This window comes from Nuphar pumila, chromosome 13 (genome assembly GCF_984573655.1).
Source record: "Nuphar pumila chromosome 13, dmNupPumi1.hap1.1, whole genome shotgun sequence".
NCBI classification, from domain to species: domain Eukaryota; kingdom Viridiplantae; phylum Streptophyta; class Magnoliopsida; order Nymphaeales; family Nymphaeaceae; genus Nuphar; species Nuphar pumila.
Window position 1 is genome coordinate 72,855,199 of NC_143261.1, and position 72,089 is coordinate 72,927,287.

Genomic DNA, 72,089 nt, shown 5'->3' on the forward strand with positions numbered 1-72,089 from the left:
CGATTGGATAAAGGCTCTTCATTCGAAATGTTGGCTTCCATGTCGGCTTCGTTGTCTCCTACCACAAAACCAGATATTTTTTCACTTCGCCCAAGTAATTGATCTTGTGACAAAGGATCTTGCTGAGACGCTTCTCAGCCCGTTATGATGTCGAGGTCCTCTATAGGATATGAGCGCATTGTGGCACCCTACGTTCTAGATCCCTCATGTCTGCATGAAATGGTTTCAAGTTGCACACATGAAACACCATGTGCACCTTGAAGTTTGGTGGCAAGTCTAACCTGTACGCTAGGTTGCCCACTTTCTTAGTGATAGTGAACAGTCCCTCGTACTTTCTGATCAGTACATGGTATTGTCCACGGAAGATGCATGTGCAATCTAGGTAAAGTTTTACCAACACCTGGTCTCCAACATGGAACCTAGCAAGACGACGATGCTTGTCCGTTCACTTCTTCATTCTCTTGGCCGCTTTGTGCAGAAACACCTTCATCAGCTCAGTTTGCTCATGTCAATTTTGAACAAACTGATAGGCAAATGATGACCTTCCCTTCTGTTGCGCGGCTAGAGTATGTGGGGTCAGCAGTTGTTGTCCTATAGCTATCTCGAACGGGTTGTGGCCTGAAGACTCGCTCTTCTAAAGATTATAATAGAATTAAGCCACGTTCAAAAACTTTACCCAGTCCTTTTGATTGACGCTAATAAAGTGCCTAAGGTATTGCTCCAATATTCCATTGATGTGCTCTGTCTGCCCATCGGTCCATGGGTAAAAACTTGTTGAAAATAGCAGATCGGAGTCGAGTAGTCGAAACACTTCATGCTAGAATTTGTCCATGAAGCGAGCATCGCGATCGCTCACAATGCTTCTTGGTACACCCCAGTGCTTTATTACATACTTGACGAAGAGCTCCACCATCTTCTCTGCAGGGCACTCTTTAGAAGCTAGGACAAATGTGGTGTATTTAGATAAGCGGTCCACCACCACTAGGATGAAGCTGAAGTTATCTAACTTCGGCAAGCTAACAATAAAGTTTATGGAAATGCTTTCCCAAGGATGTTTTGGGATAAGTAGAGGCTCAAGGAGGCCGACAATCTTCTTGTTGGTCTTCTTGTCTTGCTAGCAGATAAGGCACGTTTGCACATGCCCTTCCACATCGTCTCTCATTTGCGGCTAATAGTAACCGCATTCAAGAAGTGCTAAGGTCCGCTCTTGACCTAGATGACATGCCCATAAAGTATCATGGCACTCCTTAAGCAATTTGCGGTGAAGGCTTCCCCACCGCAGCACGAAGACGCGTCCTCCTTTAGTTATGAGGAGGTTGTCCTGTAGCCAGAATCGCCAAGTCTTTCCCGCCTGCGCCAGAGAGACAAGGTGTTGCGCTATTGTGTCTTGTTGCATTCCTTTGTAGATGTGGTTCAGCAATGCGCCCTCCAAGTGAACTTTGAAAGGCTCTGCCCGCACAGCCACCAATTCTGCCTTGAGACTCAGGGCATCAACAACAACGCTGGTCTTTCTCACATTATACTCCAAAGTGAAGTTGAACTCAACTAGAAACATTTGTCATCGAGTTTGCTTGGGTGCCAGCTTCTTCTGCGTCTGAAAATAGCTCGTGGTGACGTTGTCTATCTTAACGATGAATTGAGCACCCAGAAGATAGTACTTTCAGGTCCTGATGCAGTGCACAATGGTCGTCATTTCATGCTCGTGCACTGTGTAACGCCTCTCTGCATCCTTTAGCTTTCGGCTCTCATAGACAATTGGATGACCCTCCTGCATAATAACTATGTCGATGGCACAATCTGAGGCGTCAAAAGATGCTTTAGAAGGACAAATCGTGTCTGCCTCTAATATCTCGTCCAGCTGCCTGCGCAACTCCTTCAATTCAGTCGGCCCCATGCGATAAGGAACCATGGCAGGGGGCTTTGCTCGAAGGGTCAACTCTAACTTGTGATCGACATCGCATCTCAACGACAGACGTTTCGATAGTTCCAAGGGCATCACTCCTCGAAACTCAACCAATAGTGGCGCAAGGGTCGATGACACTGTTGTTTCCACCTTCCCTTCTTCGATGCGTATGGCGACTACGTATGTCTGATCTCCATGCTTGACACCATTCTTCAATTGCATAACATATAGCATTGAAGACTTACCTCCAAGAGTAAGGCATTGCACCGTGTGTGAAAAGTTTAGCCCCATGATTGTTAACGAGTTAAACTTTGACAACATTATCATATTCTGCCTGCGAAGAAACTCCATACCCAAAATCATTCTGAAGTTATCCAGGGACACCACTGATAAGTTGGCTTTACCGGCTCAACTCTCAATTTGAATAAACACATTCCTTGCTTCACCAAGGATTGGCTTGGCCTCAGAGTTTACCGAATTGATGGTCCTTTGTTTTGGCCCACGCTTCAAGCCCAACCGCTCTGCCTCTTCCCTTGAGACAAAGTTATATGTTGCCGCGTAATCTACTATTGTTGTAGTAGAGCTTTCATTCGCAATGACTTTCAGATACATGAACTCTTTGCTAACTGGCATGCTCTCGACTGCGTAACTTCTAACTGTGTTGATCGTCTGCATGGCTCCCATCCCTGGTTGCACGACCTCAGTGTCACTATTATCTGTTTGCATTGCATTGAAGCGGTAAGCCCCTATTTATAGTTTTTCTGACGGGTTGTGGTCCTAATTCTATGAATATGAGATCCAAATATCTGAATTTGTCCAAAGTTGACATGGTGAGATCCTATTGGCTTGGGTTAAGATCATTTTAGCTTAATTTTAGAGATTAAATAGGACCTAGGTGGTTCAAGATTAAGTAAATCTCATTTTTAGTTTTTTAAGGAGATGATAGAATCTAAAGGCAAGTTTTATCCAAATGGCATGCATTTTTAGGCCAAATGAACTGCGGATGACATACTGCTGACAACAATCTATGTTATTAAAAAAATGTTGACGACACATCATGAAAAGTGCTAAGACAAGCAAAGGTGCTAACAGTTCATTATTTTTGGCATCAAAATTTTTTATGACACATCAAAATTTGCAATTCATGTGTGTCAACACCTTGTTAATTGCCTTTTACAAAATACGCCTGATAGGTTAATTTATTTTAGTCAGAACGTTATAATAGAATGTCATTTTGAGATAATTTTTGATGTGTTGAAAAGCTAGCATTCTCTAATTTATTTATTTTTTAAGTAAAAAATCAAATTTGATCATTTTAATAATAAAGAATGCACTCAAATAAGCTCTACTTAAAAAATAAGATTTTTTCTTAACAAGTCGCCTTGTTTTGATAATAACTTTCTACTCTAATGTCTTATTGAACCGATTTTTAACTTGTTGAAAAGATAATATCATCTAGTTTATTTAATATTTTGAACACAAATATTGAGGATGCTTTAGAGAAAAAAGATAAAGTTGAAGACAGTAAAATTTTAAAATTGACTGAAAACACTGGATTTTGGCATATAACTCCTGACGTGAATGACTATCAAAATTGAGGTGTCTATATCCAGTTTGAGCAAGCACTCGGACATGTCATACTCATATAGATTTGTCTTGGATGGAACTGGAGAAAGATAGCCATGGGATTAGACCTAGGTCTAGTGTCATTATGGTCAGCTCCAGTCAATATTTCCTCCCATTTCAGTCAACTTGGAGGCAGTGAGATCAGGTGTATATTATAAAGGGAAAATGGCTTTGATTAAACATCAAACACCTAAGCGGGATCGGGAAGGTGTAAACATGAACGCACCTGCTGAACTAGGAAATGGAAGGATGACTACAAAAATTACTGAAATTGACGCTATCAATATATATATATGTACAAGTTAAGAATACATGGATTTGAATCCTTCTGTCAGAGCAATGACCTTGGCAGACAATCTCGGTTGCAACTTTGCTACTGCTTCACGGATATCCTGTAAAACAACACCAGAAAATTAAGTCCGTGACTCCAAGAAAAAGTCATTCATGTGTGTGAAACAAGAAAATCAATCACCTCCATTTTGTATCTCGATGAAAAATGAGTAAGCAATATTGCCTTGTTCCGTACCCACTGAGCATTCTCAATTAACTGCAGCTTCCAGGCCACATTTATTAGTTTTTAAAAGGAAAAAAACAGAACCTTCAAATTATATAAAAGGTCATATAAGAAACAAGATCTTAACAAATAGCTGCACATGACGAGTAGAAATGTTCTTCACAGTGAAATCATCAAAGTGCAGTACAAGAAACCAAAGATTTGGATTACGAATACTTGAGATCACTCGTTTCATGGTCTATGAATGCATGTGCAAAATCACCTGAAAGGCGAAATTATTGGGTAAAAAGAAGAGAAAAACAAGTTCCAGAAGCATGCAACTCTATTGAAAGAAAGCAAGCTGCTGTACAGAAAGCTGACACTGAAAAATGATGGGATAAAAGAGAGGATTAATTCGAATCTGGTTGTTAACAGTGATATATTTTCAAGAGGGGCCATTGAAGATAAGCAACCACAAATTGGCAACATTATCTTGTTTCAAGTGTTCATCAATAGCCCTCTGAACAACTTGGAAGGCAATGAGATTTGGAAAAGAAACTACAAATTTTGCTATTTGTGCTGTGAAGAAACACTTGGAGAAAAAACAAGTTTTTACCCAAGATAACAAGTAAATCACCAGCTTATCCTGTGTTATAAGCAAAAGCTCAACTTTATGCAAGCAAAATGTGAATATTCCAAAGAGATCATTTATCCATACGCATGTTTACTCAATTTGCATCCCTAATTGGCAACTTTGTAAAGGCAGCAGAGAAGCTAATACTATGAGCACGATGAATAATGAAATAACTAGAAATCAAGTTATTAAAGGATCTTGTTATATGACAGATTCTTGGAACTGAAAGAAACTGGAGTATGAGACAAATATTGTGCTCTACCAGTGTAATAAGGCAAACAGCACAACTGTACATCAAGTATATACAGTTGGATGACAATCTGGGGGTTGATTAACCCATTGGCATTTAATTTGGGATTTTTGTTTTGCGTAATATACATAATATAGTATGCTGAATGTGTAAGAAAGTGACGACCCTGATGACCTGCAGCAAGAAGGTGGGAAAGAGGAAGAAGGAGAAGACGTGAGGAATAAAGTAGTCCACGATTTCTGTTATTGTGACTGCCTCTTGTTTTATTGCTACTTAATGTGTTTAAGTTAGGGTTCAGCAAATTACTTGAATACCCTTAACACAGAAACATTTTACATGGTTTACAAGAATACAATGGATCTATCCTGACCCGATCCAGATATAATTGTAAAGAAACAAGAATCTTTCAATCACACTCAATATGCTCACCAAAGATTCAAAAGAACATGCACAAGTGTCCACAAAAGGGCACACTCAATAACAAACCCACACAAGGGGTATTCACAAGAAGGCTAAAAAATATATTTTATTCATCATGCAAGAAGCATACCTTACAAGAGGGGGTTCAACCCCTATATATATACATGAGAAAAGAAGAAGAGGAGACTCAATAGAGTAGTTGGAGCTCGTCTCCAACTGCTCTATTTATAGCCGTTGGACTAACTCCAACGGCTCTACAACTAGTTAGCATCTTGTTGACTAGTTAGAGCTCTAGTTCATTTTGAACTAGAGTAAAATACAAAAAGAATAAATAAAAAGAATAAAAAATAAATATATATATTATACATATATGTACCATTTTAACAATCCCTCTCAAACTTACGATATAATAACTGAAAGTTTGTCTAAGAAAGTGATATCTGGGAGTGGCGAGAGGTTTGGTAAAAAAATCTGTTAGCTGATATTCTGATATCACATAAGGCAGATCTATAGTCTATGAAGATACTCCTCTCAAACATAATGATAGTTTATTTCAATATGTTTAGTCCATTCATGAAAGGTATGATTGCTGGCAATACAGATTGCACTCTTGTTGTCACAGTACATAAGCGAGGCACCAGTTACTAGAACTCTCATGTTAGCCAACAATCTTCTGAGCCAGACCACCTCCATTGTTGTGGTTGCCATAGCTCGATACTCGGCTTCTGTTGAAGAAAGCGAAACCTTCTGTGGCTTCTTGCACCGCCACGAAACAACAACACACAAAAACCCGAAGGCCTGTTATTGGGATCACCTCCTCAATCAGCATCAGTGTAAACAATTAAATCTAATGAAGATGAAGCAGACAAAAAAAGTTCTCAAGAAAGTGAATTTTTAATATATCTAATAATACGCAGAACTGCTCTCATGTGAAACAGAAGTGAGAGCATGTTAAAATTGACTAGCTGTGTGTACAGCATGTACTATATCAGGCCTAGTAATTGAAAGATAAGAGAGTGCTCCAATGAGTTGTCTATAAGGAGTAAGATCTTCTAACGGTTCTCTATCATCAATTCTCATTTTGGTATTGGTAATCTCAAGTGTATCAACTTTCTTATCATTCGTGATTTCAGACCTGAAAACAATATCAAGAGAAAATTTAGACCAAGATAATAAATATTCTCTAGAAGAGTAAGCAACTTTAATTCCTAAAAAATATTTTAAAAGGCCTAAGTCAGTCATTTCAAAATGTTTTTTGAGAAGCTTTTTGATGTTTTCAACTCTCTGTTTGTCTCCTCCGGTGATGATCATATTGTCCACATATAGAAGTAGGATGATAATACCTGCATAAAATTTTTAATAAATAAGGCAATGTCAGACAAACAAGATCTGAAACCAATATCAATCATAACATGACTAAACCTGTCATACCCAGCCTTTGGTGCTTGTTTAATACCATAAAAAGCCTTTTTCAAACGAACGGCTTTCCTCTTAGGAGTATTTATATGTGCCTCCATATAAACTTCTTCAACTAAGTTTTCATTAAGAAAAGCATTTTTTACATCCATTTGAAATATAGGCCATTTTCTAACAAAAGCTAAGGCTATTAGGGTCCTAACAGTAGTCATTCTAACAACTGGTACAAATGTTTCTTCGTAATTTATGCCATATTCCTGAGAATATCCTTTGACAACTAATCTGACTTTATATCTTTCAAGAGTTTCATCATTCTTAGTTTTGATCTTATATACCTACCTCCAACCTATAGGTTTTCTTTCCTTGTGGGATATCTTGAATGACTCAAGTATTAGCCTTTTCTAAAGCTTTCAACTCTATTATCATGGCTTCTACGCATTCACAATGTTCGTTGGCTTAGTATAGGTTTAAGGTTCTATATATGAGTAAATTAATGCAAAAAAAAAAAAATCATAAGACAAATTTTCCTGGTGGTCTAAATATCCTAGAAGATCTCCTGGTTTGAACTTCGGATTATTTATCATATTTCTCTAATGCACATGGGTGATTGAAGTCCTTGGGATCCTTACGTCTAAAATATAGCAAATAATTTTGGTTCCTATGAAGATGTTCTTCATGATCATTATCAAGGTTACATTAATCTATTATATCAATACTATCATGAAAATCATATTCATAATCATGTTTTTCATAACTTGGAATCAAATCAAATAAGAATGAGTAGTCAGCTATTTCCTTAGTCTTTTCATAGTAAAAAAAATCTAAAAAGGACACATTTCTTGAAATATATAGTTTTTTACTTTTGGGATCAAAGTATCAATAGCTTTTTTTATTATCTGCAAAATCTAAAAAGGCCTAGGGAATAGCTCGAGTGGAGAGCTTATCATTTTTGTTAGTGAAAACAAAACATTTGCATCCAAAAACTCTCAATCTAGAGTAATCAGGAGCTAAATTTAAAAAGTTTTTCAACAGGTATTATATTTTGTAGAGAAGATGACATTCTAATAATGAGATATATGGAAGTTAGGGCTGCTTCAGCTCAAAAATCATTTGTTACTTGACTCGCTATTAGCAAAGTTCTAGTTGTTTTTATGATGTGTCTGTGTTTTCGTTTGGCCAAACCATTTTTTTTTGTGTCTGAGGACAAGATTTTTTATGTGTGATGTCATGTAAATTCAAATAATCTTTAAATTCTTTTGATAAGTATTATCTCCTTGAATCAGTGTCAAAGATAGAAATGTTATTTTTAAACTTGTTTTTTACTAAGTTGTAAAATATTTGAAAATGAGAAAAGACTTCGAACTTATGCTTAAAGAAGTAGATCCAAGTATGCCTAGTGAAATCATCAATAAAAATCACATAGTATGCATATCCACCCTTTGATATAACTGGTGCTGGCCTCAGACATCCGAATATATTAACTCAAGCAATCTAGAGAAAATAAAGGTTCTTTCATGAAATGGTAATCTTTTCATTTTACTAAGGATATAGTCTTTACATTTAAAAATTTTAGAGTTACAAAAAAATTTCAGATTTGAAAAATATTGAATTTTGGATACATTAGGATGACCAAGTCGTTTCTGCTATAAATCTAAGCCAATTTTCTGAACACTGCAACAAAAGGTATCCTTAGGTATTTTCAAAAAATCCTTGCAGTAGAGACCTCCTTGTCTATGGCCTTCCCCAATCAGCTTTCCTAACTGGTGATCCTACACACAACAACCATTACAAGAGAAGGATACATTACATCCATGGTCAAATATTTGAGAAACTGATAAGATATTTAAATTTAATTTAGGAATATACCTTACTTTTGGAATAATAAATCTTTTAAAATTTCGTAAAGTATTTTCAAAATTTTCAATTCCTTTTGCTTCAAGAGATGAACCATCGGCTGTGAAAACATTTGATACGCTTGAGTTGGTATGACATTCGGATAAAACAATTTTATTGGGGGGTCATATGAAACGAAGCACCAGAGTCAAGAAGCCAAGGAGTTTTATAGGGATAGAAGAAAAAAACCGCGGCTCCAGTCGATGCTCCATTTGAAGAAGATACCCCTTTAAGAAGAGGTTGAAGAATCTCTATAAGTTGTGACATAGATACGGGTGCATCATGAAATTTGTTCAAATCACTCGGTTCTTGAGACGAACCAACCGAAGCCACCTTCTTTTCTTCCCTTTTTCTAAATCTAGGACGTTGAGGTTTGGTATGTCCTGGCTCATTAAAATTATAGCAAATAATTTTTTCTTGTCATACCCATTGACTTATTTCCAATAAGGTTTGTTATCAACCTTATTTCTTTGTTTCCAATGAGGTGGCGTATAACAATGCATGTAGTTTCCCGGTCTAGAGACGACTAAAACAAAGTCATCTTCATTTTTCAAAGGATGCCCTCTTAGCCTATTCTCCTTCATACTCAATTATTCAAGAGTGTCAACAATAGAAAGAATTTTCCCTCCATGAAGAAACGTGAATTTGGTGCTTTCAAACTTTGATCTCAAACCATTTATAAATTGATAAAAATGTTTTTCATCAAGTTGCTTTTGCCGAAGCTCTACATCTTTTGGACAATGCCACTTAGGCTCAAGAATAGATAATTCTTCCCAAAGTTCAGATAATTCATTGTAATATTTCTTAATCTTTTATCTTTTTGAGTCATTGTCCGAACCAGTGTTGTGAAAAGCGTTGAGGCGTAGCGAGGCGCTCCACCAAAATCTGAAGCGAGGCACAAAGCGTAAGCCTAAAAAAAATTAACTTAAAAAAACTATAAAAATTATCTAAAATTATAAATAAATAAGAAATGCTTTATTGATGAAGCACCAACCAACACGAAATAAAAAATCTCAAATAAATACGGAAAAAATATGAGATTAACATGTAAAAGTAACATTAATGCAACAACTTGATCTATGTAAGTATCTAAAAAATAAATATGAGCATTCATTCAATAAAAAACTAACATTAACAACAAATGCATATTAGCACTAACAACCTTGGTTTGGAAGAAAGCCTGATCCTTGTAAAAATTAAAATTCATTATGTAAAAAACCATACTAGTTGGAGCATTGACATGGTAAATGAATTGGATTCTGGACTGAAAAATGGAGTGGATGCCCTGAGACACTTGTTGCGTAGATTGGGTAAGACTAAACGCAGCCCTAGTTGGAGTGATGTTCAGTAAAGGTTTGAAATACTTAGATATCACTATTTTCTTAATCAAGTGCTACTTGGAGAACAATGTGCGCAATCGTGCTTAGTGAAGGTGTGTGTGTATTGTTTGCAATATAGGTAACAAACGTAGGTACGTATGAAGGTCCTATGAAATGCTAAGAAATGCATACGGCGAAAGCATTGTGTAAATAACCATATTAATCGGAGCATTGATAACAGTACTCTGGACTGAACAATGGAGTGGATGCACTTTGTTACTTGTTGCATGAATTCGATAAGACTAAACCCAGACCTAGTTGGAGTGATCGTCCGATGAAGGTTTGAATATTTAAGAATCACCATTTCCTTCATTCATTGCTACTTGGAGCTATTTGCAGAGCTTAGCGAAGGTGTGAAAGCATCATTCTCAATATCGATAACAAAAATTCAAGGGTATATGAAACTCATATGTGATATTGTAATGTTGTTTGTGCAAGTGGAAATTCGGAGATGCTTCATTTAGTTAAGAATCATTTGCCACATGCCCCATGAACCATATTTCTTGATGTTTCTAGTAAGATTCCTACACAGAAGAAGGCCAAACACAATATTTTTTGAACAAAAGGAGGACGCAAAAAGAACTTGATTCAGCTTCCTAAAACACTGTCCAATTTCAATAGAACAGAAATTAAAGAACTGTATCAATCAACAACTGTGACCGTGAATTTATCGAACTACATCAATTCTCAAAAATTCAAGCATGTAGAAGCTCGCCAACGATCAAAGAAGCTGGTACAAATCATAAAATCATCGTTACGTCGATCAACCACTAAAATTCCGAAATGAACCAGTCAATTAGATCAATTCAACCACACAGGAACTCGTATTTTGATGCGCAATCACGCCAAAATTCAGGATTTATCAAAAAGAAATAATTTGTGAATTTGAAACCACCAAAAACCCCGCGGAAAACGAACCAGAACGCGCTACGCACCTTGCCGAGGACGATATCGAAGGTTTTGGGGGAGCGAATGCGACCATGAGCGGCGTGAAGAATGGCGCTGCCCTTGAGGACGGTCTTGGCGAGATAGTGGACGCGCTTCGCAGGCTAAGGTTGAGTTCCCAATTCTTCCTCAGACACCGCCATATCTCTTCACTCAATGGAATTCATAAACGCCCCAAATGAAATGAAGGATACTGATTCTGTTTGTGGGAGCGATGAATCTGACAGGAAGATTGGAGAATAAGACGGTGGATCAGGCTTTCTTCCAAACCGAGACTGGTTAACCGATTCTTTTTTAATGTGCTCCTCACGGTGAGGCACACCTCACCTCAAGGCATACGCCTCAAGGCGCATGAGGTGTACGCCTATATGCTTTTACGCTTTTTTACTGCGCCTCAAGGCACAAAGGCCCTCGCCTCGAGGCGAGGCGCGCTGTTTGCGCCTTGAGGTGCGTTTTTAACAACACTGGTCCAAACTTTGTTTTGCAAATTAGACACATGTGCAATATCTTTAAGAGAATACATATTCTTAAGGTATTCACATGCCTTGTTGGCATGCTCAAACTTTGTGAGATTAGAGCACTTTTTAATATCTACGCTATTGATTAACCAAGACATAATCTTGGTGTACCCAATTCTCCACTCTTTCCACATTTTTTAAGTGGTTAGTATCTTAGACTTCTTACCATCCGTAAGAGGCGCTTCTTTTTCATTTTCTACCTTTGTGAGGACTAGTTTAGGCTCCAGATCGGAACCATCAACTAATCCACATAATCCCTTTTTCCATATGTGGTGATTCGTTATTTAAGACCACATTACAAAGTTTGTATCATTGAGCTTCATGGGTATGATGGTAACTTTCTCATTGTCATCCATTCTTACAAAAAGAGAGAAAGAGATGAGAGAAGAAAATAGATGAGAAAAAAAAAAGAGAATTAACACAAGCACACCACCACGAACTAGCATGAATACACTATTATGATCACCTGAGCCAACAAACCACACTTGCACAATTCCATGAACACTTGATTCACCAAGAAGATCTTTCTTTCTTCCTTGTGTACGGAAAACGAGGCAACAAGCAATCTTCAAGAGTCAAGAGCAACCAAAGCCCTGATACCATGTAAAGAAACAAGAATCTTCCAATCACACTCAATATGCTCACCAAAGATTCAAAAGAACATGCACAACAAGTGTGCACAAAAGGGCACACTCAATACCAAACCCACACAAGGGGTATTCACAAGAGGGCTAAAAAATAAATATTATTTTATTCATCACTATGCAAGAAGCATACCTCAAGGGAGGGTACATGAATCAAGAATGGAAAGGAATGGAGAAAAGGGAGGGGATACCAAGGTATTTAAGATCTTATTACGATTGCCTGGATGAAGAGCCTAGCTTTGATACCATATAAGAAAGTGACGCCCCTGATGATCTGTAGCAAGAAGGTGAGAAAGCGGAAGAAGGAGAAGACGTGAGGAATAGAGGAGCAGTCCACGATTTTTGTTATTGTGACTGCCTCCAGTTTCATTGCTACTTAATGCGTTTACATTAGGGTTCAGCAATTTACCTAAATACCCTTAATACAGAAACATTTTACATGGTCTACAAGAATACAATAGTGAACAGGATCAAGGATCTATCCTGATCCAATCCAAATATAATAAAACGTCATTTTCTAACAGAATGTGTATTATGCAAGAATTACACCATAAGCTATCATACCTAGGGATGTCAATGGATCGGGTCAGGGTCGAGTCGGCCCCGTCCATATAATTAATAATAGGGTTGTTAAGATATACATATACATGTATATATATATATATATGTATATATACATATACATATACGTATATGTACATGTGTTTATTGTTAACCGAAATACCCATTAGGGGTATTTTGGTCTTTTCTCTGTAATAGGCATCAGTCCATTAGGGGCTAACATTTCTGCATTTTATTTCATGTATTTATTTTTGTCTTTTTCCTTTTTCACCTTTTTGTCTTTTTCAGATTTGATGGGACAGATCCATATAGCTGTTGGAGCTGCCCCAACAGCTATATTTATGACAGTTGGGTGCAGCCCCAACAGCTATATGGAGCTGCACTCTTTTGGCTCCATTGTATTATAAATTGGCCTCTTGTGGCCTTGTATTCCCAACTCATTCTTGAGTGCTTCTATGCAATAACAAGTTTGTAGACCCTTGTGTGGGTGGTTTCGTGATTCCATCAAGTATTTTTACTTGATTTAAAGTGTGTTCTTGCATGTGTATCGGATTCAATCCACTTCATTACATGGTATCAAAGCTTTGGTGGTCCAAAGGCAAGTTTTTTGAAGAAAGTTCGTGACAATATCAAGAGGAGAATCATACGCTTAAGGGATACAACAAATCCAGGATTGTTGCATCGGGAAGCATGTCATCTCTCAAATAAGTCTTGTATTTCACTCTTTTTTCTTTCTTCTTCATTCTCTACCCTTTCTCTTAGCCTTGTAAGGAAATGGAGAATGAAAGAGAGGTAATGTTCTCCATTCCTGTACGCCTAAACGATACAAACTATGTGATGTGGGCATCCATAGTTAAACACAAAATATGGAAAAAGGGATTATGGGGTTTGGTGAACGGTACCGAAAGAAAACCCAAGCTCATTCTTACGAAAATTGAGAATGGGAAAGAGATTGCTCTTCAAGGAGAGGAAATGGGTAAAGTTGTTTCCGATTATGAGAAAAAATGGAAAGAGTGGAGGATGGATCACTCCAAAACAATTGGATGGCTCATCAATAGTGTGGACATCCACAAATGTTCTAGCTTAGCGAAATTTGATTTCGCTAGTTATGTATAGAAATATCTTAAAGACATGCATAGTCTTAAAGATATTGCACAGATATGCAATGTCCAAAACAAGGTGAGAACCATGACCCAAGGAAAAATGAATATTAGAGAATATTACAATGCACTTTCTCTCATTTAGGATGAATTGGCTCTTCTTGAGCCAAAATGGCATTGTCCTCAAAATGTAGAACTCCGTGAAAATCAAATTAAAATTGAGCATTTCTACCAATTTGTGAATGAGCTTAGGCCTGAATTTGAGAGAACTAAATCGGCTCTCCTTCATAGAGGAGGTGAGCCATCCATAGTCGAAACTCTTGAAGAATTGACTATGGAAGAAAATAGATTGAAGAAGCCATCTGCTTCAAAGGATGAAGAAATCGTGCTTGTTATGTCAAAGCCCGGTAATCATACTAGGAGTTATAAACCTCCTCACTTTGTCAAAAATGAGAATGGGAGAAATCCTAACAACTATGAGAGGAATGACAAAAAAGGTGGCAAAATCATATGCTATCATTGTTATGAACCGAGACACATCAAGCCGTTTTGTCCAAAAAGAAAGAAAGAAGATCATTGAGATGATAAGAGACTTGTTTCGGTAGAAATGAATGATGTTGACGACTCCAAAGGCATTGACTCCCTATCTTTAACTCAATTAATGGAGGCGCTACAACCAATGTTCAAAACTCAAGTTTCTTCCTTTTCGGGGGCGGTCGTATCCACAAGTGGTGACCCTAGTAAGACTTCTTAGATCTTGGACTCTGGTGCCTCTTTTCATATGACTCCAAATGATTCTTATGTTTCAACCGCCGACGAAACATCCTTAAAAATCAAAAGTTTTGGAATCTTTCAAAAACAACCAAACTTTCACATACCAAATATTAGGGTTGTGCCAAAATTAAATTTGAACCTTTTATCAGTTTCACAAATTACGGATCATGGTTGTAAAGTTTTATTCTCTTCTAATGATTCTTTAATACAGGATCTCTAGTCCAGAAAGCCGATTGGGCAAGACTATAGAAGAGGAGATCTCTATGTAATGGAAAATCTTGAGTTATCAAAACAATCTTTTTGTAATTTTATGAGAAAAAAAGATATAGAAAATTGGCACAAAAGACTAGGACATCCTAGTGTGACCAAATTACACTTGTTTTCATTTCTTACTTATTATAAAGAAAAGAATTTGGTTTATGAAGATTGCATTCTTGGCAAAATGAAAGCTTTAGCCTTTGGGCAAAGACAATTTATATCCAAAAATCCATTTGAGTTAGTACATTCGGATGTATGGGAACCGGCACCAATTATATCGAAAGGCGGGGTATCTTACCATGTTATATTTGTAGATGATTATAGTAGACATTCTTGGATCTTTTTTCTTAAGCAAAAGTCAGAAGTATTTGATTGTTTTAAAAGATTTTTCTACTACGTAAAGACTCAATTCAAAACCAATATTCAAATTTTTAGATCCGAATCCGAGAGGAATTTGTATCAAAAGAATTTAAAAAATTTCTTGATTCGAATGGCATCATTCATCAAAAATCTTGCCCTTACACTCCTCAACAAGATGGACTAGTTGAAAGAAAGCATAGACATATTGTTGAGACCACTAGAACACTTCTTGTATCAAGAAATGTTCCAAAAAATGTTCCAAAAAATGTTTTGGGCCAAAGTTGCTCTTACGACAGTCTATTTGATAAATAGAATGCCCTCAAAAGTTATTGAAAATATATCCCCTATTGAAAAATTGCTTAAAATTCTCTCACGACAAACTTTCCCCAAAAGCAATCCTTTGTGTTTTTGGGGGCTATGCCGAAAATCAAAAGGGATATAGATGTTATGACAGGGAAATGAACAAATTATATGTTTCACGAAATGTTACATTTCTTGAAAATGAAGATGGTTTTAGCAAGGAAAAAATCCAAGAAAACTATGATTATTCGTTTCTTTTTTTATCTCATCAATGAACATGAAGGGTATGAAAATCTTCATAATGAGCATGAGAGTGAACATGAATGAAATGAAATGGGGATATTCGAAACACGAGCTTAGATTCACAAGGGCAAGTGTCAAGAATGACACTAAAGCATAACCTTTAAAAAGAGTATAACTGGAAACAAAATAAAAATAAAAATGTATTCTTTATTGATATGAAAAACAAATTGCTTAAGAAGCATTGGAATTAAATACAAGAGGGGCTGCACCCCTTTATATACACAGCTGAAAGAGGACTCAATAGAGTTGCCAACAGCTCTATTTAGAGTTGTTGCAATTGGAGTGTGTCAGTCCAACAACTCTATTGCTAGTCAAGTTTGGACATGACTTGACTAGCAACCGTCATTCTAGTTCAAACTGAACTAGATGACATAAAGACAAAAAATAAAAATAAAGAAAAAAAATTACAGAAAAGAAAGAAATGAAAATTGTATTTATATATATATAATAATATAATATTATTATATATATATACAGTTTTACATTTTAACACTCCCCCTCAAACTTACGGTACAATGAGTGAAAGTTTGTCTAAGAGAAAGTGAAATCGGGAAGCAGCGAGAGGCTTTGTAAAGAAGTCTGCTAACTGATATTCTGAAGTGACATATGGCAGATCAATTATCCCGTGTAGATATTCCTCTCTCACGTAGTGACAATCCATTTTGATGTGTTTGGTGCGTTCGTGGAATGTTATGTTACTGGCAATGTAGATCGCACTTTTGTTGTCACAACACATTTGTGAAGCCTTTGTTGCTTCATCTCCCATGTCAGCAAGCAGTCGTCGGAGCCAAATTACTTCCATAGTCGTGGTTGTCATGGCTCTGTATTCAGCTTTGGTGGATGAGAGAGATACCTTATGCTGCTTTTTACACCTCCACGAGATCAATGATTCCCTAAAAAGACACAAAAGCCAGTGGTTGAGTATCTGTTATTGGGATCACCTCCTCAATCAGCATCAGTATATGCAATTAAATCAAGAGAAGAGGAGGAAGATAAGAAAAGTCATCATGAAAGAGAGGACTTGATGTATCTGATAATACGCATGACTGCTCCCATATGAACAGAAGTAGGAGCATGTTGAAATTGACTTGCTGTGTGAACAACATATTTATATCTGGTCTGGTAATAGATAGATAGGAAAGTGCCCCGACAAGCTGTCTGTAAGGAGTAGGGTCTGCAAGAAGTTCTCCATCATCAATCTTCATTTTAACATTAACAACTTCTAGAGTGTCAACTTTCTTATCATCAGTAATACCAGACTTGAAAACAATATTAAAAGCAAATTTAGTCTGAGATAATAAATATCCTCTAGGAGAATAAACAACTTTAATGCCTAAAAAATATCTCAACAAGCCCAAATCAGTCATTTCAAAATGAGACTTAAGAAGTGTTTTGATTGTTTCAACTCCCTGTTTATCGCTTCCGGTGATGATCATATCATCCACATAGAGAAGAAGCACAATGATCCCTGCATCAGAATTTTTAATAAACAAAGCAGTGCCAGTTAAACAGAATTGAAAACCAATATCAATCATAACACGACTAAACCTTGTTAGAAAGTGACTTGGAATACGTTGGGTTCAATAATGAACCCATACTTATGCACGTGGAGTGCAAATATACCCATTAAAGGGAAACAACATAAGCACATAATGTGCTAACACATAAAACCCATAAAAAGGGAAAAATATGACATAAAGTCATAAGTTGCATATCATTGAAGAATAATGGAGAAGGGGTAAAAACCCCATTACAATGGAGCATAAGCTCCCTCAAGAATACAAAATACAAAGGGGAAATCCCCTATTTATAAGCATGAAAAGGGACCACCTTGGGGGCTCCCAAAGGGGACGTTGGAGAGCCCCCAACGGTCACATTTGTAACCGTTGGGGGCTCCCAACGTCACTTTTGGGAGGCCCCCAATGTGGTACGAAACCCAAAAATATAAAAAACAGAAAATAAAAATAAAACAAAAATTACAATGCATATTCCAATTGGAATATGCGTAAAATGCTAATTTACAAGAATACCCTTGAGGGTATTTTAGGAAGATAAAATATATATATTTATATATATATAAATAGAGATATGTATACATATATATATATGTATACGTATCTTTATATATATATAAATATATATGTACATTTAAGGATCAACATATTTTAACACCCCCCCTCAATCTTTGCGGGGAAACGAAAAGATTGAACAAAGGGCAAGACTCCAAGAGGCTCCGGCAAGGATGCAATGGAACTTGAAAAGGCCTTCCTCCTATTGTCTTCAAATTTCCCGAACTATCCAGGGTACTTCTCTTTGTCCTATCTCCAAGATCCTGTGAAATAACAACAAAGAAACAAGTAAAACAAATCTTTGTACTTTTATTCAAATGGAACATTTCTAACTAGCACAGGTTAGAAGAGATGCAAATTATGCAAAAATGACCCCAAAGTTTCAAAATCATATATCATGTTTAAAACAAAATGAGCGGAAGCAAATTATGCAGAAATAAATTGCAAGAATGCATAATGCATTCATAAGGTCCAGCGTTTGACAAATATAACCCCATAGTGGGGAATAACAAAATGGTCCACTAAGGGACACCACAATAAGCCTACGAAGAGGCATGATATACATAAATATTATTGAATGAGAGCCCAAAAAGGCCATAAAGAGCATATGCATATACTTATCATGAAATGAATTAATACTCAAAGAACTCATTAATAAACATGCTTCAAACATGTAATGAAGTGCCAAACAAGAGAAACAAAGTCTCCAAGCATACTTTAGGCAAAATAAACCCAAGAGTTCACAAGGTTTTAAAATCATTTATGAAAGACATACTTAATACACATTTTGCATATAAGGGTGGCAAAAACCATAAGCACTTAATATATAGATTAAATGCTAAGAAATCAACTTGATATGCATATCAAAAATATGATTTGCTTGAAAAACACAAGTCATGAATGAAATTTGGCAAATTTCAACAATAGTTTATCCATTACAAACATCTTCCTCATTAGTCCTCCAAAACCCATAAATCAAGTGTATAAGCTACTAGATCAAGAATATAAAGTCATTAAAGGCCAAAGACACACACAAAGGTGTGTAAAAGAACCTCTTGTCTACATATAATAATACTTGAAATAAGTGCATCTACGATAAGAACAAGAGAATACATGCCAACATAGACTAAAAAGTATCTCTTGTCTACGTAAAAAATACACTTAAAACCAAGTATGTTCAGCTACTAGAACAAGAGTAATAAGCCAACCATGGGCTAAAACATAATACATCTCTTGTCTACATATGATAGCACTTGAAATTAGTGAAATAAGCCAACCATGGGCATACATCTTAAGCGACTAGAACAAGGACACAAACGCCAACATAGGCTAAAAATCACACATCATGGTGTGAATCAACGTGCCTTGTCTACATATAAAAACACTCAAGACAAGTGTGTTCAGCTACTAGACCAAGAGAGCAAAAGCCAACAAAGGGCTAAAAACACACGAAGGTGTAATAAAATTCTTGTCTACATATGATGACACTTAGATAATGGGCATAAAAGGAAAAGACTTTTGAGGCAATAAACTTGTAATGAAAATAAACCTCGAATAAAACAATACTCCTTTTAAAATGAATTCTCATAACAATAACATGCATGTAAAAAATATCTTCAACAAGATACTATAATCGATAAAATAAAATTCTTGAGAACAAATGTGTGAACATACACACACCAAGAACACTTAGAATACTTGTGCAAAATCACAAGAACACATGTGCACAACATACGGAATCACAAATGTGCAAATGCACTCATAAGATTCATAAACAAATAAAAGGTTGGGCTATAATCCCAAAACATCTTGATTTTAAATGTACCTTAAAACATTTAAGGTTTTCAAATACCATATGTCCATCACATTTACTTAGAAGCATCCATAATATCAATGGCACAAGAACAAACTAGTGACACACTCATATATCAAATCATTCTAGAGTCCCAAGGTGCCCATAACTCACCTCAACCGCCATCTATAATATGGTAAGTGGACAATCTAAAAAGACATAACAACGAGTGTCACACTCATAATTAGAGATCATATACCAAATCATTCTAGAGTCCCAAGGTGCCCATAACTCACCTCAACCACCATCTATAATATGGCAATTTGGACAATCTAAAATGATATAACACGAGGTGCCCATAACTCACCTCAACAAACATCTCTAATAAAACAATAATAAGGCCAAAACAATGATGCATTAAATAACATGTGATGGACAAACATAAATGCCACAAAAGGGCAATAAACACATAAGGAATCATTTTCCAAATAAAAATTTTTTACAAAGAGGACCGATTAACAAATTGAATCAAAGGTCCAATATAATCCATCAAAACAATTTTGCATAACCACGAATTATGCTTAATCTTCAAAAGAAGTCTTGTACACCAAAAAAGGCTTACTATGCAACATAACATGAAATATTAAGCAACATCATGTGTATGAACCGATTTGGAACAAATAAGCCTTAACTATGAAAGACATAAGGTGCAATTAAACAGTGAAGTTGGTGAAGTTCAAAAATAACAAACTTAGGCCAATATAGGCATTCATAAAGATGGTGAATTTCGAAAAACTTATGAAATCTACTATTTCAACTTAAAAATGATAAACAATCATGAAATCTTCATAAAAGAGTATATACTCACAAGAAGATTATAAGGACCGAAAGGCTCCTTAAGGAGAGTTTGAACAAACAAACATATACAACTCCCAAAGAAGGAGAAAACTCCATTAAAGTGGAAGAAATCCCAACAAAATAGATTCATTAACAAAACCTTATGATAAATAAGATTGTACTATGGCTTAAATAAAAAGTAAACATTTATTGAGGAAAAATTTAACACTCTTAAGTTTTATCGAAAAACATGACTTAATAGATTATTACCTACTCCTAATGAAATAAGTACACAATAAACATTAGTGAAGACCATAACTTTTGTAGTGAAATATGCGGAAAAGCAAAAGAGTGCATTAAGCACTTACAACATTCACTAATGAACAAACAAAAGGGCAAACACCAAAACCCACAAGAGACAATCACAACATAAAAATATAAATGTCTCTTATTAAAAAGAGAGAGAACTCTCTAAATGTTGAAAACATCCTTAAGAGTGTAAAGATGGAAAGAAAATCACCATATTCCATAAGACCATTTTAAAACTTAATTCAACCGGTATTAAAAAAAAAAAACTTTCTTAATTAAATGTTGCTCATATAAAACGGACACATAATATGGAATTTTTCATATATGCCAAACATTTTTCAAAAAACTATATTTCACAAGCATTTTAATCTTAACATACCTTTCTTTAAAGACTAAACATTCATATAAAGGTATTTTCATAAACAAGGTTAGGTTTAAAATGTAAATTCAAAGTTCCAACGGTCATAAATTTTTACCGACCCATTAAAGCAAGTTTTGAGCAATCATATATCTAATTTTTCGCCAAACAAGTTATCATTTAAAGTTTTTCAAAGAAAAACATACGAAAACGATTCAATGGAGTAGCAAGAAACTCAAAAAAGACATAATGACAAAAATCACACATAAAGAAAAGAACATATTCCATTCTTCATACAATACCCAAAGAAATAGAATGCATACCGAATAACTATAAGAAAGACAATAGAGAGAAATGAATACTTCACCATTTTTCTTTAACAAATTCTTGAATACCACGCTTCCCGATGCACCAAAGAGCAACTCGATCTCAACCTTGCTTTGATACCATGTTAGAAAGTGACTTGGAATACGTTGGGTTCAATAATGAACCCATACTTATGCACGTGGAGTGCAAATATACCCATTAAAGGGAAACAACATAAGCACATAATGTGCTAACACATAAAACCCATAAAAAGGGAAAAATATGACATAAAGTCATAAGTTGCATATCATTGAAGAATAATGGAGAAGGGGTAAAAACCCCATTACAATGGAGCATAAGCTCCCTCAAGAATACAAAATACAAAGGGGAAATCCCCTATTTATAAGCATGAAAAGGGACCACCTTGGGGGCTCCCAAAGGGGACGTTGGAGAGCCCCCAACGGTCACATTTGTAACCGTTGGGGGCTCCCAACGTCACTTTTGGGAGGCCCCCAATGTGGTACGAAACCCAAAAATATAAAAAACAGAAAATAAAAATAAAACAAAAATTACAATGCATATTCCAATTGGAATATGCGTAAAATGCTAATTTACAAGAATACCCTTGAGGGTATTTTAGGAAGATAAAATATATATATTTATATATATATAAATAGAGATATGTATACATATATATATGTATACGTATCTTTATATATATATAAATATATATGTACATTTAAGGATCAACATATTTTAACAAACCTATCATACCAAGCTTTTGATGCTTGTTTAAGTCCATAAAGAGCTTTTTCTAAGCGAAGGACTTTACCCTTAGGAATACTTAGACCAGGAGGGGGTTCCATGTATACTTCTTCAACTAGCTTTTCATTTAAAAAAACATTTTTGACATCCATTTGAAAAATAGACCATTTTTTTATAGAAGCTAAGGCAATTAAGGTTCGGACAGTAGTCATACGAGCCACCGGAGCAAAGGTTTCTTCATAATCAATCTCATATTCTTGGACATAACCTTTGGCTACTAAACGGGCTTTATATCTTTCAAGAGTACCATCACTCTTGGTTTTAATTTTATAAACCCATCGACATCTTATAGTTTTCTTCCCTAGAGGAAGATCTTGAATATTCCATGTAGAAGCCTTTTCAAGTGCATCTAATTCAGCTTTCATGGCTTCTATCCATTTGATATCATTTTTTGCTTGAAAATATGTGGATGGTTCTTCATATGAGTGAATTAATGCAATAACTGCCCTGTGTGTGGGTGAGAAAGACTAGTATGATACAAACTTTCCTGGAGGCCTCGAGACTCGGGATGATTGTCTAGTTGAAATATTAGAATATTTTTCAGTGCACATGGAGGATTAGACTCTTGTCGCCTAGAATATTGAATACTAGTATCTCTATGAACTTCTTCATTTTCAACATTAAGATCAATAAATCTTTGATCATCATCAAAGTTACAGTCAAGGTCATATTCATCAGATGTTGATGTTAGATCTAGCAAAAAGGAGTACTCAGTGACGTCTTTTAATTTTCTAAAATCAAAGAAGTTCTCCTTTTCAAGAAAGGAAACATTTCTAGACACATATAGTTTATTATTTTTTAAGTCAAAACATCTATAACCTTTCTGGTTTTCAGCATATCCTAAAAAGGCATAGGGAATCGCACGAGGAGAAAGTTTATCATTTTTGTCAGTAAATATGAAACATTTGCACCCAAATATTCTTAGTCTAGAGTAGTCTGGAAAAATGTTCATAAGTTTTTCAATGGGAGTGATGTTTTGTAACGAAGAAGATGGCATCCTATTAATAGGATAGGTGGCAGTTAAGGCAGCTTCTGCCCAAAAGTCTTTCAGGACTTGATTTGCTATTAATAAAGTCCTAGTGGTTTCTATAATATGACGATGTTTTCGTTCTGCCAGTCCATTTTGTTGAGGTGTATAAGGACAAGATCTTTGATGTGTGATGCCATGCAATTTAAGATAATTTTGAAAATCTGTGGATAAAAACTCTCCCCCTGAATCTGTGCGAAAAATAGTAATATCATTTTGAAACTTTTTTTAACCATATTATGAAAAGTTTGAAAGTATGAAAATACTTCAGACTTATGTTTGAGAAAGTACATCCACGTATATCGGGAGAAATCATCGACAAAAATAACATAGTAAACAAATCCTCCTTTAGAAATTACTGGTGCAGGACCCCAAACATCTGAGTGTATTAATTCAAGTGGTCTTAAAAAGAAAAAGGTTCTGTTCTGAAATGGTAATCTTTTCATTTTGCCGAGAATACAATCTTTATAATCAAATGTTTTAGAGTTACAAAATTTCCCTAGATTTGGAAAATGTTGGATTTTGGCTATATGTGGGTGACCAAGTCTCTTATGCCACAGTTCCAACTCTATTTTTTGAATATTATAACAAAAAGCTTTCTTCGGCATTTCCAAAAAATCCATGTAATACAGTCCTCCTTCTCTATGGCCTTCCTCAATCAGCTTGCCTGACTGGCGATCCTGTACCCAACAACCATGAGAAGAAAAAGAAATATTACACCCATAATCAGAAATTTGAGATACAGATAAAAGATTTAAATTTAATTTGGAACATGTTGGATTTCTGGAATAGAAAATTTCTTTGTTTTATAAATTTTTTCAAAATTTTTTATTCTTTCTATTTCAAGAGAAGTCCCATCAGCAGTAAAGACCTTTGACACACTTGTTTTATTTTTAACACATTTGGATAGACTTTGATTATTTGGGGTCATATGAAAAGATGCACCAGAGCCAAGGAGCCAAGAAATTTTACCTAGATCAGAAAAAGATGAGTTGTTGCGCCGGTTGAAGCTTCAGATGAGGAAGAGGCACCTTTGATGAGAGGCTGAAGAATCTCCATTAGTTGGGCCAGGGAAACTGGTGCATCCTGGTCTTTAGGCTCTGATCCTTTTTTGCTCACCATGGTGGTTATTCTTGGAAAATGTGAAACCCTCATAAACTCTATTCTCCACGCTTAGCTCAAGCCATTCGACTCATTCAGTCAGCTCGATAAAAGTCCTGGATGGCGCAGGGGAGATTAATCCTCTCAGAGGCTGCGAAAAATTGTTGAGGATCAGGGATAAAGCATGTCTCTCTGATATGGGGTCCATCATTTTGTTGCAAGCTGACCTCCATCGATGAATGAAATCCCTTGCCTTTTCATTTTCATTCTGCTTTAGATTGCAGAGATGGCTCAATGTTGGGAGCGTCTCCGTGTTGAACAAAAAGCGTTCAATAAACATATTTACAACTTTATCAAACTTCTTGAGCTCGATGGGATTGATATGCTCAGCATACCATTTAGTTGCAACTCCTTCCAAGCTGCGGGGGAAGCATATAAATAGTGCTCTATTGTCCCTCTTGAACCTTGAGCATTCGGCGAAAAACATGGCGAGATGTGCTTTGGGGTCGCCAGAACCGTCGAACTTGATGAATTTTTGTGGAAGGTTTTTGAGATCATCATCCCCTTCTAAGCCATCATAGAAGTCCTCGCTAGTGAACAAGATACATTTTCCATAGATTTGTTTTCCATCTCTTCCCTCTCTTCTCTTTTACTTCTCTTTTACTGAATCTATCTCTAAACAAAATATGTTCTACTTCTCCAATCTGAATCTCCTTCTGGTATCTGAGATTTATTTCTGCGTGAAATCAGTTTTTTTTTATAACACGTCTGTGATCTGGTAAAATCAAATCATCGATTTCTAGTTAATGCTCTTTTGTCTCTCTGCTGAACATTAAATCTGAATATTGTCTATGTTTCCTGTCATCTTGTCTCTCTGTTTTTTTTTTAGAGTTAACGTTCTCCTCTCTCTCTCAAATCTATTGTTGTTGTTCATCTCTTGAGGATCAGATTTGTAAGTAACAGATCTAAATATCTTATTTCCCACTCCTTTTCAAAGTATCAGCCGATTTCAGCCTAGTATTCCCCATACGCGTGCTTGAGTTTCTGGTGAAATTTCTTTTCTGCTGTGTACTGCATTTCTATATCTGTTTTGCACATTATTCAAGGCTAAAGTATATATCTACATTAGGAGGAAATTTGTTCTTTGCAAAAAAAAGGGGGAACAGAGCTGGTTTCAGATCTGATCTCGTTGACAGCTATTGACCCTAGATCCTAGCTAAAAAAAAGGGTGAAGGTGTTAAAATATATTATACATATATAGATTATGACACATACACATATATATACATATATGTCTATGTGTCTATCTACATATATAAATATATATATATATATATATGTTTTTTTTCTTTTGTAATACCCACTGGGGGCAAAATAGTCTTTTCACATTATACACGCATATCCTAAAAGATATGCTTTCTTTTCTTTCTCATTTTCTTTTTTTCTTTTTCCTTTTTCTTTTTCCCTTTTTCTTTTCTTTCTTTATTGATTAAGAGGGGTCCACAAGAGTCGTTGGAGAAGAGTCGTTGGAGGGGCTCCAACGACTCTATGGGAGCCCCTCCTTGGGTCCCTTAGTGTGTATAAATAAGGAGCTTGGCCCCATGTAATTGTATTGCTTCTTGTGAAGCCTCATGTGAGTGGAATATATTTTTTCACCTTATTTTGTGTGTTTTACTACTTTTGTGGTTTGTTGCAATCTTGCCCATTAGTGGCTTCTTATGTATGTGCGTGCTTTCGTGCTTGATCTTGGAGATATCGCCTCACTCATTTGGCACTTCATTACATGGTATCAGAGCCTTGGTTGAGAAAGCTTCATCGGATCCTCTCTTGACAAGTAATATCTCTCCTCTTTCTTGTTTTCAAACTCTTTTTCTATAAATGGCCAACAAGGATGCAAAAATCGACCTCTTGTTCAAATTGGGTGGAACCAATTATCGAATGTGGGCTGCCGCTATGAAAAATAACCTCAAAGGTAAAAAACTTTGAGGTTATGTGTGTGGAACCATTCTGGAACCACAATTGAAATTAACTAAGTTTGAAGGAAATGAGGAAAGAGCATTAAACGAAGAGCAAAAAGATAAGGCTATTCTTGACTTCTCTTCAAAAATGGAAGATTGGGAAAGTGAGCATGCTAAAACTCTAGCGTGGTTCATGAATAATGTCGAATTAAAATTTGTGCAAATCTTGCTAAGTTCAAAAAGGCTAATGAAGCTTGGTTCTTTATGAAAGACATGTACACTCAAAGAGACCTTGCTAGGCATTTCTTTCTACAAGAAAAGGTAAGAGCTACCAAGCAAGGTGATGAGTATTAGGGACTGTTATAGTGCCCTATCTTCTTTATGGGATGAACTTGTTCTCCTCGAACCTCAATGGGAAGGTAGTGCTATTGCCATGAGGCAAAAGCAAATGGAAAAAGAGAGATTTTTCCAATTTATTCATGGATTTCGTCCCGAATTTGAGCAACTTAGAGGATCTCTTCTTTATAGGGCTTCTATTTCTCTAAGTGACATTTTGGCCAACTTATGTCAAGAAGAAACCCGTTTGGCCTTGAAAAGCGATGTTGATGAGGTTCATGCCGTGTCTAGACCCAGCAACAATGTAAGATCATATAAACCACCCCATTTTTGGAAGAATAATGGTGGTGGAGGAAGAAAAATCATTTGTCATAATTGTAATGAATCGGGCCATATTCGTCCGGATTGCCCCAAATTCAAGAAGAAGGTAGCTTCCGTTGGTGAAATTCCTCTAAACACAAATAAAGATTCAAAGAAGGATGGAGACATAAAGGAGTCCATCACTCATCTTACCGAAACTCTTCAACAATTTATAAAGATGAACTCCTCTACATCATCATCCTCACCCTCCACTTCCGGTCCCGCCATCTCCTCTTTTCCAGGTATGACCTCTTGAATTCTTGACTCGGGTGTCTCCTTTCATATGACTCCAAATGCATCACTTTTGTCAAAACCAAGTCTCAATAAATTTAAATCATATGTTTCCACCGCCGACAGAACATCCTTAGATGTTGAAGGCATTGGAAACCTTGAGAAAACTTACGACCAAAACAAAGATTTTTTTGTTCCCAAAATCTGAATTATTCCAAAACTTAATTTAAATCTTTTTTCCGTTTCTCAAATTACTGATTTTGAATGTAATGTCTCTTTTTCACCTACCCATTGCTATGTGCAGGATCTCCGGTCCAGGAAGCGGATTGAGCAAGGCCATAGAAGAGGAGATCTTTATTATATGAATTTTTTGTCTTTGCCATCCAAATCATTTTGTAATCATGTTCAATCCAAATATATTGAGACTTGGCATAAGAGGCTCGGACATCCTAGCATTTCCAAGTTGTATCTTTTTACTTTTTTGAAAAAAAATTATAATACAAATACATTTACATGCAATGATTGTATTCTTAGAAAGATTCATTCGCTTCCGTATTCAAATAGTAAAAAAAGACCTTTTGAACTTGTGCATTCCGATGTATGGGGGCTGACACCCGTTATGTCCAATGGGGGTTATTCCTACTGTGTTACTTTTATTGATGACTTTACTAGATATACATGGGTATACATTATTAAAAACAAATCCGATGTCTTCACTAATTTTAAAGAATTTCATGTTCTTATTCAAAATCAATTTCAAAACAATATAGCTATATTTAGAACCGATTCTGAAGGTGAGTACATGTCTAAAGATTTTCAAAATAAATGAAATTTTGCACCAACGATCTTGTCCTAAAACTCCGCAACAAAATGATCTTGCGGAAAGGAAACGTTGACATTTAATTGAAAGTACAAGAACACTTCTTGTCTCTAAAAATGTTCCTAAAAACTTTTGGGCCGAAGTGCTTCTTACCGCAACATATCTTATTAATTGTATGCCCTCTTCTTATTTAAAAAATGTATCACCTTTCGAAAAATTATTTAAAATTACTCTAGATTTTAATAGACTAAGGATCTTTGGATGTAAATGCTTTGTGCTTATGCAAGAACAAGATAAATTATCACCCAAAGCTCTTGAATGTGTGTTTATTGGCTATGGTGAAAATAAAAAAGGCTATAGATGTTATGATATTCGAAACAATAAACTCTATGTGTCAAGAAATGTAAACTTTCTTGAAGAACAAAATGGTTTTGATATCCACACATCTAAAGAAGACATTGATTATTCCTTCCTGTTTGACTTAGCTCCTAGAATTGAGTCCCCAGATGCAATAATTTGCGATAATATTTGTGATGGCATTTTACATCATAATGATACACCACAACATGATAATGTTTCTCAAAATGAGAACCTTAATGATATAAATGTATATACCCGGCGGTTAGGAAATGAACATCAACCTGCCCTTGAATGATATTCTCAAGACTTCTCTTTAGAAGAACCTATTGATGGCAATCAACCTAGGAGATCTTCTCGTAATAGTAGGCCACCACAAAAATTTGTGTCTTATGAATCTTTTTCACCTAATTATAGAACTTGTCTCATGTTGATACACTCACATCATGAGCCTACTTCATTTAAAGAAGCTAAAGATCATCCACATTTGATTGAAGCCATGAAAATTGAATTAGAAACTCTTAACAAAGTCCAAACTTGGAGCATTATTCGTCAACCATTAGGAAAAAAGGCAATTGGGTGTAGATGGGTATATAAAGTCAAAACCAAATCTGATGGATCTCTAGAAAGATACAAAGCTCGTTTGGTTGCAAAAGGCTACGCCCAAGAATATGAGATTGATTATGAAGAAACCTTTGCTCCAGTATCTAGAATGACTAGTATGCGAACATTAATTGCCTTAGCTTCTATTAAGCAATGGCCGATATATCAACTTGATGTTAAAAATGTGTTTTTAAATGAAACTCTATGTGAAGTTCTTATGGATCCTTCGCCAAGTCTTGAAATTGGTAAAGAAAATATTCTAAAGTTAAATAAAGCTCTCTATGGTCTTAAACAAGCACCAAAAGCTTGGTATGATCTTCTTAGCAAAGTAGTTCTCGATAATGGTTTTTCCTCATGTTATACTGATATTGCTTTGTTTGTTAAAACTTCTAATGAGTTCATAACAATTTTGTTGTTATATGTTGATGACATGATTATCACAGGTAATGATAAAAAGGGTATTGACCTTATTAAAAATATTCTCAAAGAAAATTTTGATATGTTTGACCTTGGTTTTCTAAGGTATTTTTTAGGAATTGAAGTTGCATACTCTCTCAAAGGGTATGTTCTCTCTCAAATGAAGCTTGCCTCCGACATTATTGTCTGGTGTGGGCTGACAGATAAGAAGGTGGAGACTCCATAAGTGATCAACGCCAAGATGAGAGCCAGTGATGGCACTCTTTTAACAGACACCACGCCTTATCGCCAGTTGATTGGGTCACTAACATATTTATCTATCACCAAGCTCGATATTTCTCATGTGGTTCATAGTGCAAGCCAATTTCAGACTGCACCTTCTACCATGCACATGGTCGCAGTCATGAGGATTATCAGATATTTGAAAAACACTATAATTAAAGGATTATTCTTACCCTCTTCTTCACCTCTTACTTTACTTGCTTATATTGACTCTGATTGAGGGGGTAACCCTGATGATCGTATTTCCACCAAAGGTTATTGTGTGTTTCTTGGAGAGTCACTTATTTCATGGAGGTGTAAAAAACAACAGAAAGTTTCTCTCTCTTCTACAGAAGCAGAGTATCGTGTGATGGCCACTACCACCACTGAGATTGTATGGTTAAGAAGTTTGCTTAAAGATATGGGTGTCTCATTCTCAACCCCTTCGAAGTTGTGTTGCGACAACAAGAGTTTTATCTACATTGTCAACAATCACACCTTCCATGAACGAACAAAGCACATCGAGATGGACTACCATTATGTTCGTGATGAATTCCTACGGGGCACCATTCAACTGCCATATGTTCCTACCGAGTACCAGTTAGCGGACTTCTTCACCAAAGCTTTGCCATCGCCACATTTCTACTTTCTCCTTAGCAAACTCTCGGTGATCTCCTAGTGTGTTTGAGGGGGGTGTTAAAATATTATATATATATATATATATATATTTCTTTTGTAATACCCACTAGGGGCAAAATAGTCTTTTTACATTGTACACGCATATCCTAAAAGATATGCCTTCTTTTCTTTCTCCTTTTCTTTCTTTCTTTTTTCTTTTTCTTTTTCCCTTTTTCTTTTCTTTCTTTATTGATTGAGAGGGGTCCAAAAGAGTCGTTGGACCCCTCCAACGGTCATAAATATGATCGTTGGAGGGGCTCCAACGACTCTATGGGAGCCTATGTCACACGGACTCGGCTCTAAGGTCGTCGCACCCGCGTCGACACGCACCGACACGGGTGCGGACACGGGTGCGGCTCGGACTCGGTCAACCCAACCCTGGGTGCGGTCAACACACCCAGGGTTATTTTGGTCCATTTTTTGGAAAAAAAAAATTTAATTTTTTTTTTTAAATTTTCTGGGCTACAGCTGTAAGGAAAAAAACCCATCACAACTAAAAACCTGTACACTTTCAAGTTTTAAGTACAGAATGGGCACAACTCAAGTTTTTGTGGTTTTTTCCTGTACGAAGAAAGTGAATTATTACAGTGTATGAAGAAAGTGCCCAAAAGTGAATTATTCCTATATGAAGAAAGTGTACAGAATGCCTTCACAACTCATCACCTGTCCCCTAATGGGCACAACTTTGACCGAGTCTTATATATATATATTTTATTTTTTTTTAATATATATATAGCCGAGTCCCCGTGTCCAAAATTTTTGAAATTGCGCCGCACCCGTGTCGCACCCGCACCCATGTGACATAGATGGGAGCCCCTCCTTAGGTCCCTTAGTGTGTATAAATAAGGGGCTTGGCCCCATGTAATTGTATTGCTTCTTGTGAAGCCTCATGTGAGTGGAATATATTTTTTCACCTTATTTTGTATGTTTTACCACTTTTGTGGTTTGTTGCAATCTTGCCCATTAGTGGCCTCTTGTGTATGTGCGTGCTTTTGTGCTTGATCTTGGAGATATCGCCTCACTCATTTGGCACTTCATTACAGAAGGAAGGCACGGCTTACACCTCGTGATTGATCTTATTCACGCCTTAGCCTTGAATTGTGTGCGTCTTATAGTTTCTTTATTCTTATGTTATGGATTCTTCTCCTCGAGCTTTCGTAATCAACTTGTTTCTGAAAAATTAAACACCTCAAATTTCTTGACATGGAAGAGACAGATTATTCCTTTTATAAGGGGTCAAGGTCTCAATGGTCATCTGGATGGAACTACTTCAGTCCCGCCAGAATTTGTTGCACGTGAAAGAAATGATGACAATGGAGCGACCTCAACTGTGTATGTCAAAAATCTAGAGTTTGACTTGGAAAAAGAAAAATCAGTCAGTTGTGGCCTACATCACTTCAACTCTGTCGCAGAAGGTGTTCGTAACCATACCTGATGATTGTTCAGCCAGCCAGCTTTGGAATAGATTAGTCCAGAGATATTCTCAGGTCTTGTAGGCGAGAATGGTTTTTCTGAAGCGAGAGTTTCAGTTACTCAAAAAGGACAATATGACCATCATGGAGTATTTGAATAAGATGAAGACTATCACAGACCAGCTTGCCATTGTGGGGTGCAAGGTAAGTGACACAGATATGGTCCAGCAGACTCTGAGTGGGCTAGGGCCTGATTACAACATGATCGTTACTTCTCTACTGTGCTTGTCTGTCCTCCCTACTTTTGAAGAGTTGTGTGCTAAGTTGATTCAGTATGAAATGACTTTGAAGGGTTTTTCTGAGGAGCCACAGTCTCACACAAATACTCAGGAGGTCCTTGCTACAGGAATGCCATATGGGCGAGGACGAGGAGGTTTTGGGTTTCGTGGAAGAGGAGGACAAGGTGGACGTAGACTGCTGCCTACACCAAATATATTGCCAAATGCACAAGGGCGAAAGACAGTACCCACTTGTTATCTTTGTAATAAAAGAGGACATATTAAGGCAAATTGTTGGTTTAATCCTTAGAATAAAGGAAAGTCTCCAAAGGCAGATGTCAAGAGAGAGTCTAGTAGTGCCCAGGCTAATGATGAAATCTTAATCCTATCCCTTATTTTGGTAAAAGTAGCATCGTCACTGGAGACAAAATTCATCACCTTGTCTCTCATATTGGAAACTCCATTGTTCCTATGTCAACCTCTACTCTTAAGTTGTCTAATGTTCTTCATGCTCCCAACATTAAGAAAAACATTGTTTTTGTTTCTAAGATTGTCAATGATAATCATGCCCCAATTGAATTCACTCTCTTTTTTGTGCAGGTCAAGGACCTTCGCACGAGGAAAACATTCGCTGAGGGAAAAAGACAAGGGAACATGTACGTCTTCCAAGAACGTATCTTGGATTCTGCTCGGCCTACTTGATCCATCTCGAAGAATTTGCCAGTGTCATCTTCAACGTCGACTAAGTGTGTTATGAATGTCTTTGAATGTAATAAGCCACATCTTTGGCATAGTCGGTTGGGTCATTGTGGGAGTCATTTTGTTGAAAAGCTTGTTTCCAATAATCTCATTCCTAAAGATAGTCTGAATACAGGGATGAATGATCAAATGTGTTCCAGTTGTCGTCTATGCAAGAGTCATGTACTGCCTTTTAATTCTGTTAATAAAAGAGCTTCAAAGCCTTTTGAGATTATTTGTTCTGACGTGTGGGGGCCTGCTCCGGTTACTTCTGGTTCTGGAAGTAGATACTACTTAATCTTTGTCGATAACTACTCCTGTTATACTTGAATATACTTTATGAAAAGTAAATCTGGAGTTTTTTCTTTGTTCCAAAACTTCCATTCTCTAGTCAAAAACCAGTTTTCTGAATCTATTCAACATTTTCAATTTGATGGAGGCAGTGAATTTTCCTCCAGTGACTTCATACATTTTCTCCAAATTAATGGGATAGGAAAAAGAGTGTCTTGACACATACACCACAACAAAATGGGATAGCTGAATGAAAGCATAGACACATTGTAGAGAGTGCAATGAGTATGATGCATGACAGCGCAATTTCCACACAATCGACTGCAGGCAGAATATATAGATCCAAACACCACCTAGTTGGAACATGGATTCTATGAAACCTCGTCCCAAAGTTAATGAGCATGTAAAGAATCCTTTGTCTTGAGAATATTGAACTTATAGAATCTTCAAGATAAGATTTATCTGACACATGTACTCACAAGAATATAAAGACCACTGTTAGTGTTCTAATTTATCAAAATAGAGACTTCATGTTTACTGGACATATTTATCCTTCGAGGCCATTACAAAATGTCAACCCAATTAATGCTAGATCTTATGGCTTCATGTGACTTCTTTCTTTGAGTCTGTGTTGCAACTACTGGCTTATTATGTCACAGTGTAAGAGTTTATTTTATTAGATGAGCAGAGTGTATCTTGAACAGAAAGATTGGGATTTTGTACAGTGTCAATTTTCCACAACACGAGCACCCAAAATTGGTGAGGAACGTACTGCCGAAAACATCACATGATTTCCTTTCTATGGGTATATCATGTTTCATTCCTTGTGTCATATTTAGATTAGATATTAGGCCATATATCATAAAAGTAAAACAATACCACTCAATTGAGGATAGTTTTCATGGTTTTTCATAAAGACAAGACAATTTACATTTTTTATCCCTAACAATCAGTAGGCAATTTTAGTTTCCAAATGAGCCCATTGCTGTAATGATATTTCTATAACAAGAACATTTATCTGAAACGAAAAGGATTTCAACTTTCAACAACATTGAAGGGTGAGACTTCACATGTGTGAGCTTCAGAGGAAAGCAAAGACTCTTAATTTTGTAAATATGATTTCTATAAAATTGCTCGGAGTCATTCTATATCCAATTAATAACTTCAAAAAATTTTGAATACATTTGCAGTATTGCTTGTGCAAGATTGCAACATTCTGTAGTCCAAAAGAAATAATTCAGGTTCTTTGTAACAATACATTCTGAGGATAAGTCATATACAGACATGCAAAAAAAATGCACAGGAACCTAGTGTCCAATCAAGCAAACTCACCTCTGATAAATGAGTATGGCCGTGCTGCCGTGCATGCTCAACGCTAATGCCATCATCAAGGAAAGTCGCCTATCAAAGAAAGACACACAAATAGAAAGGAAATAAATAGATCTGAAGATATCATCAAAGAGAAAAACAGAGTTTAAGAAGTTAAGGGGTAAAAAGGTGCAATATCAATTCCCAAGATAGTGAAACAGAAGATGTTTATGACCAAAAAGAAAGGTCCGATTTTGCAATCCTTGAGAACCAATGACATAATATATCACGCCATCTGGAAAATAGATGAAAAGAATAGAAGCAGATATAAGAAAAAACTATGGTGATTCTGAATTTGCTCAATCCACTAAAACCACATGTTCTTAGCTCTCAGACTTTCATCAGGCTATAGTTGACACAACTTGACAGTTCTATACTAACTTCCAAGGGAAACAAAAAGAGGAAAAAAAAAACACACTCAAGAGGAAGCACATAAGGATCAGACACGTAATATGCATAAAATAAGTCATACTCTACTAAGCTCTATGTGCATATTTTAAACAGTGGACATATTTATGGACCATAGGTAATCATTTTTCAGTATTATACCTTACACTAATATTATCAAGTACCAAATCTTACTGAGAACATATTCTATGAACCAGGGGAACGATAGTCATTTACAGTAATGTCCACTACGTAAATATATCAAATGTATAGTTCTTTATACAGAAAGCTGAAAGGAGATTGACCCAAATCCCTGAGAAATCATTCCATCTTCTATTAGTATACTACATCATTGTCATACATATAATTCTTTGTATGGTATGCTGAATGAAGTTTGACCCATAGTTCCTCAGCACTCATTCCATCTTTTATTCCAGCTAAAACTAGTCCAAGAAGATCATTTGCCTGTAGCAAGAAGCTTGTTAAGGCTTTAGCTTGTGCTCACCCATTTACTAAAAGAGCAAAGCTCGAGCCTAATTTTAAACCCATTTGTTTAAATGGTCAGAGCTCGAGCCTGAAACTTTTGGTTTGTCTAAGATGTGTGTGTGTTAATAGAAGCAAGACACTTGGTATAATGGTAACCATAGTGACAAAAGTTTAGAACAGGAATATAATGCCAACCTTTTTCTCATGAGAAATTGAAATTAAAATTAACAACAACAACAACTATGACTTCATCCCAAAACAATTGGGGTCGGCGATATGAACCAACAAAGAAATTCATTTTGGGTCTTCCACATGAATCCTTTTCCTCCAATCATTTCTATCCAATGCCATGTCCTCGGTGAGGTTCAAAGCATTCATATCCTTTCCTATCATCTCCATCCAAGTCTTCTTAGGCCTACCCCGACCTCTTTTAACTAATATATTTTCCCATTTCTCCATCCTTCTCACTGGAGCATCATTAGGCCTTCGCCGAACATGTCCAAACCACCGTAAACGATTCTCTCTCATCTTATTTTCAATGGGTGCAACGCCTACCTTATTATGTATCTCCTCGTTCTGAATTTTATCTTTTATTGTATTTCCACACATCCATCTAAGCATCCGCATCTCAGCTACACTCATTTTTTGAATATGATGTCTCTTAGCAGCCCAACATTCTGTACCATATAGCAAAGCGGGCCTAATAGTCGTCCTATAAAACTTTCCCTTCAACCGCAATGGCATTCTACGATCGCACAACACTCCAGTTGCACTTTTCTATTTCATCCACCCAACCTTTATCCTATGATTTACATCTCCATCAATTTCTCCATACTTTTGAATGATGGATCCCAAATATTTGAAATAATCATTCACCGGTATTTCTTGCTCACCAAGCTTTACTACACTCCCATCATTACTATGTTGCTTACTAAACCGACATTCCATATATTCAGTCTTACTCTTACTCAACTTAAAACCTCTAGCTTCCAATGTTTGTCTCCATAATTCTAACTTAGCATTAACCCCAGCTCTAGACTCATCAATCAAAACAATATCATCAGCAAACAACATACACCACGGTACATTTTCTTGAATTGATCTCGTAAGCTCATCCATCACTATCGCAAATAGGAAAGGACTTAAAGCAGATCCTTGATGTAACCCAACCGTTATCGGAAAATTGGTTGTCACCCCTCCACAAGTGCGGACATTGGTTACTACTCCTTCATACATATCTTTAATTATACTAATGTACTTGAGAGAAACACCTTTCTTCATCATTGTCCACCAGAGAACGTCCCTAGGTACTCTATCGTATGCCTTCTCCAAATCAATAAAAACCATATGCAAATCTTTGTTCCTCTCTCTATATCTTTCAATAAGTTGTCTAAGAAGATGTATAGCTTCCATAGTTGATCTTCCAGGCATAAAACCAAATTGATTCTCTGATATCATGACAACCTTCCTCAACCTAGACTCAATCACCCTCTCCCAAAGTTCCATAGTATGACTCATGAGTTTTATACCACGATAGTTTGTGCGATCTTGTATATCACCTTTATTCTTATATAGAGGCACCAAAGTACTCTTCCTCCACTCATTAGGCATCTTATTTGTCCGCCAAATCTTGTTAAAAAGATTTGTCAACCATTCTAAACCTTTCTCTCCCAAGCATTTCCAAGCCTCGATAGGTATACCATCTGGGCCAACTGCCCTTCTTGAAATTAAAATTAAACAAAACTAAAAATACTTTTTTACAAAGGAAAAAAATAAAATTCAGAAAATATTTAATTTCTGCTGATACTTTTGTTCTTATTGGTTGTGCAAAGTATAGCATTTTTTCAAAAAAAAAAAAACACTGATATTTTTCACTGATGGCAACCATCTTTTTTTCTTTTAAAATAGAGGTCATAAGTCGAATCTCGCTTTATCATGTGTCAGGTTTAACAATAATATTATCATTTTTTTATTATATAAATCTGGGAACTGCTCAGGTAAGCTCGAGCTTAGCCAAGTTCAATCAATCATATCCAAGCTTTGCTCTAGATCAAGCTTTCATTTACAGAACCAAACCAAGCTCAAACAGGCTACCCTTTGGGCTTGGCTCATGTGTAGCCCTGATTATGGATAAGACGTATGTAACCAGCATGTTGTCTTATTGAATCCAAGGCCAATAGGTTGGATTTAGAAAACTACTTCAACTGTTCTGCTTCATGGGGTGACAAATTATTTATAAATGAGTTCGCACAAGTACCTCAGTTATAAGAATTTTTGCTTGAGTTCGCGCACAAGTACCTCAGTTATAAGAATTTTTGCTCGAAGAGCATCTGCATTGCGCGGCTCTAGCATAAAATCAGCTGTTGTATCTCCTGTGAATGCTACCTCTGGAGACAGCACAGTGTCCGTAATCTAGTATGGAAATTACAAAAGTTAATTAATCTAGAACAAAATCCACATACACTTCAGATGACATGGATATGGATGAGAATCCTAACAAACAGCATTAGGCATTTAATTTTAAAAGAACAACCAAGTAGACGGACCTCAACCCCTGAAATCTTCAAATTTTTGATCTTGTCTCCTTTAAGATGAGCATACATCTTCTTCAGCTTGCGCCTCATTGAATAAATGACATATCCCTATACCAAACCATTAAAAACAAATACGCCGTATAATTGCAAGCGATTCAAGTAACCAATGACCATGATATTGAATTGCAACGCAGTCGAAAAAAAAAGAAGGAATAGCCTACCTGGCTGGGAATAACGTGGTGAGTTTTGAATGGTCTAACAACTAGGTCATTTCTTATTTCATAGGTTTCCCCTGCAATGAAACAATCAATCTTCTGACTTCAATATTGAAGAAATCAAATGAAAGCAGTCCAGGAGACAAATTAAGAAAACATACCCACATCCAATGCAACCAAATCAAACATCAGTTCAGTCTTACTCATGGACCTGTGAATGTCAAGTAATTTCTCAACATCCGGCTTAATACATGGTGGCACAAACACTGTCGGAGGCTTCAAGCTGTAAAGTCCACGTGTTGCCAGGTACATTGGTAGCCCACCCTGCAAAGAAGAATACGTCATCAGAGGATGAAGGTACAGGCTTCTTGTTTACAAGTTTCTGTAACCTTTCTTTGCCCTTGATTACACACAATCAGAGATAATCCTCCTACTGGGCTCACTAATCAGGTTGCATGCTTCCCATGCAAAAACTCCTCAGTGATTTCATCACATGTAGGCAACTAGTGACTCATGATCTATCATCTTCTTGTAAGTTTATGAGCACTACTAGATACGGTCCATACGGGTTACATTCCTCACACCTTCAATTCGCTACACTCACTAGGTGTCCACTAGGTGCGTCTTAATGGATCGGGGGTAACCATATCCATTTGCATTCGGATATAACTGAGTGTACCCAAACCCGACTCGTATAAGGCACCGTAAAAGCCTTTTACTCCCTATGGGTGCCTGCCTGCCTTTGAATAAGGGATCTAAACGGTTCGGATTCCAATCGGATGTGGGCAATACCATATTCGACTAATCTGATGTTGGTTAAAACGGGTTTGAATTCGGATTCGGATATTCATCAAATTCAGAAATTTGTCGAATTGGGTAGTAAAATATCAAAACCACCAAGATATCCTTAAACCCTAGAGAGATAAATGATGGTGGTGGTGGTGGTGGTGGTGGTGGTAAGAGCAGAGGAAGAAGAAGGGAAGGAGAGGGAGGAAATGTGGCGACTCACGATGTGGTCGAGATGGGCGTGGGTGATGAAGAGGAAGTCCTGGTGGACGGCCCTCGAGGGGCAGCGGCCAATGTCGAAGGCGGCGTTTAGGCTGGGTACCACCACGCACGTCTCGTGGCCGCCGACGGAGATGCCCTCCACCACGTACCCCTCCACGTCGATGCCCTTGCGCTGCACCTCCGCCCTCGCTCTCCTGTACTCCTCCTCCTCCACCGCCCTATTCAGCGCCGTCAGGAACCCCCCGGACGATGACGATCCTCTTTTCTCCCTCATCGCCAACGCCACCACGCCCCTCTTCCGGCCGATGCGCCCCGCCGGCCGGAGCTTTACCACCTGGCTTAGCGGTGGTGGTTCAGGAGGCAACGTCTCTAGTAGGGGCAGAGGCGAACAAGGAGAGGCAAAATTGGCCGCGGCCGTTACCATCAGCATTTCTCTTCTTCCTTCCCCCTCTTTCGCTTTCCCTCTCTTTTTCCAATGCCACCGGAGAATATGGCCGTTTTGGTTTCGAGTGTAAAACCCAGTCTTTGAGCGAAGGGAGGCACGGGGGTGATAAATGATATTTAAAAAAATCCCAAAAAAGATTTATGTAAACGGGTCGGATTCGGCTCGGATATGGCTATTGTTTAATCCGAGCCAATGGGAATACTGCCTAATCTGGTTCAATTTCGGGCTGACATTCGGATGGAAAAAACTAATATCAAATCCGGATCCAATTAGCTTAAATAATTAATCGTAGGTAGCTTTTACATGTCCTTGAATTGGGGTGCTCGTAGGGTTTTAAGATTTGGATTTGGGTTTGATACTTTTTAATGATTCTCAATTCAATTACGTTATTTATAATAAAAAATAAAATAACTTTTTTTTTACCTCCAGATCTACTGAATCACATGTGTGACACATACTTTTTTATGGTGATAAATATTGCAAAATTTACAAAAATCTCATAAAAAATGCAAGAAAAAATGTTAAAAGGTTTAAACGGCTAAATCTCGCAAGATTTTTTTATGACAATTTCTCACAAAAATATCACTAGATTTGGTAAATCTCGAGATATATCACCATTATATTTGTATCGCTTTTTTATGGTTTTGTTTTCATTGTTCTTTTAAGAAACAAAAATGAGTTTCCAGTTTCCACCGTCCTTTCAAACCCTATAGACTACCGAGCTTATCTATGAGCTGCGAGCGGACACCGCCGGTGCATATCTCTCTCTCTCCCTCTTTCCTTTTCCTCTTCATTTTCGTCTCTCTCACTTTCTCTTCCCGGATTCACTCAGTCACCGGTTCTGACAATCGATGACTCACCGACGATGACAAATATCAGTCAGTCAAGGTTTTTTTTAAAGAGACTCAGAGAGAGGGGATTCGGTCGTAATGACTCAACAGATTTTTTTTGTTCGCCACAAACTGCAAAAAGTGGTTTTAAAAGGAGAGGGGTTTCAGCCACCGGCATCAACGATTTCGGGGTTTCGGCGATGCATTTAGCAAAATTTTCGGTAATTAGACATGTTTGATATTTGTATGTTCTGTTTGATTTGTGATTCGTTTTGTTTTTATGTTTGATGTTCTATGACAAGGGTATTCAAGTTCTGTACTCTAAATGCAAAGATTACTTAAAAGCGGCACTGTAACTTGAAATGATCAAGAAGAGAGAACTTGAAAAATGTCTGAAGCAGGGATACTTTATAATCCATTGAAAAACTTTCAGTTTCACAAATCTCGTGACTTAGCCTTGCGAAAAAAGAAACATAGCTGCTGCAGCAAAATATTTAAAAGAGGAAAAAACATCCTAAAAATCTGAGATTTGGGGGATTGATTCCAAACATCTGAAAATATTTAAAAAAAAAATCAAGTCTGAAATCAACTTCCATAAGGCATGGCAGCCTTGCCAATCATATATGAATTTTGAAAAATATTTAGGTTTCCGGGAGAAATAGATTTGGTGAATTTACATATGATTATTAAATTATTGTTATGTATGCATGCTCATTGTAATTTACTGATCAACATATATTTATATTATACTGCATGTTTATGATGTATAACATGTTTATGGTGTGCACTTGAAGATATGAATGCATTTAAAGTTATGACATGCTGTGTGTGAGATGCATACAAGGAGGTACGTAGTATTGTGTTATGCAACATGTAGCCATAACATAATTATGTTATAATGTTTGTATTTCAATGTTAAAACAATATGCCATGTATGTGTTTGTGCATTAAACTGTGAAAATCATGATTGTGCACATGTTTGATCATAATTATATGTGAGGTAAGGTTTTGAATAAGAACCGAGACATACTTGACACAATGGGTTATTCATGTGTGATTTACTGTATTGATTTATGGCCTAATAAACATAACCTTTTTTAAAGTTTCGGGTATGCCTCACAAGGGTACGATGAACCGAAAGGCCCAAGTCTACCTTGAAGAGGGTAGCTGGCACAAAATCTCTAGACCCGTAAATTGATAAAAATGTTTTGAGTATCAATGACTTTGTTGGTCCTCAAGTCCAAGAGAGTTAGGGGGTCATGACTACTAAATATTAGTCATAGGTGGTATAATCATTCCTTCTGCAGAAGTATATGATCGATTCTTCTTTTTTGTCGTAGCTACTATGAGAGCTTCTCTCGATCTGGAACTGCTCCTACATACGTTTTTGACTCAGTCAGTCACTCAAACGAAAAAATTAAACACAATATAATAAACATCCAAACGAGTCTTGTCTGTTTCGAGTGACACCACATGCGTACCCGATAAGGTTGGTAATCAAGAGAAACAATGCATTAATTGATTAAAAACACTTTTTAATTATACAATTGTATTCATATTATATTTGTTATTGAAAGCATGCATATTCTGTTGTTCAGTGTAAATTAATGATATGTTCTAGTGATGTGTTAATTAAATTTAGACATTATGATTGCCATGTTCTTATTATGAATTGGTATTGTTTACATGTATACTTAAGGTTGTATACATATGCTTGATTAATGTGTAACTTAGTGAGACTTGAGGAAGTCTGACCCCTTACTTTTATATAAATATAGGTAATGGGTGATGCAATTAAATTACGAAGTGGTTGCGAGATACTACAAGGGTGTCGTGTAAATCGATAATTTGGAATCTTAGGGACATTATTTGATTATTTGAATTCTTAAATTTTGAGTCTAAATATATGAACTTTTATTTATGCTATGAATAGTCAAATTTGATTTACGAATGGATGAGATGTATTTAAATACCTATAACTTGCCCAAAATGTTTAATTGAATTCTTAATTTATAATTTATGCTGCATTTTTAAACTTTTTTAAAAAATGATTTTGTCAGTTAAATGTCTTTTCTCGAACTCTGTTTTAAGAAACTATTAAATGTTGGTACTTGTGTAGGCTAACTCTTTAGAGCTCAATTCAATTAAGGTGATGTTATAGATAAGACCCCATTTTTTAAAAAATAATAGTTTTTCGGGTTAAAAATTTTAGGATGAACATGACAGCTCAACTTTGGCCGACATCAAAGCTGATGCATATGTTACTTGTCAAAGTTTCTTGCCCCACCAATTGTTGTTTGTGCAGCACCTATGGTTGATTCACCATGTTCAGGGCATCAAGAGTCACTTCAAATTCGTGTGCCACCCAATTGCACCTGCCACCCACTTTCCTTCTCTTTTCCTTTAGTTTGATGAGTACATCATCATGAAACATCTATGTCCAATCCATCCTTGTGGATCTTTTACACATCACATACCTCATTTTGAAGACAATCCATATGTTTCATCTCATCTTTGCAACTGAACAAATCAATCATTGATCTTCGTGATCGCCTTTTGGACTCTCAACCATCATGAAAATCATAATAGAGGATAACCTGCTTTGATAACAACTGATGCAAATCTATTGTCAGATCCATAAAGAAATCTATGATCTCCAAAACTACTCCTACACTATGCTAAGGAAAGCTAGAGATCCAATAAAAAATATATGAAAATAATACTCAAACTCAATCATGTGAAAAGATTCTCCATACCCAGCAAGTGAATACAAAAGAAGCGACCGGAGGAGATTGTCATGAATCCAACCAAAGGTAAGAGTTGTAAACGGATCAAACAGGATTGGATCAGGCAACTCTTGATCAGGATGACAAGCATGAGTGGTTAGCCTAGTCAGCAAATTCGCATTTTAATTTATTGCTTTGAAAAAAGAAACTTGTTCGCAACTCAAAATTACACGTGCCCCAAAGGGGCTTGGTGTAGTGGGATGGGGCCTAGGCCGCTAGGCAGGCGGTATAGGTTCAAATCCCATGAACATCACTCCTTGCGCATGCCAAAGCATGGTGACTTCCTTGGGGCAAGGGATAAACCCAGAGCCGGACCTGCAAAGAGGCCAATGAGGCTTGGGCCTCTGGGCCCAAAAAAAATTTAGGGCCCCATTTTTATGGCCAATGAGTATTGTTGAGGTAGTTTATATAAATATTTTATACATTTTTATTTAATATAATATAAAATATTTGGAATATTATATTTGTTTAATGTGAATGCAAATTTTATTGTTATTTTGATTCTTTAAAAAAAATTGGGAGGCGCTGCCCCCGAACTCCTACTATTAATAGGGGGCCCATTTTTTCCCTCCGCCTTAGGCCCCATAAAACACAGGTACGGCTCTGGATAAACCCCACGACTTGGTTTCTAATCTTGAGGGCAGTTTCTTCATGTAAATATAAAAAAACTCAAAATTACATTTTGAAAGCATTCAGCCTAGGTTCAGGACCCTGGCTAGCAAACGCCAAGTGGGTCCAGATCCAACTTCCCTTTCCTGAAAAAGTACATGTTGAGATCTTGATTGAACCACGTCCAATTGAACTTCGAATAATATGATCCAATATCCATATGTTCAAAAGAGGGATGAAGCTGATTAAAGTGGCCTCTTGATCAATGGACGCGAATTTAGCCTATTGATAGGAATAATTGGATTTCAAGCAAGAAAATTGGAACTGATTTGGATTGGGTCACAACTGCTAATTAGAAAGATAGAAAGGTTTAGACTCATGCTGGGTGAATTGTAATATGTTTATACAGACTAACATGCAATCTTGGTCGTAAAAGATGAACGTTGTGGAGAAGGGAGAAGATGAAAATATAGATGAAGGTAGGCAAAAAAGGAAGAGATGGATTGTTAAGGGTAAGATCATCAATTTTAGTGATTGTAAAGGACAATGTTAAAACATTTTCAGAAAATTGAAAGAGCTAACTAACAGAACTTAATAAGAATGCCACAAAATCTCTTTCCCTGGAAAATCACACAACATTTCAAAAAATTTGGCTTTCTTTGAAAAGAACATCAGGATACATAAATATATAAGGTATTAGTAGGGGTAGCTGCCTACCCCATTGCCTGAGGGTTTTCATGTTTTTTTCAAATTTGACCATACAAATGTATTCTACATGCTTGATTTTATGGGAATGGACTCTTAGATAGTCCGTTTTCGACGTGGATAGGTTTTTATAAGGTTTAAAAATTAATAGTTTACAATTTTGATAAATACTCAAGCTGAAAACTTCATGTTTTCTCATTGATAAAACACAATTCAAGTGTTGTTTTCTAGCTAATTGATTATGCCGAATGCGTCTGCAGAGCCAAATTTGCGAAAAACACCCCAAACACCTCCATTCACTCATGGTAGGTTCCTAACTTTGGTTGGCATCACTCTATGAAATATATACAAAATAAATAAATATATATGTTATATTATTAGAAATTATTTTCAAAAATATTTTTATCAAAATAATTTTTCACAAAAATGCACTGCTGACAATCTAAGAAATATTTTGCAATATCAGTTTGTTTTTCAGTATTATATCGACCTTAGAAAATAATGCAACAAAATCATGATATTTTTATAAGATCGATGATATTTGCAACATAGGTTACTAATACTCAAAGGATTGTTTTGGCTAACCATAAAAAAATGAATTATGTTTTTTGAATTATAGAATTTTTTATGTATGAAATTGAACTATAAATAAATGACAATTTTGTAAATAACCCCTTCGAAATTGCTCTTTGAAGTATATATGGGTTTGGGTGGGCTCTCACTTTTGGACCTAACAAAACCGGAAATTGACCTGGGTGCAGCTAGGGGTAAACGAGTTTCCAAGATGGGGCATTCGAACCTGGCTCATTTTTGTGGTGAGAGTCAAGCTCAACATCATGAGCTCTAAATAATAAGATTTGAACTCTAGATCTATTGAACCAAGCGTAAGTTGATTTCCTTATAGAAAAAATACATTGTTTCAGAGCTAGAAGATACAGGATTTGAACTAAAAAAAGAGAGGAAAAACTATGGCTTGAAAATCAAGCACTTTGGACTATTTATTTGACATATATGATTTATAATACTGAATGATGTAGATGGCACTCACTTTTGGCATCATTTTTTGTTTTGGCCCAGACTAAAAAAATATGTCAAACATGGACAAAATACATTCGGTGTTACTTGACGAGCCTGTGCAAGCCAAGCTGAACTGAACACGTACTGTTTGTATTTGGCTTGATGAACATATTTTACCAGTTTGAACGAGCTTTTTAAGAGCCCAGCCATTTCTTGAAGAGCCAGTGCAGCCAAAGAACGGTTGAAATATTCAATTGACAGCCCCTAGGCAAATAAGGAAAATGGAAGAACACTTTTTGGTAAAAAAAAAGTGGGACGAAGGGGAATTGGAAAAAAAAAAATTCAAGAAGAAACTTGGGAATCGGAGGGTTCGTACAACTTTACTCGATTAGGAAAGTAGTCGTAATCGTAGCCTTCCATTCCTTATCCGACGGTGAAAGGATGAATTTATCAAATCCCCAATTTTAGGGTTTTGAGCAGAAAAACGCAAGGATTAGTTCTCTCTCTCACTGCCTTTTATTGCTGCCTCATCTTTAGGTTTCTGAGCAGAAGGGCAGATTTAACATCTCTCTCTCTCTCCTTTTGGGATTTTTGCAGTTTTGATTGATGTATTTTCTCTGGTCTCTGGTTTCTGTTTCGTGGTAATGGTAGCCAACTCTCTCTCTCTCTCTCTCTCTCTCTCTCTCTCTCTCTCTCTCTCTCTCTGTCTCTGTCTCTCTCTTCCCTTTTGAGTTTTATGTTTTTGCAGTTTTGATTGATGCGTTGTCTCTGTTTCGTGGTATCGGTAGCCACTCTCTCTCTCTCTTGAGTTTTATGTCTTTGCAGTTTTGATTAATGTTCTCTCTCTCTCTCTCTCTCCCTCTCTCTCTCTCTCTGTTTCATGAAGGGTAAGTCGGAGATTGGTCAGCCTTTACCTAGTCTCTTGGTTGGAACAGAGGACAGCAAAGTACCAAGCGTCGAGATATCGTTTCGGCCGCCCTTGCGTCCTGCCTGATTGGCGTTTCGATTGTTGCTCGACCACATCCTTTCTCCTTCCTTTATTTTTCATTTTGAAAATAAGATAAACATGGAGCAGATGACGATGGTTTCAATTTCATTCTTCACTTTGAACCGATTGGAGTCTCATCTCCATGTGGACAAGTGCACTTCTGATGCTCCCCGATTCTTTTCTTGTTTTCTTCTGGAAACCTAATATATATGATTTGTTGCTCGAGTTTATTAGTTAGTTTTCTGGAACAGGATTTTGCACAATGCTTTTCTCGCACCGTTTCTATCTTTATACTGCGCCCTGCATCAAAAAAGTTGGAAATTTTTTATGAGGGAATTCTCTGCAATTAACATTCTGATTTGGTCATTCGTTTTACACCAGTTCAATTCTTCTCGTCCTTTTCTTTAAGCCACAGAGTGTGTGCGTGTATGAGAGAGAGAGAGAGAGAGAGAGAGAGAGAGAGAGAGAGGCAGCAGGCAAACAGCTAAACATTAAAAAGCGAACTAGTAAGCACATCAACAACAATGTTGGATCTCTCAAGAAAGATCTTACCATCAAGGCAATGGGGAATGAAATCATACCACGATCATCTCTCCGCTTCCCTTTTAAGCCAAGGATCGATGTTGTTTGTCATCCTGGCTAAAAGACCTAAAAATGGACTCAACAGGAAAAAGGCTTGTGAAAAATAAGCAAAGAAACAGGCTCGGATTGACAACAATCTGAACCACCCCCACTATAGGATCACGCACTGGACCAACTCTATCACCTAAGTCCCCTTGTGTGCATGATTCCTGGCGACAGTTTTGTTATGAGAATGGCCACACAGTTCCCTCCCCTAAAACTAAAGGAGATGGTCCAGCCTTGTGAGACCATCACCCTTTCCATCAAACCAATCCAAACCAGTTGGTTAACTTTGGTTTTGGAAATGTGCTTCGCAACCATCTTGGAGTTACTGTCAAACCACACCAACTTGGCATCAAAGGTCAGCGCTGCAAACACGCCATATGGGTTGCCCATTGTCTCAACCTTACAGCTACTGCCTCTCCTCAATAATCTGCAGTAAGCAATCTCAAATAAATGCATCCTCTTTCCTAGCCGTTGCAGTTTTCAGCCCCCTCTTGTGGTCGGTGGGAGAATATAAAAAAAGATATTTTATATTAGTCAACTTATATTCCATGGTACATGCTTTTACAGCAAAAATATCTTAATTACAGAGAGAGAGAGAGAGAGAGAGAGAGGCTACATTTACAAGAATGATAGGAGAGTTTAGGTTGCTCATGTAAACTCAAGACGGATATTGCTCCTGATAATAACATAAACTTCAGCTAAAAACAGGAGATACATACGTATCAAAATGAAGCATTTAATGGACATCCATGGCATGATCTGTATTGCTTTTATGACTCGTTCATAAGCCATTATACCAAATGCAAACCTTGACGTCCATGCTATGAACAAATCTTAGTGATCCCAATGTTTGTTCTTGTCAAATATAATATAAAAGGTGCAGCAAACAGCGAAGTACTAATAAATTTGTGCCAATCATTATAAAGGGACACCAAGAAAAAAATAAAAAAAGGTGCCAACTTCCTTGACATCTTACTATTACAAAATTTGTACTTTTATAGTTTCAAAACTTATTGTCAGTATCTCAGAGAACACTTAATAGTTCATTCCTCTGCTGCTGATTTACATCCCGCAAATAATAATTGTCTGCTCTAATATAGCAAAACGCCAATTCTTTTAAAGTTGAAAGAAAAAAGAATCTACCTTTTATGGGATGCAAAGGGAGGAATTTTTTTTAGGGTGGATACATCAAACAACTCCATAAACCTTTCATCGGACACTCGAGTTTTGGCTGCAGCAAAACGCTGATATTCAGCAAAAATTGAAGACAAGCACCATCTTTGCAGTTTCCTTAAACAGCCAACAACACAACCTGTTCGATGCTGTAGCAACCAAGCACACAGTTAGTAAAACTAATGCATGAATTGGAAGGACAAAAAATAGCAACACAAAATGCACATAAGAAACAAAATTAGAATAGTAAAAGCAGTACTAGAAGTAGTATCAGTACCTTTCCCCTCTTGCAGTGAATTAAAATTGGGAGATTCCTAGCATCTGCATGCCCAATACATGTTCATTACTGGCCTATAGGTTTAAACAAATAGATAACCAGAAAGGTTTCGAGTTATTTTAGTACCAAGAACAACTTTGAGTGCCTCACGAACTGTATCTTCTGGGATGTTCACAAAAGGCTCCTACACATGGTCACAAAGTTTCTTTTTAATAATTTCTATTTTTTATTAGGTTAAGAAATATGACATGGATAATGCAATGTTCCATAAAATAAAAGCAGCATTCTAGAGAAAGAAGAACATTATTAAACAACACATTAAAAACAGTCAATCAATAGAAAGGGGAGCAGGAGAAGATACAATAAAAAAGTGCTCTGTTAGAAGTTTGGACTTGTATGGAAGGCAATATATCTTTTTATGGACAAAACAAATTCTGCATATTCTTGACCAAAATGTTAATAATGTGATTTACATCATTATAGAGGGGTTATTTTCTATTCAAAGAAGTATTTCTAGAGGAACAGTGCAGCTGAAACAAAACTCTGTTTCCCATCGCAGTGGAGGGGAAACTATATGTGATCATATGAGAAGAATGATTTGTTTTGCGAAATATATGCTTCAGCTTCCAGATTGGTCAAGTCTGGCTATACAACCAAAGTCATAGGAGAAGAAACATACCCATATTAAAGTTTAATTGGATCTCTCCATATTCACGTCCACATTGGAAATAACAAAGAGTTGGCCATAGTACTTTCACGAGCCTAAGTTATCTATTATTATTATTATTGTTGTTGTTTTCATCAACAACAACATTATTATATCTTATAGCCATAAATGCAGGGTTAATGCATACAACACTGGCAGTAGACCATAGATAAAGTTGAAGAGAACTGATAAATCATATTCATGTCAACTGAAAAGGAGAAAAAGCATCACAGCAAAATCATCCGTATGGAAAACATTGAATGTACATAAACAAAAGCTATACTTTCAAAGCTGAATGCATATGCACCATGTTGAAATGAAGAATCATTTATGACAACTAGAAGGTGAACTAAGTCATCAAACCTAATAATTTGTTACATGGGACAGATTTCTCTGCAACTTACAACATACACAGTACACTCAGCATGCCTGTAGTTATAGAGAAAGTCCATTGGTGGAAATAATAGAATCAAGGATCAGCATAATCAAAAGGTAAAACCATCTCCAACAAGTGGATGGGAAACAAAACAAGAATAGGAACTCCTAGTGGTCATAAGTCTAGTGTGTGTCACCACAAAGGTGAAGAAATAAATAAACATGAATTATGAAATCTAAGCTATCCTGTATGCAAGATGTGAGTTCAGTTGGGTTAACAAAAAGGTGGACTTATAGAGTGAAATGATACTCCAACACCTCACAACGAGACAAATCACTCCACTGAGGCATCTGTCTAAAGTCTTGATCATGGGGAATAAGACTTGTAAAGCATGAAATCACTACAAGACAAGTGAAAATTTTGTTAAAAGGGAAACATGAAAGAATACTATATCTCTGTTTATGGCATAAGCATATGCGTGAGGAAGGAAATTGCCAACCATATCACCTCAAGTTGCTTTATTTCACAATATTGACTCATATATGAGCTCCGCAATATATAACTCTTGTTGAACCACGTAGGAATCCATTCATGAACAAAATAAGACGAAACAAATGAATATTTGATGCCCTAACCATTACTAGTATAGTATGCTTTTTCATACATTGAACAAAGTGTTGTGCTTAATTCTTGGATAGTTTCTAGTTCATATGATTTCATCAAGAAGAAAGAGACACAGATTACCCCAAAAACGCTGGGAGACAAAAAAAAGGCACGTTTTCTTAACCAAAATTTAGCATATTCATAAGGATTTGTGATTGGAAGAACCATACAAACAATACCAACATTCACTATTTGAAACCATCTCAATTGAATTTTCTGAATGGTTCAAACCATAGAAAACTTGTTTCATAGTAACACCAGATCTATCATAAATCCTGCAATCCCCATGTACCTTCTCACGAAACAGAAGTAAAAAGGCCAAATTTAATAAGATCAAATGCTAGCAAACACCTTAGCAAACCAAAATCAATCATACCAATATCAAAGCTTAGAAGAAACTCAGTATAGTAAAATTCACATTACCAACACTGAAAAAAACAAAAAAAAACAAAAAAAAACAAAAAGACAAAAAATGAGAGCAATAACAATATCCATCACCTTGGTGCCGTCAATCCCGAACTGAAACAGATGGATCCCGTATTTTTTCAAGAAAACCGCGTTAGGCTCCGGGTAAGGCTCTGGACAGAGGTACCTGTGACCACCAAAGAAGAAAGTGAGATACAGAGCTACGTACTACAAGTGACGGAGAAGGAACAAAGAGATGATCTAAAAAGAGAAGAGAAAAACTCACAGAATAGAACGAAGGCCTAGAGTCTCAAGGAAGGTGAAATTGGTAATGTCAGGAAATCCAGAACGGAAGACTCCATAATCTACCATGGCAAAATTCAGGGGAGGAACCAAGAGTTCCTCCCCAACCTCCTTCAATTCACCAACACCTTCCATTTCCTCCCCTTCCTTATCTCCCAGCTGCCTCCTTACCATCTCTCTTTCACCTCCCACCACCTTAATTCCCATTACAGCAGTCCCTTTCTCTCTCTAGAAAACTTGAGAGAGAGAGGAGCCAAAAAAATAAAAAATAAAACAAAGGTAAAAGAGCTCGGCTAACGGGAAGAAGAAGGGTGTCTGTTTCGTTGGTTTTACGAGGGGAAGAAAACATATATAATCATTCCCGTTCCCGACGGAGAGTGATTGCATGAGCCTCTTTCTCATTCCTATTGATTCAGCTGATCATGTGGACCCTCCATCGCCTCAAGTCCCATAAGTGCTTTTGGATGGACTTACTTTCTTCTTGTTACACGTGCTACCGTGGGACCCATGAAAGTGATGTATACATGATGCACGGTAATTTAAAAAGTTTCGCATGGGGCTCACTAGGGATGGCAGTGGGGCGGGGCGGGGCGGGGATGGATTTTATCCTCCACCCCCGCCTCCATCCCTGTTTCATACCCTTCATCCCCGGTCCAAGGTCCAAACGGGGATGAGGCCGGGCGGGGCGGGGATATTGTGGGGAAAAGTGGTCGGGGTGGGGATCGTGGCGGGGACGGGGCGGGGCGGGGAAAAGTGCACGTCCACCCCCGCCCCGCCTCCGCGGCGGGGATGGATTTTATCCTCCATCCCCGTTTCATACCCTTCATCCCCGGTCCAAACAGGGCGAAGCGGGGCGGGGCCCCGCTTTCCCCCGGTCCACTGCCATCCCTAGGGCTCACGTTGCACGTATAAACACAAATTTCCTTACGTAAGGCCCAAAAAGTAGGGGTGGCAATTTCTGACCCGACCCGCCAACCCGCTTCTTAGGCGGGTTCGGGTTGGGCTTAAGCCAACCCGTTTAATAAACGGGTCGACCCGCGTAACCCGTTTATTAAACATGTCGGGTTCGGGTTGGGGGTATGTCAACCCGTTTAATAAACGGGTTAGGCGGGTGGGTCAACCCGACCCGCCAACCCGCCAACCCGTCTGCCAACCCGACCCGCCAACTCGTCGACCCGCCAACCCGACCCGTCAACCTGACCCGCGAACCTGAGAACCCGTTTACCCGACCCAACCCATTTATTAAATGGGTTGGCGGGTTGTGTCGGGTTACCCGTTTATTAAACGGGTCGGGTTCGTGTTTGCCACAGCCGACCCGTTTAATAAACGGGTCGAGTTCGGGTTGAGGTATGCTGACCCGCCAACCCGTCGGGTCGACCCGCCAACCCGACACGATTGCCACCCCTACCAAAAAGTTTAACATGAACAAGTATCTTTTTGTTAACTCGTACTCTAACTCAGCATAAGACTAGATTCATTTTTTTAATGGTTTTGAGTTCAAATTCAAACAGTAAAATCGATTTTAATCAAGAATATGAATCTAAGATAGAAAAAAGATTTTGATTCATGAACCAAATTTAATCATTCATCAAACAAATGAATTATTTATAAACGTTGGACTCTAAGGCCCATAACATTATTAAAAAAGAAATAACAAACCTTAATAGACTATTTTTCAAAACAAATCTCAAGTGTAAAATAATTGATTTTTAGCATCACTTGTAGCATCCCGCCATCGCTCTAACTCATTCATTTATTACTTGAATATTTATAATATAGGGATCATACTCATCGAGTCTCAGTAGAGACACAATCACATTGCATATATATACAGAACAAAGCATACATAAAAACATACATCTTTTCAGAACATATACAATGCAATGTCATAATCATAATGCATTAAGATGGACAACTATAATAATTAAATGCATGTCCATGATTAAGCATTTGAATAATTAAGGGCATGTTTTCAACATAAGTTTATCAGAAAATAAATATGCTCAAGTGTTAGGCATTGTTTTACTTGTTTACTCTCCATGTGGGTACTTACAAGACCAGGTGTCGAAACAGAGAAGCCCACTTAGGGGTTTATTATGCTATGTATAATTTTAATGACTATAGTGTCTTACTGAATCAGTCTCATTGCGAGCGGTTCAAAACTGGGATAAATTTCACCAGTGATAACAAAATAAACATGATAAATCCTAAACTTCTACAGAAGACGTGGACATACCCCCCTAGAACAATAGTAATAGTCTGCCTCCCTAAGCTCCAAGGACTAGGAACCAAATAAGCTTTTTTGCTAAAAAAAAATTTAACTTAGTCCATCAGAGTGTGTACCACCTGCCCTCTCTAAGGTAAGTCATAAACTAAATGGGTTATTGGATTCTCTTTTTATTAAGGCAAGGTGTCAATGAATTTTATCATACATGTCATTTATCATTTGACCCTTCCTCTCCAATTACTCCTGCTTTCGCTCTGAGGTAAATTTTCACAATTGCCTGTATGACAAGAATATCATAATGCCCACTCATAGCAGTTACATAGTTTATTACCGCATCGATATTGATAACTTATTTAGTATGCCCTTGGTACCTTTAAACCAATTGAGTATTTATAACTCCGCCTACTACTCCAAGGTAAGTTTATATATGCATGTATGCTTTTTATACTTTTATACACTTTTGACACTATATTGGTTCTTTTTAATCATTTGCTTGAGTACTCACATGTGCAGACATATTTTTCATGACTTATTGCACATTATCATCACATGACACATCACATATTCGTACACTTATGACAACACATTGGTTGTTTTAAACCATTTGCTCTTTCATGAACATCCACGTGTACATGTATGCTTTTCATGACTTATTGCACACCATAATCACATGCCACATATCATATTTGTGCACTTATGACACCACATTGGTTCTTTTAAACCATTTACTCATTCATGTTCTTATGAGCATTCCCTTGTGCATGCATATTTTTCATGACTTATTGATATTATAACATTATGTTGCACATTATAACACATAATAGAATTTAAAACTTAGCATTCAAAATATGTTCATAAGAGATAACCAAAGCACACTGCCTCAATATGCCCATATATTGTTCATCAATATGTCATATGTTCATCTGGTTCACTTCTGGAACTGTCTCATGCATTCAACAAAACAATCCCCTAATTCGGGACTCCTAACACAGAAATTTACCTATCATTAAAAATTCCATCATAAATCGTATAGAACGATTTAGGCTATGCGATTTTAATTAAAGGTACTTACATATGTTATATGCATACAGGCAAAAACTCAAACCTTAACTCATTGCAAAATAGAGAATAAAATGTTTGTAACACATACTATTTTCTGATCACAGAACAAACTTATCCAATTATGTCTCTCCAATGAAAAATTAGCTATAAATTGTCTAAAAAGAATTAGATGATGAGATTTTTACTTTGAATGTCTTGTCATGTCAGATTCAAGCCTATAAAAATCTAAATTTTAATTTGATTCCAGCTGAGAGCTAAAAATCCTAAAACATATACATGTTCTGTTATTTGACAGAATGTGTTCTTGAACATTATAGAATCTGGACAATCTTCTGTGAATTTTTGTTTCCAAATCATGAGTTATCTAACTCTAAGATTTTAACCGTATATTCTTTCATATCTAAACACACCCTAAAATCTCAGCCACAGGTCCTAAGCATTCTGGAAGATATGATTTTTACAAAATATTATGTTTCTGCAAACTTATTGTCAGGACAAAGTTTCTATGTCGGCATGCAGATAGAATATCTCTCAATTCATGAATCATCTGAGTCTAGGATTTGAACTGAAATTACATATATATATATATATATATATATATATATATATATATGTATATAATATCTCCATAAATTTTTAGAATTTATGGGTCTACGGTTTGAAAGAAACAAATTTATCATTATGACTAGTCAGATCAAAATACACAGAACAAAATAACAAGAATCAACCAAGAACTTTATATTTTCAACAAGAACATCAAGAAAAATCATCCAACAATTTTAAATCCATTAAGAACATATATGATTCATTCATAAAATTATGAAATCATACTATAAATACAGAAATACAATATATAACATGAATCTAACATCTATAATCAACCATTTTTTATCTATAAGGATCCAAGTTCAAGGTAGACTACTACATGCTTTCAATGAAGGGTGCCGATATAGTACTATAGATGAGTTGGCTCCGATCCCTAGGAAGAGTCTAGTGAAACTTTGACAAGATAGAGATGAGCTTTAAGAAAGGTGGAAAGGTCGTATGCCTCAAAGCCCATAGGCTTGAAGGCGGTGACAAGATAGGCTCGAAGGAAACTCTTAAAATCTATAGAGTCACTCAGATAGCCTTGCTTTGCTTGGTCCAAGCTACAAAGCATTCGAGGGACAACTAAGTAGAAGAGGTCATCCCGAGATGCAAGAACTCCTAGCAGAATTCAAGGATGTCTTTGCAAAACCAACATCCTTGCCACCCAAAGGGTCCCAAGATCACCATATCATCCTCATCTGGGTGTAGGACATGTTAGTGAGACCATATCAATACACACATTCCCAAAAGGATGAGATAGAAAGACTCATTCAGGAAATGCTTGATAGTAGGGTAATATGACCAAGTTCAAGCCCCTACTCATCACTAGTATTATTGGCGTGAAAGAAGAACAACACATGGAGATTATGTGTTGACTATCACACTCTCAATTAAGCAACCTTTAAAGACAAACATTTAATCCCAATCATCAACGAGTTATTGGATGAGTTGCATGGGGCTTGAGTGTTTACGAAGATTGACCTTAGAGCCGAATATCAACAAATCAGGATGTCAGATGATGACATACCAAAAATGGCATTTAGGACTCATGACGACCAATTTGAGTTCCTCATAATGACTTTCAGGTTAATACATGCTCTAGTCACCTTTCAAAGGGTTACGAACAATGTCTTTCGGTCGATGCTTAGAAAGTTTGTCCTTATATTCTTCGATGACATTCTTATTTATAGTCAAACATGAGAAGACCATCTAGAGCATGTTAGGGTAGCCATGCGAACCCTAAAGGAGCATCATTTTGTGGCAAAAAAATCTAAGTGCAACTTCATACAACTCCGCATGAACTACCTTGGTCATATTGTGGATGAGCAAGGCATTAGTGCAGACTCTGAGAAAGTACTCTGTCTACCCGAATTTTACTCAGAGTCCGCACTAATGCCTTGCTCATCCATGCCAACCATGCCAAGGCTATCAACATATAAGAAGGAGATGCTCACAATTATACTGACCCTCAAGAAATGGAGGCCCTACCTACTCTGAAGGCATTTCATGGTCCGTATAAACCAGAAAAGTCTTAAGTACCTCATGGAGCAATATATCTCGACCATGTTACAATAAAAGTGGGTCACCAAAATGATGGGGTACAACTTCAAGCTCTAGTACAAGAAAAGCCTCGAGAATTATCGTCGATGCTACATCCTGGCAAATGGAGCTGATTTTCAATCCAGGTCTCCTTGAACCAAAATCTAGCATGCCTGCATAAACCCTAAAAAACCCATCACTTATCATAGTCATATATCCTTGAATATTAACCCTCTAGGCCTGAAATTTTAAATGAAGCTAATCCTAGGTGTACAAAAACTTTCCCTAATTTTTTTACCAAAACTTGTCAAAAAAATACTCTGTCTACCCGAATTTTACTTTGACCTAACCAATCCCACTTATGCTCATAAAACTTAATCTCAAACCTGGCCACACATCACTCATCTACAACCAATCTCACCACCACTGTCTTGTTCAAGGTAGTTTTGGCGATCTCATACTTGTTTCCAATGAATTCTCATCATAGAACATTAAATCTACCTCTGGTCTTGTCGGAACTAGATTACTTCTTGGTAATTCATGCATTTCAGATTGTGGGTCGAGTGTCTATGCATTCTCCACACCTACTACATGTCTAGGCTCATTTTTTGTGTCTGATTAGAATTTTCAACAATTCTGGCCTATCGCTAAAAAAATTTACTGGTATTTTTTGTTGCTTTGGTCTCTAATGGTGTAAGAACCTAAGTTTAGGAATACCACGGTTGGTCATGGTCGAGTATCTCAGAATTGAGCTTCATTCTAATGACTTCCCTACCAGATTTAACCTTTGGAGCACTTCTACTATTGTTCTTGGACTATTTGGAAAGCTTATAATTTGTCCTATGCAACGGTGGGAGAACTTGTCTTTTGGCTGTAGAGATCGATTTTTTGGCTAGTAGTAGTTTCTTGCTATGTTCATATCGACTAGTCTTATTCAGATTTTGCATGCATAATTCGCAACATCCACATGTGCACTCGACCTACAATTTTTCTTGGAGATAGCTTGAAGTGTGAGGAACATAGTGAAGGGGGTTGTGTGCAGGAGATTCCAGCATTTTGGGCTTCAATTTGATCGCTTTTCTATAACAGGAAATTTGGCTATGTTTTTGTAGAACTGTGCAATGTGGTTTCTAGGCCGACTTTGGGCTTGCGTATCTTGAGATTCACTCATGCGTTATGCTTGATTTTTGGTGTGGTTATTCTCTGTAATATAGTGAGTTTGTGTACCAAAAAACGCTAAGAGAAGTATTGCATTTTGTGAGTTTGTGTCAAAGTCATCTCATATATTTATATACAATAAGTGTAAAGTAATCAATGTTTAGTGTGCCAAGTGTTTGTTGATTTGCTTCTCATGCGCAATTGAGTTATAATAAGTTGTATGCAGCTCAATTGAATCCTATAAAGTGTGAATGAGTGTCTTAGAGTCTTATTTGCTAATGTTCAATAACTCTAAAGGCCAACCTTCAAGGAAGAATCAAGTTAAGAGCTTTGGCTTAGAAGCTACATGCTTGGATTGTACTCGCTTTCGCAAGAATTTGAGGGTCAATTGGCTGAGGTTGCTGACGAACCTAGTGGACCCCTACCACCTTGTATAAGTGAACCTTAGCAATCCACATGTCACCTTCCACACATAAATTGCTTGTTGTTTAATGGCCAACAAACATTTTCATAGAATTATATAATATATTGATGGGTAGAAGCCGAAGTGGTCCTCTTAAAAATGACAATACCTTGTCTATTTCATCTGTGGCATTGGGATATATGGAAACACATGCCACCTATACTAATTGTGGACTAACATGAGACCATATTTTATGTTTCCTTGTGACTTACATTGTAAAGTTGCATCTAGAATCTATTTTGCTTTCGTTGAGTCTGATGTAAGTTGTCTGGTTTAGGTTAATCAATACCCCGAAAGGGCAGCACGTATAATTAAACTGTAAGAGGCCTACAGGCTAAATTGTGAATGAATTAAATGCGTTAAGCTTTCTTTTGTTCACCCTCATTGTGATTGCAATTCTTCTCCCTCTATTCTCTCTTGCTCTCTTGCACTCTGATTACAAGCTTTCGCGACTAGCAAGCGAGCGACAAAAAGGCTTACGACGATAAGGAAGGACTGTCGCGTCGCACTGGCCTATTAAAGGAAATAGGTTCGTGACAAGTGGTACCAAAGCCTATTCTCGTGGTGGGGAAGGAACTCCAGAATCGGTGTCGACAGACGCACCAAGAGGTTATGATTTGTGAGCAAGACATCGTAATGCCCTATCAAAACATGTGTAACACCAAAGGAAAGACAATTGCCAAAGTTGTTAAGATGGGTTCACCTCGGGGCCAAGAGCAAATGGCTGCAACTGTCAACAAGCTGGTGGAAGATGTGACTTCGCATAAAGGAGCAATTTTATGCATAGTTGAATCATTCGGTGGATTGAATGATATGGTGGCGAGCCTGCAAGAGCAGGTGATCTTACTGATGGGACAGGTCACTTCGTTGATGACAACAGTGGCCAACTTGCAGACTAAAGTAGGGAAGCTTCAGTTAAAGAACCGCACATTGCAGTGGCAGTGACCCTAAATGGGGGAAATGGTGAGAGGACATCAATGATTGATGTGCCAAGACCAACAAAGTTCAATGGTTCTCGCGACAGCAAGGCCATTGAGAACTTCTTGTTCCAAGTAGAAAAATACTTGGATATTCAGAATGTGACGGTTGAAGATCTCAGGATTAAGGCAGCAACAACTCTACTGGATAGAGATGTCATCGTTTGGTAGAGGCAGAAGCGCATAGACATGGAGAGGGGTCAATGTGTGATAGACACCTTTAACAACTTCAAAATGGAACTACACAACTACTTCATACCGAGGAATGCCCAAAGATAGGCTTATAGGATGGTGTCAGATCTTAAACATACGGGTTTGTTGCAAGACTATATTAAAATGTTCCAGAAGCTTATGCTTGAGGTGTCTAACATGCCAGATGAGGACAAGCTTAACTAGTTTATTGTGGAACTTCAGCCACAAGCACAATCTGAAGTGGAAATGAGCAACCCTAATATTTTGGAAGATGCATACGTGACGGTCAAGCACTTAGCTGACACTCAGCATAAGCCTTTCACCCCATCAACAAAGGTTGAGAAGAAGCCTGATCACAGAGGCAAGAAGGATGAGTGATGCGACAACAAAGGTGAGGCATCAACATCCCACCAATTTGATAAGAAACAAAATTTCAAGAAGTATAACAACAACAACAAGGGAGCAGTTGTTACTTGCTGGTTCTGTGGCGATAGACATATCGTCAGGCAGTGTCTGAAGCACCTTGTAAAGGATAATGGGCAAGCCAATGCAGCGCAGGTAGAATACAGTGATATTCAGACCATTCAACCAAGGATGGGGGTCATGTGATCGATTAACGTAGCTAAAAGTTGTGCAACTGAAAACATGTAGGTCAGTAAGGAACTCATGTATCTGAAAATCATTATGAATAAAAAGTCGACTTTAGCAATGGTAGACTCTGGGGCCACACACAATTTCGTCTCGCGAGAAGAGGCAGAGCGGTTAGGCATGAAGTCTGGGCCAAAGCAGATGACCATCAAGATAATGAACTTTGAGTCCAAGCCCATTGTTGATGAAGCAAGAGATGTGGCTATCCAAATTGGGAGTTGGTCCGGCAAGGCCAACTTTTCTATGGTGCTCCTGGACGATTTTAAGATGATTTTGGGTATAGAATTTCTGCACAGCCAAAATGTGATGTCGCTGCCAAAGTTTAACTCGTTGACGATTATAGAGTCAAACCTGTCACACGCAATTCAGTGCCTTACTCTAAAAGGAAATACATCAGTGTTAGCGACAATGCAATTGAAAAAGGGTGCCAAGCATAGGGAACAAACATTCTTAGTTGCAGTGCGCGCAAAAGAAGGAAAGGTGCAAGCAGCAGTACCACTGACCCTAACTCCACTGTTGGAGGAGTTTTGAGGGGTGATGTCTCCAGAATTGTCGAAGCGTCTACCACCAAGATGCAAGGTCGACCATAAGATTGAGTTGACCCTAGGAGCGAAGCTTCCTGCAATAGTTTCATATCGTATGGGGCCAGTTGAGTTGAAGGAGCTGCGCATGCAACTGGATGAGATGTTGGATGCATGCATCGTTCGTCCATCAAAAGCATCATTTGGCACTCTAGTCCTATTTCAGATGAAACATGACGGCTCCAAGCAGTTGTGTGTGGACTATCGTGCACTAAACAAGGTTACGGTAAATAACAAGTATCTGTTGTCACTAATAGCGGACTTGTTCGATCAGTTGGGCAGTGCTCGAGTCTTTTCAAAGCTAGACTTGAGATTGGGTTATTAGTAGGTGAGGATTGCAAATAGTGATGAGATGAAGATAACTTGCATCACCCACTATGGTGCATATAAATTTTTAGTAATGCCATTCGGGTTGACGAATGTTCTAGCCACGTTCACGACCCTAATGAATCAGATTTTCTATCATTACTTAGACATGTTCATGGTAGTCTACTTGGATGACATCGTGATCTATAGCAGCAACATGGAGAAACATGTCGGGCACTTGCGAACAATGTTTCAGATGCTTAAGGTTAATGACCTCTATGTTAAATGAGAGAAGTGTCTCTTTGGTCAGGAGAAGATCAGCTTTCTCGGTCACGTTGTGGGGCGTGGTGTGTTGCGCATGGATGGGCAAAAGATAAGAGCCATCAAGGAATGAGTTCCGCCATGCAAAGTGCCAGAGTTATGGTCATTCCTTGGTTTGGCAAATTACTATCGATGATTCATTAAAGGTTAATCCCTCATTGTTGCACCCCTCACTGACGTGTTAAAGAAGAATAAGGTATGGCGCTTGACAGAAGCATGCTAAGATGCCTTCAATGGTTTGAAAAAAGCCTTATTGAGGGAGCCAGTGTTGTGATTGTTTGCTCACTCAAGACCCTTTGAGATCCACACAGACGCCACAGACTTTGCCATCGACGAAGCTATTATGCAGGATGGTCATCCGATCACATATGAGAGTCATAAGCTAAAGGATACAGAGGAGCATTGCACGGTGCATGAACGTGAGATGATAGTCATCGTGTATTGCCTCAAGACCTGGAGGTACTATCTTTTAGGTGCCCAGTTTATCGTCAAGATCACAGACAATGTTGCCACGAGCTATTTTCAAACACAGAAGAAGCTGATGCTAAAGCAAGCTCAGTGACAGATGTTTTTGGCTGAGTTCGACTTTGCCTTAGAGTACAAGGTTGGAAAGACCAATGTAGTTGCAGACACCTTAAGCCACAAAGTTGAACTGGCTATTGCGCGTGCAGAGCCTTTCAAAGTGTATTTGGAAGGCATTTTGCTAAGTCGCATCCGTGAATGTACCAGCAGGATCCGATGATGCAACACCTTGTTTCTTTGGCGAAGGCAGAGAAGACTCGGTGATTTTGGCTACAGGACAACCTCTTTGTGATAAAAGGGCAGCGCATCTTCATGTCGCGGTGGGTAAGCCTTCGTTGAGAATTGCTTAAGGAGTGGCATGATACATTATGGGCTCGTCATCCTGGTCAGAAGCGGACCTTAGCACTCTTTGAGAGCGACTACCATTGGTCGCAGATGAGAGACAATGTGGAGGAGTATGTGCGAATGTGCCTCTTCTGCCAGCAAGACAAGGAGACCAACCAGAAGACAGTCAGTCTCCTTGAGCCTCTACCGATTTCAGAATGTCCTTGAAAAAGCATATCCATGGACTTCATTGTTAGTCTGTCGAAGGTAGATGACACCAGCTTCATCCTAGTGGTGGTTGATCATTTCTCAAAGTATGTCACCTTCATCCCAACTTCTAAGGAGTGCCCTGCAGAGTTGTTTGTAAAGCATGTGGTGAAGCACTGAGGCATACCAAAGAGCATTGTGAGTGATCGCAATGCTCGCTTTATGGGTAAGTTCTGGCGTGAAGTATTTTGACTACTTGGCTCTGATTTGCTATTTTTAATAAGCTTTCATTCGCAGACCGATGAGCAAACAGAGCACATCAGCGAGATACTTGAGCAGTACCTTAGGCACTTTGTTAGTGCCAATCAAAAAAATTGGGTAAAGCTCCTTGACATGGTAAAATTTTGTTATAATTTACAGAAGAACGAGTCTTCAGTCCACAACCCGTTTGAAATAGCCACGGGGTAGTAGCCGCTGACCCTGCACACTCTTGCCGCACAAGAAAAGGGAAGGTCATCCTTCGCCTATTAGTTTGTTCGAGACTGACACAAGCAGAATGAGTTGGCGAAGGCATTCCTACACAAGACGACAAAGAGAATGAAAAAGTGGGCGGACAAGCATCATTGGCCTGTTAGGTTTCAAGTTGGGGACCAAGTGTTGATGAAGTTTTATCCTAATCGCACAGGCATCTTCCGCGAGCGGCACCGCAGACTGATTTGAAAGTATGAAGGAGCATTCACCATCATAAAGAAGGTGGGTAAACTGACGTATAAGCTAGAGTTGGCCCCAAATTTCAAGGTGCATCTAGTGTTCCACGTGTGCAACCTCAAATAGTTCCATACAGATGTCAGAGATCCGGAACGTAGTGTGCCACAATGTGCTCCCATCATGCAGAGGGTCCTATCAACACAACATGCCGAGAAGCACCTCAGTCAGATCCTTCGTCACAAGTTCAACTACTTGAGCGAAGCGAAGAAATACCTAGTGCAGTGGGAGAAAACAACAGAACCTACATGGGAGCCAGCTTTCCGGATGAACAACTGCTACCTGACTGAAGTTAGGTCTTACCACGAAGCAGATGGCGTCGATGACAATGCATGATTTGAAGAGGAGAGCATATTCCATTGTGACTTACAGTGTAAACTTGTGTTTAGAGTCTGTTTTGCTTTCATTGAGTCTGATGTAAGTTGTCCGGTTCAGGTTAATCAATATCTCGAAGGGGCAACCCGTATACTTGAACTGTAAAAGGCCTACATGCTAAATTGTGAATGAATTAAATATGTTGAGCTTTCTTTTGTTCACCTTCGTTGTGATTGCAATTCTTCTTCCTCTATTCTCTTTTGCTCTTTTGCACTTTGATTACAAGCTTCCGCAACTAGCAAGCGAGTGACAAGAAGGCTTGCGGCGGTAAGAAAGGACCGTCACACCACATTGGCCTATTGAAGGAAATAAGCCCGTGACATTTTATATGGTTGGTTGTTTTTCTTAATTTCTCAAAGGCTGCTAAATTAATTTTTTCTTGAGGGTATTCCATGTTCATTATTATTGCTCTCTTTGTCTTGAGTTTAGAAGTGAAGGCTTCGGTGACGTAGCTTCAAGTAATCACAAACACCGAAAGCAAGCCTTTTAAGCACACCCAATCCAAAATACTCTCTCTCAACTTATAATGGGATGATCACATGAGCTACATATAAGTATCATGGTGCAGATGCAATAAGATAGAGATCCGAATCATGAAGTAAGAAAATTAACAGTTCAGATCCATCTTTTCTCCCACATTTTGACTAGGAGTTGATAGTGAAAGATTTCCAATATCAACTGTGCGCATGTCTTATGTTACTGATGCATGCGGTGTTCATGACGTCAAAACTTGTGGTTGAATTTTAGCTAGCATTGATTTCCGAGTGTTAATGAGCCACGTAGTAAGTGGACCACCAAAGCTTAATTTCCAGATGTAACGGCAACCTTTACAGTTCCTTTGATTATTTAAGTAGTATCTGCACGTAAAAACTCACTTGCCTTCACACGCAAGGACTAGCAGGTTTTGCAAATTGCAATTTGTCAAATGGTTGAGTTGAATTCCTTGTCACCACAGATACCGCAGGATTTCTTTACTGTATTAAATGAGGTGTACGTAATCGGCAAGGTTACTTGTTAGATGTTCAGTCGTCAGAGAGAGAGAGAGAGAGAGAGAGAGAGAGAGAGAGAGAGAGAGAGAGACCAAACAGGATAATCAACATTTACCAAAAACGAGCGAGATCAACAAATTGTTGAGCCCACGAAAACAGAAAAAAAACAGCAGGGAAATAAGAAGCAATAAATCATGAACATTTTGCGCATACTATTAGATTGTTGAACTGAATTCCTTTTTTTCTTTTTTGAAAGTTGTTGAATTGAATTGAATTCCGTGAATTCTTTTTCAAGAATAGGAGTAAGAACGTCTTGCCCAGCACTCAAAACTTTTTGCCAAGGTTGCTTGTTTGGTGGATCATCGAACAAGTCAAACTAGAAAGACAAATCATCATCACTAGTTTGATCACTGCGTCCATGGATCAAAATGAGTTATCCACTAAAACAAACCATTGTCAACAGTCCCTGCCACCAAGTTAATTTCCGTCTTCTTTTCTCAAAGTAAAACAAACAAATGTTGATTGCCTATAAATTAAGGGAACGGATAGAATTATGAGCAAATTAACTTATGATCTATTACTGCACTGCTGCATACAACCCTAAATTCCTCCTGGTAAATGATGCCACAAACTAGCCCAAGTATGGTTGGTTCATGGCTCATTTACAGAAAATTACATTTTCTAATAGAATTTGGATTTTAAACCTATTGAAGCAAGCTCAAACTTGACCATTTACAAAATAAATATAACGTTTCATATATAGCTGTAAGCAATAGGATTTGAACTCTAAACTTATTGCTTGCAAGCCGAAACACTTCAACAATCTATGATTTAGGATATAAAATATATGTAAAATTTGTTTAGTACTAGTTAATGAGCTTATACGAGTCGAGCAGAACAAAATATCAGTTGTTCATGGACAAATATATTTTTTACAATCCAAACACAAACAGAGCCATCACTGGATTGTATTGTTTCCCTACAGCCCTAATCTTGGGCACTAAGTGAAACCTTTTTGAGTAGCAAATATCCGGATTATCACCAAATATAGACTTGGTTTTCTACTCCCCAAAAATGAATTTGTGATTTATTCTCCATACACAAGCATTTTACAGTAGCAAATAGCTGAAACAAAATGTATTGTAAGGGCTAAATCTAGCATTTTAAGGAATATAATATTTAAATTGTAAATGCAGCTCTCTCTTATATATGAACCCTATCGTTGAAGACATTTGTTTAACTGGCCTAGGGGCATAAACACAGCGGATTTGTTTCATGAGATCTAGGCCTTACTGAATCTGACTTAATTCAATCTAGCCTAATAGAATTCGGATTCAGATTTTGAGTCAAGTGAGAGAATTAAGTAATACTAAAACCATATCTGATTAGTCAATAAGGTATATTTTATCTGATGAATTTGGATTCGATTTAGATTTGAATGTAAAGCTGCATACTGAATTGAATCTGATTATCAATTGGACTCTACTGAATCTGACTAATTGCATTTGGATTTGATTGGATATCGGGCGTGCATCTGAACCGTTTACATCCTGAAACTGGCCCACTCTCTAAAACAACTTGAAAAGATTGCTGCCTGGAAAGGTGACCATCCTATCACATCACTACAGCCAAAACTTGATCTGGCGCAACCGCTCCCCTTTTAATTGGCAACTCTATTGACATCATTGCTTGCATATGGTTTAGTAACCTTGTGCTGAAACTAATAATGCAGGGTGTAACAGCGACTTTGTAAATTGATAAAAGGAACCCCTCTAAAATTTGTCTTTTCGTTATGAAAGACTGCTCTCTTGTTTTTCAAATCTACCGTCACAATAATTCAAGATTTCATCCCTCATGCAGACTCGCTGTACAAATCAATCTTATAATTCTTTTCCCATCGAGACATCATGTGGTTCGGTGCCATCATGTACAGAGAGAGAGAGAGAGAGAGAGAGAGAGAGAGAGATTGTTTTAGTATTTCAGTGTGTGTGACTTCACCAGCACAAATGCATAGAATTTTTCTTTTATCATGGAGAAACCATCGCTATGATTTGGACCTGAATCAGCAACCGCAATATAAAACTCTAAGAGTACTCCTCCCTTCTCATGTCCACTGGAGATCATTTCCCATTGGGTTAAGCTTTGCAGCAAAGAACGTGCAACTGCAACCTGGGTATAGAATTCACAACCATTTTCAACTTGAAAGCTTTAAAGACAACCCACCTAACCAGGTGTATGGTGTCCTTATGTGTGCATTCAAGTAACAAATAGCTGACAACAACAAAAAATCTTCCATCCTCAGGCTCCTGTAAGAATGATTTCCTGTTCTTTTTCCTACAAAAAGGAACAAAACTTGAATGTCTATTCCTCTTGTCAGGAAAAGATCTGCTGCAATCGAAAATAATCTGAGCAAAATGTTAATAGATAGCAGGGGCAAAAGGTACAGTTCATTTCACCTGCTAGACTCAATAATGCCACCAAGGAATTAATTGATCTCTAGAGATTTTGGTATGACTAACAGCTCACACATTGAAAAACGCTTTATGCGTCCCTTGCTGGCGTGTAAATGCAAAGTATACAAGCATCCTACCATAGTCATCTTAAATACTTTTAAGTGGAAAGTTGATAGCATACTCAAAGGGTAAGTTCGGCAGCCATTTTCAGAAAAGATTTGAAATCATTATCTCAAGTCACAGGGGGTGTCCTGTGAGAGATCTCATGCTTTTTAGAAAGTGATTCCAAAAAGCAAGTACAAATCACAGGTGTGCCCCTGTGATTTGAGATCTCATGTTGGGTTGCTCCTTCCAAATTAGATTCACTTTCTCACTCAAACAACAAAATAAATCAGAATGATCTCTCAAATGTACGTGTTAAGCTGCATGCCAAGCCTTCGAGTTTTTACTTGGGCAAATCTTCCAATCAAACAAAGGAACCCTCCTCACTTTCTTTTTCTGCTGGCCACACTGTCTAACATGTTGCAATGTCTGTATCTTGGAAAAACTAAAGTGTCACCTAGGCACTTTCAGTAGGGCCCACCTACCGCTAGCTAATAGATAACAGAGATGGAATCGCTTTTGCTTGATGGAAAAAATTGTGATCACATATCTCGATTTTGTAAGGGCATCGCCAAGGAAAAGTTTTGAGTTTATTGAACTCATCCATTTCATATTTTAGTTACATAAAAGTTATATCATTTTCTAAGCAATCTCCCCTTCAAAACATGACTTCCTCTGATTATCCCAAATTTAATTTTTTTCAATTTACCTGAGGTTGTTAATGGGTCTGATCCATGAGACGGACCCAACATGAATGTACTAGGACTAACTAGTGGCTTCACAGCTTGAATTCGAGTAAGATTTGACAAGATCACAGCATACCTAAGTCCAAATCTGACTTAAAAAAATTTCATGACATAAAATCTCTCAGCATCGTAAGGGGAAAAAACAATGAAAGATTCGGTTGTACTACTGCTAGGCCTGGTTGGATCTAGAAGTGGATCTGAAGAGAGAAATGGTTCTACCCACTGGAGGGTGGGGGATTCACAAAACGTCTATGGTCAATTGGCATCTTTGCAACTCAGATTGAGGGATGTGGAAGAATCTTAGGATTGATTCAAGTAGGGTTTTACCAAAGATTGAAAGCTCTTGTTTTTTCGATAGGCAAGCCGGAGGACAGTGCAACCTAACCAACCAGCTACCTCATTCAACTCGAAGCATTGGAGGCCTAAGCTGAACACTTTCTTGAAGTTGGGCCAATGAACGAAAATTCATGTTAAGTCAGTCCCACTAGGCTATATACCCAGCAGTAGACATATTGCATCCAACCTGATGTGACCCAGTTTGACATGGGTATATCATGGGATAGAATGACTCATGGAAGTTACCTAACCAGGAAGGGTAACCACGGAATTGTGGTAACCTCCCACTCCAAGCTTTTCTCAAAAGTCTATAAAAAAGAGGCATGGTTGCTTGATGAAAACAACCAAGGGGTGTCCTCTTTCTCTCATTTGGGTTCAGAGTCTTGCTCACCATATGGCCTGAGCTCATTGTGGGCGTCAATAAACTGAGAAGAATACCGAGCACTCGCATACACTCGTTTCATCCATGACATCAACGGTATATATTCTTGCTTTTACATTCCGGTTTTGTTTTGAAGAACGCCAACAAGACACTCATAACATATGTGTAGTGTGTGCCAAAGTTGCATTTGTAGGCTCCTTCTACAGTTGCAGGTTCTCTCTAAGTAAAGAATCTGCACTCTAAGCTTTCTTATTTGTGTGTGTCCATTTTTGAAACTTTACAGCAATTTCTCTCACAAAATCCAAAGCCTATCGTCCTATACGTTTGATAGCAACAATGTGGGTTTTTATGAAAAAGGTTGCCTGAATTTTTCCCAACAAATGGTTGCTAGAATACTTAACAGATGTGCGAGTTGATTCTAGGTAAGCCTACCAGTTCCCTAACTAAGCATTTTCTATACGGATGCCTACGTTTGCCTACAAAGGAAAACAAATAAAATAAAATAAAATAAATCTATAGGAGACATACCCCTTACCTTAGTAAGTCCAAGCAAGAAACAATTGCCTCCCAATTGCACCTATATCAAACCAACACGATCGTTGAATGATTCTTAAGCATATGCTTTTGCAGTATTTGAATTGATATAGTTGAAGGGCATCCTTCCCTCCACCCTCACTGATCATTAGTTAAGTCAAGGCCGGTCATAGTTGGGGTCAAACGCCGTATCTGGATGGTCAGGTCGAGCCATCATAACTTAGGGGCACGCGTTCGAGTCATGGTTTTATAACCCAGTGACTCGTTACTCAGCTCGTCCTCCAGTGACTCTTGACTCGATGGAACTCAGCCGGGTCATGTTAACTTTATTTTTTTATATAAAATATATATATATATATATATATATAATGTATATTTTATAGTATTTTACCAATATATTATATATAATATGCATTACATGATAATTTTATAATATATTTAATGTATAATTTTCTTAATATATGTTTTTATACATAACATTTATATTATATTTCATATAATATATGTAATTATACATAAAATATATTATATATGTATATATATGCATGACTCCATCATGACTCAGCCATGACTTGGCCGGGTCAACTCACTGGCTTGGCCGAGTTTTGTGTACTCATTTTGACCTAGTAACTGAACGATCCAAGCTGAGTCAACGAGTTGACCTGGCGAGTTTTCAAACAATGGTTCGAGTCCCATATATGGTGGTTAATTTATCCACCGGTTTTGCTTAAAAAAAAGACGCACTTCACATTTGAACAATTTAATGAAAAATGCAGATGTAGAATAGGGATTTCAATAGATGAGGGTTGGGTTTGGATCAGATTTAGTTGGATTCGGTAAAATAGATACCAGCAGATTAATTGGATTCGGATTTGGAATACATCTTTGCACTCAAATCCGAACTGAAACAGAAGCTGATGAAAACTTGAAGATATTTGTAAGGCGATGGGATCTCTTGACAAGAATGCTCGGTTACAGATGCGAGCAAGGGCCTCTACCCCATCCAGTATCGTCCATTCACTCAGTATATGCAATGTAACCAAATTGCGGTTATAGTAACATGTATATCGATATGTGAGATATTGTTTTGTATGTTAATATCAATTTGTAATATATTATGTTGAATTATCGTATATCGATTTGTAAGATATTATGTGTTTTATAGTGTTGATTTGTGAGATATTGTTTTGTTTGTTGATATCGATTTGTAATATATTATGTTGAATTGTCGTATATCGATTTGTAAGATATTATGTGTTTTCTATTGTCGATTTGTGAGATATTGTTTTGTCGATTTGTAATATATTATGTTAAATTACCGTATATCGATTTGTAAGATATTATGTGTTTTCTAGTGTCAATTTGTGAGATATTGTTTTGTTTGTTAATATCGATTTGTAATATATTATATTGAATTGCTGTATATCGATTTGTAAGATATTATGTGTTTTCTATTGTCGATTTGTGAGATATTGTTTTGTTTATTAATATCGATTTGTAATATATTATGCTGAATTGTCGTATATCGATTTGTAAGATATTATATTTTTTCTAGTGTCAATTTGTGAGATATTGTTTTGTTTGTTACTATCGATTTGTAATATATTATGTTGAATTATCGTATATTGATTTGTAAGATATTATGTATTTTCTATTGTCGATTTGTGAGATATTGTTTTGTTTATTAATATCGATTTGTAATATATTATGCTGAATTGCCGTATATCGATTTGTAATATATTATGTGTTTTCTAGTGTTGATTTGTGAGATATTGTTTTGTTTGTTACTATCGATTTGTAATATATTTTGTTGAATTGTCGTATATCGATTTATAAGATATTATGTTGAATTGTTGTATACCGATTTGTAATATATTATGCTGAATTGTCGTATACCGATTTGTAATATATTATGTATTTTCTAGTATCGATTTATGAGATATGGTTTTGTTTGTTAATATCGATTTGTAAGCTATTATGTTGAATCTTTGATACTGTGATTCATTCAATCGTCTTTTACTTGCTTAACTAATCGGTAGCCGTTGTTATATGCATTTTGAATAAATCGTAGTAAACGTATGCGCTGGCTAACGCAAGTTGATATTTTTCTCATGACAGTGTTGAGCATATCAACTAGTTGCAGTGAAGATGATGTATCTCAATCATTGGGAAGTCATGGAGCAACGAACATTTGTACTATCGATGCACCTGAAAAATTGAATATGTGCACTAATGATGCACATGATGAGAAGGGTGCAAGCATTGGATTCACTCTTGACTTGAATATTCCAGCAAACGAAATGCAATTCGATAATGAGATAGACGATCATGACACTGCACTTGACAAAGGTGCAGGCACCTCAAGTCTACATGATAGTACACTTGACTATGTTCCTGTAGAGGAAATGCAGTTTAATAATGAGGAAGTTGCATACAAATTTTACAATGATTATGCTTTAAAACTTGGCTTCGGTGTTAGAAGGTATTCTTGAGCAAAAAATGCACAGGGTGTCGTGGTGAGAAAGGCATATATTTGTTCTAAGCAAGGTTGGAAGAAGTCAAGTGGAAATCCAACAAGGAGCAAGTCAGATTCAAGATGCGTATGTCCAACGACAATGGTGTTAAGAAGACTTTCGAATGGGAAATATGTAGTTCATACTTTAATCAATGATCATAACCATGAATTAGCCGCTTCAATTATGACTCATATGCTAAAGTCACATCGTAAAGTAACTAAAGCGCATGCTGTAATTGCTGAAATAGCTGATAGCATCAATATTGCATCAAAGAAGATATACAATTTGTGCGCGCACGTAAACAGTGGTTGCGAGAATGTACCATTTACACCTATGGATCTAAGAAACCACTTGAGAAGAGAGGTTAGAAAATATAAAAAATGGAAGAATATGTTCTTTGGTTGATTACCTACATAAAAAATCAAACATTGACCCTGGTTTCTTTAGTGCAATGCAACAGAATGAAGATGGGTATGCTGTGAATATGTTTTGGGCAAATTCAAAGTCAATAGTAGATTATGAATGCTTCAATGATGTGCTTGTTTTTTATACGACAATGAAGATTAATACGGAACAATAGCCATTTGCGCAGTTTGTCGGAGTGAATCATCACTCACGGAGTTTCATATTAGGCGACACTTTTTTGTATGACCAGACCAAGGAAACCTTTGAGTGGTTGTTCAGAGTATTTACACATGCAACGAATGAGAAGCACCCTGGAGTTGTA

The 72,089-nt window shown here is 37.3% G+C and overlaps 2 protein-coding genes and 1 non-coding gene across 4 annotated transcripts; 1 reads left to right on the forward strand and 2 right to left on the reverse strand.

Annotated features, from left to right (window-relative positions):
• Nucleotides 1-3,680: 3,680 nt before the first annotated feature.
• Nucleotides 3,681-39,653, reverse strand: LOC149818697 (tRNase Z TRZ2, chloroplastic-like). 2 transcript variants are annotated; one of them, XM_089986424.1, is made up of 8 exons: nucleotides 39,141-39,653; nucleotides 38,293-38,455; nucleotides 38,138-38,208; nucleotides 37,929-38,024; nucleotides 37,681-37,794; nucleotides 34,474-34,542; nucleotides 4,002-4,076; nucleotides 3,681-3,921 (listed from the first exon to the last, which is right to left on the reverse strand). In XM_089986424.1, exons 1-8 carry the CDS (start codon nucleotides 39,567-39,569, stop codon nucleotides 3,832-3,834), a joined length of 1,107 nt encoding a protein of 368 aa, XP_089842550.1. In that variant the 5' UTR covers nucleotides 39,570-39,653; the 3' UTR covers nucleotides 3,681-3,831. The 2 variants fall into 2 exon arrangements, 1 of the variants encoding a protein (XP_089842550.1); XR_016427456.1 differs by lacking the exon at nucleotides 3,681-3,921 and having other exon boundaries at nucleotides 4,013-4,076; nucleotides 37,640-37,794; nucleotides 39,141-39,649.
• A 6,765-nt stretch (nucleotides 39,654-46,418) lies between these two features.
• Nucleotides 46,419-46,554, forward strand: LOC149818698 (small nucleolar RNA snoR111). The gene has a single exon (XR_016427512.1). It is a non-coding gene; the product is annotated as a small nucleolar RNA snoR111 (small nucleolar RNA).
• Nucleotides 46,555-48,131: 1,577 nt separating this feature from the next.
• On the reverse strand, nucleotides 48,132-51,257 carry LOC149818699 (inositol diphosphatase DSP1-like). The gene is made up of 5 exons (XM_089985291.1): nucleotides 51,033-51,257; nucleotides 50,840-50,933; nucleotides 48,723-48,780; nucleotides 48,597-48,640; nucleotides 48,132-48,468 (listed from the first exon to the last, which is right to left on the reverse strand). Exons 1-5 carry the CDS (start codon nucleotides 51,254-51,256, stop codon nucleotides 48,286-48,288), a joined length of 603 nt encoding a protein of 200 aa, XP_089841417.1. The 5' UTR covers nucleotide 51,257; the 3' UTR covers nucleotides 48,132-48,285.
• Between the last annotated feature and the right edge of the window lie 20,832 nt (nucleotides 51,258-72,089).

Excerpts from the sequence above, each read along its gene's own strand:
- LOC149818697 (XM_089986424.1), bottom strand. The coding sequence starts at position 39,569 with ATGCTGATGGTAACGGCCGCGGCCAATTTTGCCTCTCCTTGTTCGCCT. Across the intron at positions 38,456-39,140 it reads ACGCCCATCTCGACCACATC|GGTGGGCTACCAATGTACCT; the intron begins GTGAGTCGCCAC and ends TCTTCTTTGCAG. Across the intron at positions 3,922-4,001 it reads CATCGAGATACAAAATGGAG|GATATCCGTGAAGCAGTAGC; the intron begins GTGATTGATTTT and ends GTTGTTTTACAG.
- LOC149818699 (XM_089985291.1), bottom strand. The coding sequence starts at position 51,256 with ATGGGAATTAAGGTGGTGGGAGGTGAAAGAGAGATGGTAAGGAGGCAG. Across the intron at positions 50,934-51,032 it reads CTAGGCCTTCGTTCTATTCT|GTACCTCTGTCCAGAGCCTT; the intron begins GTGAGTTTTTCT and ends TGGTGGTCACAG. Across the intron at positions 48,469-48,596 it reads TTCACTGCAAGAGGGGAAAG|CATCGAACAGGTTGTGTTGT; the intron begins GTACTGATACTA and ends TGGTTGCTACAG.